The sequence below is a fragment of the Macaca nemestrina genome, chromosome 9 (genome assembly GCF_043159975.1).
Source record: "Macaca nemestrina isolate mMacNem1 chromosome 9, mMacNem.hap1, whole genome shotgun sequence".
NCBI lineage: Eukaryota > Metazoa > Chordata > Mammalia > Primates > Cercopithecidae > Macaca > Macaca nemestrina.
In genome coordinates this window covers 116,543,244-116,615,332 of record NC_092133.1, presented here as the reverse complement: position 1 = coordinate 116,615,332, position 72,089 = coordinate 116,543,244, and the positions used below count along the sequence as shown (strand labels likewise).

At 38.0% G+C, this 72,089-nt stretch overlaps 1 protein-coding gene and 1 long non-coding RNA gene across 6 annotated transcripts; one reads left to right on the top strand and one right to left on the bottom strand.

The window, feature by feature from the left end:
* Positions 1-11,510: 11,510 nt before the first annotated feature.
* On the bottom strand, positions 11,511-28,064 carry LOC139356390 (uncharacterized). The gene is made up of 2 exons (XR_011608185.1): positions 27,676-28,064; positions 11,511-11,947 (listed from the first exon to the last, which is right to left on the bottom strand). It is a non-coding gene; the product is annotated as an uncharacterized lncRNA (long non-coding RNA).
* A 478-nt stretch (positions 28,065-28,542) lies between these two features.
* LOC105479989 (RAB18, member RAS oncogene family) lies at positions 28,543-65,988 on the top strand. Of its 5 annotated transcripts, none has more exons than XM_011738365.2 (8): positions 28,543-28,749; positions 34,246-34,301; positions 50,562-50,623; positions 55,230-55,316; positions 56,216-56,288; positions 57,461-57,579; positions 57,654-57,732; positions 61,619-65,988. In XM_011738365.2, the coding sequence occupies exons 1-8, from the start codon at positions 28,682-28,684 to the stop codon at positions 61,792-61,794; spliced, it is 720 nt and encodes a 239-aa protein (XP_011736667.1). In that variant the 5' UTR covers positions 28,543-28,681; the 3' UTR covers positions 61,795-65,988. The 5 variants fall into 5 exon arrangements, with proteins under 5 accessions (XP_011736667.1, XP_011736668.1, XP_011736671.1 ...); XM_011738366.2 differs by having other exon boundaries at positions 28,550-28,749; positions 57,654-57,720; XM_011738367.2 differs by lacking the exon at positions 55,230-55,316 and having other exon boundaries at positions 28,552-28,749.
* Positions 65,989-72,089: the final 6,101 nt, after the last annotated feature.

Genomic DNA, 72,089 nt, shown 5'->3' with positions numbered 1-72,089 from the left:
GTTGATTTTTAGGTGAATTTTTACATGAAACAATATGGGCCCAAATTGATATTGGGATCACTTTATTTCTCTTTTCAACTCTTACGACCAGTTTTTATCTATGGAATGAGGTGGATAGTTGTAAAAAATATTAAACTAACCATCACAAAATTTTTTTAAGCAGAAGTTATTAAAATGATTGCTTCAACTCTCTACTTATTAATATAATGCAGACATACCATTTGTAGCCCAATGACATATATTCCAGTTCTTATTTCTCTAGTTAATTTTTTATAATTAATATTTTAAAGTCTATCTAAGGCTTATAAGTCCTGAGAATATGCATGATGAGAATCTGCTTGAATTAAACTAAAATTTATTATAAAGCAGGTATACAAGTTAAAATTTATTGTTAATAAGTTAAAATAATACTTTAGGTAGAATTATTTGGTGGGTATATGATGTTCCCTGTAAAATTCTTCCCACTTCCCTGTATACATGAAAAGTTAAATAATAAAAAGTTGTGAAGAAAACCAGGCTAGATGTGCCTGATGGGACTTCTCCAACTTTTGCATTAGCTTACCCAAGAAGATACACAAAAGGGCAAAAACTGGAAACAAAACTGGAAACTAAGGGGGAGAAAATTCTGCAAAATTGAAGAGAGTTCCCACATTTTCCACTATGCTATAATTGGAAGAGGGGAAAGGGACATGTTCTGGGACTGTATGTGCTGTGAACTGTAAACTAGAGCAGCAGGAATAACAGGGATAAAGAAAGAAAAAGGCCTTGACTCACCTCAGCTGGCTGCACAGAACAAGGAGCTCTCTTGACCTACAGCCTCAAAGAGGCATTTGGCCATCTCCTTGCCATATATGGCTCCATTATAAGCTGGCCAGAGTCATGCCCCCTCTCCACTGATCCAACCCTGGCCTTTCCGTAACTGCTCTTCTCTGTGTCTATTCCAATTCTAAAACTCCTGATATGCCCAGGTGCAGTGGCTCACGCCTGTAATCCCAGCACTTTGGGAGGCTGAAGGGGGCAGATCACTTGAGGTCAGGAGTTCAAGAACAGCCTGGCCATATGTGAAACCCCATCTCTACTAAAAGTGCAAGAATTAGCTGGGCGTCGTGGCACATGCTTATAATCTCAGCTATTTGGGAGGCTGAGGCAGGAGAATTGCTTGAAACCAGGAGGCAGAGGTTGCAGTGAGCTGAGACCACACCACTGCACTCCAGCCTGGGTGACAGAGTAGGACTCTGTCTCAAAAAAAAAAAAAAAGAAAAAAAAAAAAAGAAAGAAATTTCTCAACCATTATTTCTTCCAATTTTTCCCATGTTTCACTCTCTCTCTTTTCCTCCTGGAACTCTAATGACATGTACAATGTTAGGCCACTATTGTTTTTGTCCCACAGAACTCAGACTGTTTTTTTAACCTTCTTTCCCCACCTCCACTCCTGTTTAGGTTAATTTGGATAATTTCAATTGACTTGTCTACAAGCTCACCAACTTTTTTTTCTTCTGTTATGTCCATTCTGCTAAGACCACTGAATGATTCTCATGTCTGTTGTTATACTTATTATTTCTACATTTTAATTTTTTTTATCATTTCCAGCTCTCTTTGGATATTACTCACCTGTTTTATGTCTGTTGTCCATTTTTACTAACTAGATCCTTTAACATATTTATTATAGTTATTTTAAAGTCCCTGACTGATAAACTCAGTATCTGAGCCATCTCTAGATTTGCTTTTATAGACTGTTTCTGTTCAACCATAGGCCACATTTCATTACTTTTTACCTTGAAATTAATGATTTCTAAATACATCATAAAATAAGTGAAAATATAGACTAAGTATTGGAGAAGACATCTTCAACTGTATAACCAACAGAGGAGTGGTATTCAGAACATTTAGAGAACATCTATGATGGAAAAAACATAGAGAATGCTAAAAATGGGCAAAAGACCCTGACCAGGCACTTCTCCCAAAAGGGGAAATCTAAATGACCACTAGACATGAAAGGGGCTCATTAGCGATCTCATCAGTGATCAGAGAAATGCAAATTAAAATCACTATGAGATACTCTTACAACATCATCATATAGTTGACTTTTGAATTTCACTGCTTATTAGTTTGGCATCTTTTAAATATCTAGATATTTGGTATGTGGAGCTCCACTTGTTGAAAATGGTAGCAGAGATTGATCATCAAAGAGATTTTGATAAATAATTTTGTTTTGACAGAAAAGTTGTAAGAATGCTACCTTTCTTTAAACTATTTGATTATAAAAAATTTGAGATCTCACCATATCAAAAGTTGGCCAGAATGTGGAACTGCAAGAACTCACATGTACAATGGATAAGAGTTTAAATTGGTACAACTACTTTGGGAGATGGTTTAACAATATATGGTAATGTTCAAGATATGCCTACCCTATGACTCAGAAGCTTCACTCCAAGGTATACCCTAGATACATGTACAAGCATGTTCACAGTAGTGTTGATAAAATTGCCCCAAACTGGAAACAACCCACATGGTATATCAGCAGAAAGGACAACTTGTGGTATTTTTATAAAGTAGACTCTAATACAGCAATGAACTTGGATGAATTAAATTTGCACACAATATGGATGCATCTTATTAAAAATTTTAGAAAACAGCTGGGCATGGTGGCTGACGCCTGTAATTCCAGCACTTTGGGAGGCCAAGGTGGGCAGATCACGAGGTCAGGAGATTGAGACCAGCTTGACCAATGTGGTGAAACCCTGTCTCTACTAAAAATACAAAAATTAGCTGGGTGTGGTGGTGCACACCTGTAGTTCCAGCTACTCAGGAGGTTAAGGCAGGAGAATCGCTTGAACTCAGGAGGCGGAGGTTGCAGTGAGCCAAGATCGTGCCACTGCACTGCAGTGTGGTGACAGAGTGAGACTCCATCTTAAAAAAAATAAATTTTAGAAAACAAAGTACATATGGTAAAACTATACTTTTAAAAATAAAAGCAGGAAATGATTAGTATAAGTTGGGATAGAGTGATCTTGAATGGGTAGATGGGTTGGGAGTAGGAAGGACTGCACTGATCAGTTGCTGCAGTGCTAGAAAATTTCCAGTTTGTGACCTACATGGTGGTTGTACCAGTGTATGTTTCTTCAACTAATTGTTGAACTATACACGTACATTTTATATGTGAATAATATTTGACAATAAAAAATGTATGTGTGTGATCGAGAGAGACTGATTTTTGGTTTGGCATATGTGGTCTCAGTAAACTTGTTCACTGAAGCAGGAATTGCTAACAACAATAAAGTTTTTACTGCTTAAAGAAAAGGAAGTAGGACTACAGGCCCACGCCACCATGACCAGCTAATTTTTGTATTTTTAGTAGAGAGGGAGTTTCACCATGTTGGCCAGGATGGTCTCGATTTATTGACCTCATGATCCACCCGCCTTGGCCTCCCAAAGTGCTGGGGTTACAGCTTGGGAGGCTGAGGCAGGAGAATCACTTGAACCCAGAAGGCAAAGATTGCAGTGAGCCAAGATCACACCACTGTACCCCAGCCTGGGTGACAGAGTGAGACTCCGCCTCAAAAAAAAAGAAAAGAAATTGAAGATGAGAAACTCAACATTCAGTTACAAGAAGAGAAGTCAAGATGGTATAGTTCAAAGGTAGACAAGGATTGACATAGCAAAGGGCTGGTGAGCTCAAGCACTGTCTGTCTCCTCCAGTGACATCCTCACCCTTCTTTATCTGTGCTGAATTTTCCTACATTCATAGTGACTTCAAAATATAATTAAAAAGTTTTCTCCTAGAGGTAGAAGATACCAGAACAGAATATTTCTGTTTTCGCAGCTGAAACCTCCCTCGTTATGGAGAAGTGAATGAATCACATCTGCTCACTCATAGTTTTACTCTGCCTTTTAAGTTATGAATTTTCAAAGTATAGTAGCAAAAAGGAATAACAGTATAATTCTGGGTTATGTTTACAGAAGTTAGAAGGTATGTATTTTGAATTCAGGGCCCACACACTGCCGTAGGAATACTACATTCTTGGTTTTGTTCTTCACAGTTCTAGAGACAAGCTACAACTTTGTAGCTATATATACAAATTTTCTAAGTTTTAATAATATTAAGAGCTGGTTGTGAAATTTTTAACTCCTCCAAGAATAAAAAGTAATAATAAAATTATCTCCCTACATACACACACCTAAAACCCTCATTAAAACTTCCTATAACTGGAACAGGGTGGCTGTACCTTCTCAGAAAGGAAAAAAAAACATCTTTATGTTCTGTGTGAACACAATTACAGTGAGTATTCAAATAAGAGGAAGTTAAGGGAACTGAAAGATCCTTTCAAGGAAGAATGAATAGCTAAGAGAGTTAATGAAGGGAATAAGTACATTCATTCAGGTCATGACATTGCTAATTTGGAACAAGCCGTCTTCAAATGTTTAAAGTAATAATCCTGAAGAAAAGCACATTAAATCACAGTAATATGGTTTAAATTACAGTAATAGGTGAAATTAGGCAAGAACAAATAATGGCTAATTTTGAAAAATCTGTCCAGGATGATTAATGACGTTATGAAAATGAGTTTTTAGGAAATGAATGATTTCCCACAGGCATGTTTGCAGGGCAGATACTTTCTGATTTGGAGAATACCACCGGGCTAAGTCAAGGATTTCTGCACCTTTTCTGGAGTCTGCAGGCCAGGTTACAACGGGTCAGTGTCTCCGGTTTTCTTTTGCACTCCTGCAACAGAGAAAAGGGAAGTAAATGCAGACAACTGGAAGGAAAGGAGCCCAGACTTTATTTTTGTGGACGCTCAGTGTAAAGAACTCTTAGGAGTTGGAAGGTGTATTAGTCAGGGTTCTCTAGGGGGACAGAACTAATAGGATATATGTATGTGTGAAAGGGAGTTTATTCAGGAGAGTTGACTCACGTGATCACAAGGTGAAGTCCCACGATAGGCCGTCTGTAAGTTGAAGAGCAAGGAAGCCAGTGGTGGATCAGTCCACGTCCCAAAACCTCAAAAGTAGAGAAGCCGACAGTGCAACCTTCGGTCTGTGGCCAAAACCCCGAGAGCCCCTGGCAAACCACTGGTGTAAGTCCAAGAGTCCGAAAGCTGAAGAACTTGGAGTCTGGTGTTTGAGGGCAGGAAGCATCCAGCATAGGAGAAAGATGAAGGCCAGAAGGCTCAGCAAGAAGTCTGCTCTTCCATCTTCTGCTTGCCTACTTTATTCTAGCCATGCTGGCAGCTGATTAGATGGTGCCCACCCAGATTGAGGGTAGGTTTGCCTCTCCTAGTCCTCTGACTCAAATGTTACTCTCCTTTGGCAACACCCTCACAGATACACTGAGGAACAATACTTGGTATCGTTCGTTCCAAACAAGTTGACACTCAATATTAACCATCACAGAAGGCTTGGATCCTAGACGCTTTTTTTTTTTTTTTTTTAGACAGAATCTTGTTCTATTGCCCAAGCTGGAAAGGAGTGGTGCAATCATATAGCTCATGGCAGCCTCGAACTCCAGGCTCAAGCCACATTTCCATCTCAGCCTCTGAGTAGCTGGAACCAGCTAATTAATTTTTGTTTTTTATAAAGACAGGGTCTTGCTATGTTGCTCAGGCTGGTCTTGAACTCCTGGGCTCAAGTGATCCTCCCACCTCGGCCTCCCAAAGAGCTGGGATTACAGGTATGAGCCACTGTACGTGGCTCTCTAGATACTTAATAGTTGCAGGATTTAAGATAAAACATTTAACCTTTATAGGGTTTTTTTTTTTTCTTTTAATCTGTAAAGTAGGGTTAAAGATATTTATTTTATTTACATAATTGGGTTGTTGGAAAGATCGTATAAGTTATATTTTGGGCTGGATGTGTTGTCTCATGTCTGTAATCCCAGCACTTTGGGAGGCCGAGGCAGGGGGATCACCTGAGGTCAGGCGTTCAAGACCGATCAGCCTGGGCAACGTGGTGAAACCCCGCCTCTACTAAAAATAGAAAAATTAGCCGTTGTGGTGGTGCATGCCTGTAGTCCCAGCTACTAGGGAGGCTGAGGCAGGAGAATTGCTGGAACACGGGAGGCAGAGGTTGCACTGAGCCTAGAACATGTCACTACACTCCAGTCTGGGCCACGGAGTGAGACTCTGTCTCAAAAACAAAAACAAACAAAAAAAGTAATGTGTTGTGAAAATACAAAGTAAATTATAGAATAATTATTACTGCATTCTAGAACAACTCCACTGCATGTTGCACACAGCTTTCCCAGCATCCTTTGCCCCTGACCCAGCTCTGACTTTGTTGTAGGACCTCTGGCTGCTCTCATGGAGCCAGGGATAAGTCGTGAGCAGGAGTAGCAGGGACCGTGGGAGATGAAGAAACTGAACAGCACACTATCAATAGCTCCATTGCCCCAGGTTACTAGCTCCACCCTCTGTTAGATTCATAGCCGGGAAGAACATTTACTTAGCAATAACAGAAGTGTTTCTGAACAATCTTTTCACTAGCTGTGAATTATCTCATTCTGATTCCTAAAATGAAGATTCAGGATTGCTATGAAGTCAGGTTCTTACTCTGAAGAAATCATCTTCGCTACTGGAAAGAGCTCCATCCACATTGTTGAATCATGAAATGAGCTGAGTACCATGGAATTTGATTTACTAAGTATTGCTTGAGACAGGCAGGACTGTACAGGTTTTTTAAAGTTGTGACACTGTACAAAATATAATGCACCTTTTAATGGGATGTGGAGGAGAGTGTCTAGTGAGAGAGTTCTCTAGACTTTTCTGGGGCAGAACGCAAGCTTTGCATTGATATTACAGGCTCATGGTTTATATGCCTGAACGTCTAAGAACAGGGTCACCTTAGAAGTGAATTTTCTCATTCCTTTTGAGGGTTCACAGGCTAAGAAGGGGATACTTTAAGGTTAAAAGGTGTTGATGTGTGTGTGGGCACTCAATACAATTGATATGAAGACAAACCGGACTAACTTGCTTTGCCACCAACACGGTTTTTCAACAGTGGAGACATTCACATTTTGAGCTGGATAATTCTTTGTTGTGGGAGCCTGTCCTATGCATTGTAAGATATTTAACAGCGTCTCTGGCCTGTCCTCCTTAGATGCCAGTAGCATTCCCCAAGCTGTGATGATTGAAAATGTCCCCAGACATTGCCAAATGACCCTTGGGAGGCCAAATTGCTCCCAGTTGAAAATCACTGTATTAAAATCATTCATTGAATTTATGGTATGAAAATACTCTTTCTACTTCTTGAAATTAATTGTTAGGAAGGAATATCTTTGCAAATAATCAGTCAACAAATTTTAGTTATCACTAATTTTTTAAACAATTATTTGTATGCCACTTTGTAATTTATAAAATATTTCTATATACCATATTATGGATGAGCAAAAAGGAAAGGAGTTAATACTTATTGAGTATTTACTATATGCTATCTGGTAAGGGACTTGCTTCAAATACATCCTTTCATTTAGGTCTCACAGAATCTCTGTGTGAGTTATTTTCTCCCATTTTATACAAGAGAAAACAAGCTTAGAAATGTTAAGCAGCTGGCTGAGCATGGTGGCTCACGCCTGTCATCCCAACACATTGGGAGGCTGAGGTGGACTGATCACTTGAGGTCAGGAGTTCAAGACTAGCTTGGTTAACGTGGCGAAACCCTGTCTCTACTAAAAATATTTAAAAAATTAGCCAGATATGGTGGTGGGCACCTGTAATCCCAGCTACTCAGGAGGTTGAGGCAGGAGAATCGCTCTGACCTGGGAGGTAGAGGTTTCAATGAGCCAAGATCGAGCCACTGCACTCCAGTCTGGGCAACAGAGCGAGACTCCATCTCAAATAATAATAATAATAAAATAAAGAAATGTTAAGTAGCTTTCCCGAAGAATACAACTTATCATCTGACTTCGAGTTTTACCACCCTTTAACCCACATCGCAGCTGGGGCAAGTAGCAATTATGATCTGTGTATCAGAATTAGCTATATCAGAAGGGCCGAGGTCCTTTTTTTATGGGGGTGTCACATATTTTCATTTTACAGTTTAAAGGTCTGGCCCCAAATCAGTAAGTTTCAGGCATATATCATTGTTAAAAGAAAATTGAGCTAAAATAACCAAATTAACTCAGTCTCTTTGGCTCACTAAGCTACAGTATCCTTCCATCTGTCTGGTTTGTACCTAGGAATATTATAAAGCATGTGGGAGCTGGGCACAGTGGCTCATGCTTGTAATCCCAGCACTTTGGGAGGCTGAGGTGAGTGGATCACCTGAGGTCAGGAGTTTGAGACCTGCCTGGGCAACACAGTGAAACCCTGTCTGTACTAAAAATGCAAAAATTAGCCTGGCGTGGTGATGCCCTCCTATAATCCCAGCTACTCAGGGGGCTGAGGCAGGAGTATTGCTTGAACCCGGGAGGCAGAGGCTGCAGTGAGCCAAGATCACACCAGTGCACTCCAGCCTAGGAGACAGAGTGAGATCCTGTCTCTAAATAAACAAATAAATAAAACAAAACAGGTGGGTAGCAGGGTAGCTAAGGTAGCAGATGTTACCAAGGGTCTGAATCAATGGATGGGGTTTTCATTGCAGCCACATAAACAAATTTGAAATTAAATAATAGATTTCTCTTTTCTTAAGAGTCCTTTAACCATCGCATCTTCGGAATGCATTCCCAGTCTGTATGGGCATCTTTTCCCAAGCTGCAATCTGCCATCACACAGCCTAAGCAGTCCTCTCTCTCAGGTGTCCCCTCTTATTCCGTGATTCCCCAGGTCCCTTCACCTTTAGCGCTCCCCTAAATTAGAATCTATTTAATTACAGGACAGAGCAATGGGCTCTCTGCTTCTTCCTCATGTTGAGGTCTGTTCACCTTCTGCATGTCTGAAAACACATTCATCACTTTGCTAAACAAAAGACCACCTGTTCGCCCCTGGGTAGCACTGAAGAACCGGCAAACACTTTGCAATTTCCGTCTTTCTTCTGTAACCCTTTCCCTGTGTAACTCCTCCCAAGCTCTGTAAGTGGAAGAATTCAATATGGACATTTTTTTCCCCCATTGATAAGAATTATCTAGCATACTCCATACACATGCTGAAAGGAAGCAGTGATTAGTCAGTTTTTAATATTTGCTATATACTGTACTGAAGTGTAAAATACACATTGAAAAATACACAGTTCATAAGTGTACATACCTATTTTTATAAACCGAACATACCCGTCACCAGCATCCAGAACAAGAAACAGAACAGTACAAGCATTCCAGAACCCTCTGTTCCCTCTACCCATCAGTATAATATTTTCTAATGAAAAAGAGTTTGTATATGCCAGCCTTTGCTCTCTAAACAAGAGCTTCACAATGAGTAACTGGTTTTATTACTGTGTTGTATCCAATCAGAAGTGCCTACATGAGGCACAATTGCTTATATTAGTTTGTATACAAGTCATTGAAAATGCAGCGATTGTGCTAACCTTGTGGTTTAAGTTTCACAAGGGAAAGAGAGAAACTTCATAGGTCCTTGTCCTGGGGTTCCTCAGAGTCCATCAGTCATTCTTAGGTAGGGTTCTCTCCTTATCACCTGAGAACTCCTGATTTTCCTTGGGTTCCATGGATATGATTTATTCTAGTAAGTGATGACAGCTCTGCCGGCAGAGTTCACACTAACTGCATGTGATACTTATTGCTCCTAGAATCACCAACACCACCATTTTATACTGTAGTTGTTCCTGTACATATGGGACCCAAAGTCGTGGAAATCTCTACGCAATGGATCTCATCTCTGGCAGCATGTTGGAATTATCTGAATAATTTTTTTAAAGCTCATGCCCCACCCTAACCTAAGGCATGGGACTTTCTTGAGGGATGGCATCCAACATCAGTAGCTTTAACTTCCAGATGTTTCTAAAGTGTGACTCAGGTTGAAAGGCAGTGCAACTTCTCACCCTCTCCGTGAAGCTGCCTTCTATCTCAATGTTAGACATATCAGCAACTCTGAGAGAACTACATTCTCAAGATGATCAAATTTAGCTCAAGCTTGATTCTCTACCTCTTAAACATTGGATAGGGCACCATTTTATTTTTTTCACATTAAGAGACTATCCTTAAGTTGTTAGAAACTGGCAGAACCCTTCTATTATATTCCAATTTACTTCTGTTGAGCACTGGGCAGGAATGATCAGGTCACCTTGGATGGAGATCTGATCATTAGAATCCACTCCCAGGATAAGCCCAGTCTTCTCCAGCACTAAATTGTGCCTTCTTTGGGTCACCTTTGGTAGAAGAAAAAATATATTTTTCTGATAAACCTCTTACTTTTAAGCCCTGGCTTTGAACCCAGGTTCTCAAGTCAGCCCTTCATAGTACAACCCCTGGGAGAAATCACTGTCATTGATGTAACTATTATCGATGGGACTGGCTAAATTAATGATAATGATAATAACCATTATCTACTGAAGATGTGCTAGTTTCCAGACATTATGTATTCACTGTGTTAAATAATGCAATCGACCCTTAAAGGTAGGTATAATTCATTCCATTTTACATGTGAAGAAATCGAGGCTCAAAAACTGGAATGACTTGCCTCAAGATCATACAGACAGCAAATGACTGAATGAAGCTTTGAAATTAAGGCTGTCCAATTAGATGCTGCTACCTTTAATAAACAAAGCTGACATTTCATGTCTCGCCTCTAAGGCAAAACCATTAACTCTTCTTAAGCGTTCTTATCTCAACCCTGGATTCCCCAAGTCTTCCCCAGTTACAACAAAGCTCAGGGCTGTCCTCCTCCTTCAAAGTCTCGTATGAAAGTAGCGGTGGCTCACGACTGTAATCCCAGCACTTTGGGAGGCTGAGGCAGGCGGATCACGAGGTCAGGAGTTTGAGACCAGCCTGACCAACATGGTGAAACACCGTCTCTACTAAAAATACAAAAATTAGCTGGATGATTACAGGCACATGCCTGTAATCCCAACTACTCAGGAGGCTGAGGCAGGAGAATCGCTTGAACCTGGGAGGTGGAGGTTGCAGTGAGCCGAGATCGTGCCACTGCACTCCAGCCTGGGTGACAGAGTGAGACTCTGTCTCAAAAAAAAAAAAAAGTAGTTATCTATTGTTCTTCACCCAGGGCCCTGTCTTCTTTTAGGAGATAGCTGCCTAGCTCCTAAATAGCAACAGTTCTATGGTCTGTGCAAAATCTGATGAGTTCATCTTTGGTTCTTCCTGGATCATACCTTCACTCTATGAGAGTTTTCCAAATACAGTGCCTCAGCCAGGATTGACTCTAATGTCAGGGATTTTAGGCTCCTTGAAGGGAGAGTAATATTGGGAGTTTTTAGAGATTTTCTGAATGGGCCGGTCAGCACTCTTTGGTTGGCAAGTAAGGGGAACCCAAATGTAATCTGGCTTAAAGGATAAGAGAGTATACTGTCAACACATTGGAAATGTAGGGGAGGAAGAAAACCTTAATTTTCTTTATCTTCCTACATTCTCTAACAGGGGACCTGTGAATTAGACTGATGAAAGACAGATGACCAAGAGGAAAACATAGTTTATTACCATATGCAGCATGCAAACACGCAAGAGAAACCCAGTGATAAGTAATTCAAAGGGGTGGTTAGAATCTGGGGTTATATAACATCTTAACAAAGGGCAATAAATTTATGGAGAAAACAAAGGAAGAGGCTTTAGGCTTTCAAGGTCTGAAAATTATGGGAAGGTAAATATATGGGGGAAGCAAATGGAACAGGATTTGTTTGTGAAGGTCCGACTTGACACCCACTTTCGATCTTCTTCATGGCGATAAAACTTCTCCAGGAAAGGGGACTTATGGCAATCTTCATTTCTGAAAAGCTTCTGCTTTTAGCTCTGGGAAGGATTCTTTCTGCATCTATTGGATCTCAAATACTTTCAGCTCAAAATAATCCATATGCCAAAGTGATATATTTTGGGGTTGCATATTTTGATAACCTACAGAAACACCAGAGAGTGAAAGAACTGATGAATACATAGCTTTCTGGAATATAGAATACAACACTTTATTTTTATTATTTTTATTTTTGTATTTTTAAATTTCCCATATGTTATTGGGGAACAAGTGGTGTTTGGTTACATGAGTAAGTTCTTTAGCGGTGATTTGTGAGATTTTGGTGTGCCCATCACCTGAGCAGTATACATTGCACCCTACTTGTAGTCTTTTATTCCTCAACCCCTTCCCACTCTTTCCCCCTGAGTCCCCAAAGTCATTCTTAAGGCTTTACACCCTCATAGCTTAGCTCCCACTTATGAGTGAGAACATACGATGTTTGATTTTCCATTCCTGAGTTACTCCACTTGGAATAATAGTTTCCAATCTTATCCAGGTCACTGCAAATGCCATTAATTCATTCATTTTTATGGCTGAGTAGTATTCCATCATATATATATATGCCACAGTTTCCTTATCCACTAGTTGATTGATGGGCACTTGGGTTGGTTCCACATTTTTGCAATTGCAAATTGTCCTGCTATAAACATGTGTGTGCAAGTATCTTTTTCGTATAATTTCTTTTCCTCTGTGTGGATACCCAGTAGTGAGATTGCTGGATCAAATGGTAGTTCTACTTTTAGTTCTTTAAGGAATCTCCACACTGATTTCCATAGTGGTTGTACTAGTTTACATTCCCACCAGCAGTGTAGAAGTGTTCCCTGTTCACCGCATCCATGCCAACATCTACTATTTTTTTTTACTTTTTTATTACAGCCATAGAATACAGCACTTTAAATGAACTACAGCTACATCTCTCAACATAGTTAAACCCCCAAAACATAGTTAAACCCCCTGGATGAAAAAGGCAAATTGCAGAAGTATTTGTATAATTTGATAAAATAATAAAATATTAAATTCTGTTAAGTTTGAGGATGCATAAATAAGTAGGTAAAAATATAACATCATGTATAGGCATGACAAACACTGAATTTATGACAGTAATTATTGTATTAGTCCATTTTCACGCTGAAGACATACCCAAGACTGAGAAGAAAAAGAGGTTTAATTGGACTTCCAGCTCTACATGGCTGGGGAGACCTCAGAATCATGGCGAGAGGCTGCCATCGTGACAGCAAGAGAAAATGAGGGAGAAGAAAAAGTGGAAACCCCTGATAAACCCGTCAGATCTTGTGAGACTTATTCACTGTTATGAGAATAACATGGGAAAGACTTGACCCCATGATTCAATTACCTCCCCCTGGGTCCCCTCCATGACACTTTGGAATTCTGGGAGATACAATTCAAGTTGAGATTTGAATGAGGACACAGCCAAACCATATCAATTTTCATATCATATCATATTTTCCTCTGGGTGAGAGGAAAATAATAGATTGTATCAGGGAGGAGCACACAGGGGGTTCTTGAAATTGTCTTTAATGTTTAGTGCTTCATGTTAATAACATAATGTTTGATGCTTAATACATTTGATAAAACTGGTTATTCTTATTATTCCCTATAGATGTATATGTTTAAAATATTTCATAATTTTCTTTAAAAAAGGAAACTAGCTCCTGTCACAGAAAGATCTATGAGTATCTGGCTGTGAGTCTGACTCAATCCAGAGGATCCTGTGGTGGTACCAGGAGCTGTCTCCAGCTTTTGGAGTTACTTTCTTTGCTCTGGGTGCTATTCTCTTTTAGGTTTTTCATTCTCAGTAGCTAGAGGGCTCCTAATACCTCTAGGGCCCTATCTTAACCTGTTGGCATCTCTTGCAAAATGGACTTCTCTTTTTTCAAAGTTTCTGCAAGAGTCCTAGAATTTCACCCCATTGAGTAATGTACCCATCCTTGAATTACATCATTTTCATGCGTGGACTGAGCTGATAGGCTGGACCTTTTTAATGGGCACCCTCTGGAATTGGTGAGATAGGAGATCAGCTTCTTTCAAAGGACATTAAGCGAGAGGTTTCTCAAGGAAAATACGAGTGTGTTAACTGAACCAGGAGAAACAGATTTGGGGTAATAAGAAACAGTAGATATCTAGTCTTCCCCAAAGAATTGCGTGTACACTATATCAATGATTATCTTAGAACAGTGCCTGCTATGCTCTCCCATATCTAAGTGACAGTAAGTTAAAGGGAAACATGAATTTGTGTCACTTGGGAATATGCCTACATATGCAAATTCATAAATGAAATGTCAGAAAATGTAATTGAACAGTATATAAAGGAATAACTTACCAAGATGAATCAAGATAAATCTTAGGATAAAATAATACAACAAAATCCATTACAAGATCCAACATAATACATTACATTAATAAGTTATGAGAAATGACAAACCATAGGTGAAGCTCTACAGATATTCCCACTAGAATTAGAAATAAGAAAAAAAGTGATGCATGTTATTGTCACTATTATTTTATTTTTTCTAAAATGGTAGTCAATGCATTAAAATAAAAAGCAGATACAAAAATTATAGTAAATAGAAAGTGAGAGAATTGTCCTATCAACAAAAGATCAAAACTAACAGACATGGACAGATTCAGTTCACTTTATCAGCAAGAAGAACCTAATCTAAAAGACAAAGACACAAGCATGCTTTGGAACAGTAGCAGTGGGAGTATTAGACACAGAGCCAGGTTGTTCTAAGAATTATCCCAAAACTAGAGAAAAAGAACAGGACACAGCCCCCAGGCAATGGGGCTGGCAGGAATGAGGCTGGAAGCAGATTCTAGCCAGCTGGCCTGATTCATAGATCAGATTCCAGCCAGTTGACACTGTGAGTAGAGAAGCTCTGACTCTCCAAGTGCTGTAGGTAGGAGAGTTAGGTAGGGGCCTAGACTTTCCATAGTGTGTATTTGCCAACACCTACTGGTGCACTGGAGCTATAGGCATACTTGCCATGAGTACTCTCACATGAGAACAGTAGGGCAAGAGATTTTGATATGGTGCTGGGCTGGCTCATTGTTCGTTTGGTGGAGGGAGAGGCAGTCTATTTCTAAATGGATACTCCTTTGACAATATAATTGGGTTGATGGCAGAGGGCAGAAGGCCACAGTATTACAGCCTTCTTTGTACCTGTATTTGTTGGGTACTGAGTTCTTGTCCCATGTCCAAGAAGAATGAGGCTACTCTGACAATCGAAGGGTGAGAAGGGTGGAGAAGAATTTTACTGAGCAATGGAACAGCTCTCAGAAGATGGGGGATGTGAGGGTGATCCTTCACCTGAAGTTTGGCGGTCTCTCAGTGTGACTGGATCTGGGGCTTTTATGGGCTCAGAATGGGGAATGCGTGCTGATTGGTTTGTGAGTATGCAAAAAATAAGGCTAAAACAAAGGCACCACTCAAAGGTGGGCACAACAGTTCAGAAAACCAATTAGGAAAGGGTTGGTATATGTAAAATAGGTGAAGGGTGGGAATCAATCCGAGGAAAGCACACCAAATGGGAAGAGAGGTTCTCAATCCAGTGCAAGGATTTACACGGGACTGTCTTTGACTTGAAGGTAGGGTTTCACTGGGACCTGCCTCTGCCTGCCATGGATTTGTCTGCCTCCTGCCTCTATCATGACCATGGACATGGGCTCAGTTATGAACATTCATGGCATGGTAGGGGTAACTATCCTGGACAAATTACCAAGATCACAAAATTGGGTCTGATCCTATTCAGCATACCAAAGATGACTGCTCTTATGCCAAAATGGCCATTGGGTAGTGCATACATTGGATAGATCCAATAGCCATGCAATATTGTTGAAAATTGAAGAAGGTAGGTTGAAATTTGTTTCCTGAACCCAATCAGGTAAGCTCCTTGCTTAAACAAAATGTAAACATTCTACATAGGATTTAAATAAGATTCAAAGTCTCATAATATAACATGTAAACTGTTCAGAATATAATCCAAAATTATTCAGTTTACAAAGAATCAGGGACAACTCAAAAAGACAATAAGCAGATTCCAGTACTGAGATGATGCAGATTTTGAAATATCAAAGAACAAAAGTAGGACAAGTTTAAATATTTCAATTAGCTTCATTGCAATTGTAGAATAGGGCAAAACTTCATTCCATAAAATAGAATAAATGCTCTGATGAGCTGAGCAGAAGAGGTTGACTTTATAGACAGAGAAGAGATGCAGAAAGCAGAAGCAAAGAACAAAAAGCATATTAGTTATTTCAAAGCTATTCTTTTTCTTGTAAGGCTGGGACAGGGAGAAAGAACAATAGAAAAATAACTGATTAGTTAATATCAGTTTACTTCAGGCTACTTTGTGTGTTTTAATTTTTTTATTGATATATAATATTCACATGTATTTATTGGGTATATGTAATATTTTGTTACATGCATAGAATGTGTGATAATCGAATCAGGATATTTCAGGTGTCCATAATTTTGAATAATTATCATTTCTATATTTTGAGAACATTTCAAATTGTCTCTTCTAGCTATTTTGAAATATATGATACGTTGTTAACTATACTCACCCTACTCCACTATCAATCATTAGACCTTATTCCTTCTATTTAAATGTATGTTTGTTCCATTAACCAATCTGTGTTCATTCCCTTACTCCCAGCACATAGCCTTCCCTGCCTCTGGTATCTATCGTTCTACTCTGCCTCCTTGGGATCAACTTTTTTAGCTCTCACATATGGGTGAGAACATTCGATATTTGTCTTTCTGTGCCTGGTGTATTTCACTTAACGTGATGACCTCCGGTTCCATCCATGCTGCTGAAAATGACAGGATTTCATTCTTTTTTATGGCTGGTAGTATTCTATCGTGTACATGTACCATGTTTCTTTATTCATTTATCTGTCAATGGACACTTAAGTTGATTCTGTATCTTTGCTATTGTGAATAGTGCTGCAGTAAATACAAGAGTGAAGGCATCCCTTTGATATACTGATTTCTTTTCCTCTGAATAAATACCCAGTAGTGGGATTGCAGGAGCATAAAGAAGTTCAAGTTTTAATTTTTCCACTCAAAAACTCTGATATCTGATTAAAAAAAAATTCACTAAAGGTACAGGTTAAAAAATCAACATATACAAATCAGTAGCATTTCTACACACCAATTATGAACTAAGAAAGCAATCAAGAAAACAATCTCATTTCCAATAGCTACAGAATAAAACAAAACAAAGCAAAATAAAATATTTAGGAATAAATTTAACCAAGGCAGTGAAAGAGATCTAAAGACAAACTGCAAAACACTGATGACGGAAATTTGAGAGGACACAGACAAGACATCCCATGCTCATGGGATCCATCTTGAGTTGATTTTTGTATATGGTGAGAGATGGGTCCAGTTTCATTCCTCTGCATATGGATGTACAATTTTCCTAGCACCACTTATTGAAGAGGATGTCTTTTCCATAATGTATGTTTATTTTATTTTATTTTATTCTGTAGCAATTTACAGATTCAATGCATTCCCTATCAAAATACCAATATCATTTTTCACAGAAATAAAAAAAAATCTTAAAGTTCATGTGAAGCCAAAAAGGAGCGTGAATAATCAAAACTTTCTTGAGCAAAAAGAACAAAGCTAAAAGCACACTACCTGACTTCAAAATATATTATAAGGTTATAGTAACCAAAACAGCATGGTATTGGTATAAAAACAGACAGTTAGACCAATGGAACAAAATGGAGAACCAAGAAATAAATCCATGTATTTACAGCCAAACTGATTTTTAATATAAGTGCCAAGAACATACATTATGGAAAAGACACCCTTTTCAATAAATGGTGTTTGGAAAATTGTATATCCATAGGCAGAGGAATGAAACTGGACCCATCTCTCACTATATACATAAATCAACTCAAGATGAATTAAAGACTAATGCAAGACCCAAAACTATAAAGCTGCTAGAAGAAAACACGGGAGAAATAATGCAGGACACTGGTGTAGGGAAAGATATTATGGCTAGGACCTCAAAAGCACAGGCAAAAAACCAAAAATAAACAAATAGGACAATATTAAACTAAAAAGTTTCTGCACAGCAAAGGAAACAATCAACGGAGTGAAGAGACAACCTGTTGAATGGAAGAAAATATTCACAAACTACTCATCCCACGAGGGACTAATATCAATAATGTACAAGGAACTCAACTCAATAGTAAAAAATAAAATAAGCAAGTGGGAAAAAGACATGAATGATATTTCTCAAAAGCAGGCATACAAATGACCAACAGGTACATGAAAAAATGCTCAACATCACAAATCATTAGGGAAATGTAAATCAAAACTACAATGAGATATTATCTTACCCCAGTTAAATGGCTCTTAAGACACACACACACACACACACACACACACACACACACCCCAAAACAAAACAAACAAACAAACAAAAAACCAGCGACAACAAAACCCAGATACTGGCAAAGATGTGGAGAAAAGGGAAACTAGCAAGGATGTGGTGAAGAAAAGGGAACTCTTACTGTTAGTGGGAACATAAATTAGCACAGCCACTTTATGGACACAGATATTGTCCACGAAAACACTGTCGAGATTTCTTAGGCTACTTCTTTTGTGTAAGGATTTAAGTAGAGGAAGCTTCATTATCATAGGGATTGAAGGTTAGACTGAAGATTGCTGTTATGTCTCTTGCGATTTCTCTGAAGGTCAGGTAACAACTTAGTTTGGGTTTGGTGACATGAAACTGTAGCATGGATGACTCCATTTTGATTTTTAGTCTGGTCTTTTGGGGCCTAGAGCAAGAGCTTAGTTCAAAAAAGTGACCTCCTACAGTTTTTATTTAACAGAAATTATTGCTAGGTATGGTGGCAGATGCCTGTAGTCTCAGCTACCCTGGAGGCTGAGGCAGGAGGATTGCTTGGACCCAGGAGTTTGAGGCTGTAGTGTGCGATACTCATGCCTGTGAATAGCTACTGTATTCCAGCCATAAAAACTGAATAGAAATTTAGAACTGAAAAACACAGTAATTTAAACTAAAAAAAACAAAAACAAAAACAACTCACTGTATGGGCTTAATGGCAAAATAGAGATGTCAGAGGAAAGACCCAGTATATGTGAACAAATTTCAATAGAAATGATCATTAGATCATTTCTCTGAGTAACAGAGAAAAAGATATGAAAACACCCACATGGACTCAGGGACCTGTGCGACAATAACGAAAGATTTAACCTTTATGTCACCAGAAAGAGAGAAGAAAAAGTGGTGCCAACAAAACTATTTAAAAAATTGGCTAAAAATCCTGAAATTTGGCAGACAACATAAACCTACGGATTTAAGAAAATCAGCAAATCTTGAATAGGATAAAACCAAGGAAACCCACTCCAAGACACATGTAACCATGAACTAAAGACAAATAAAAAGTCTTGAAAGCCATCAGACACAAATAGCTCATTACTTATACAGAGAGAATGATGCAAATGACTGTGGAGTTCTCCTCAGAAACCATAGGGGCCAGAAAAAAGTGAGACAGTTTTCAAGTGATGAAAGAAAATAACTGTTAATTCGTAATTGTATGTCTGGTAAAAAATAATATGTTTCAGGAATAAAAGTGGAAGACATTCTTAGATTAAGTATACTTGGAAAACTATTAATTAAGAACAACCAACAGAAATGATAGGTATATGGGCATATATAATGGGCTATTATTTTTTCTTTAGTCCTTTAAATATGTTTGAAAGCAAAAATTTTAACAATGTTGAAACTTCCCTTGCAAAATTATGACTGAGACAGTGAAACAGAGCTAATCTAACCTAATCTCTTGGTTCTAACCTTTAAACTATCCTTGTTCCTTTCTGGGCATAGGCTGAACTAACTTTGGGGGAACTTAGTTTAAAGTTTATAGTTTAAAACAAAGTGGATAACAGCCCTTTCCCAAAACAAACCTTCTTCTTGCCTAGGGACTATACTGCCTTTGCAGGACTAACCAATTAACCACAAGATTAGAAATTATGGTTTAGGAGTCATGCAGCTGGAGGCTGCAAGACTCTGACCCTCCCTAAACTGCTCCTAAGATCAGTGCTTGAGATATTTTGCAGACCCTGCACTTGTTGGATCAGCTGGCACCACCCAGATTGATACACCAATCAGCACTCCTGGCTCACTGGCTTCCCCCTACCAACTAAGTTGTCCTTAAAATCTCTGATCGCTGAGTGCTGCTTGGGGAGACTGATTTGATTAATAATAAAACTCTAGTCTCCTGCACAGCTGGCTCTGTGTGAATTACTCTTTCTCTCTTGCAATTCCCCTGTCTTGATAAATTGGCTCTGTCTAGGCAGTGGGCAAGGTGAACCCACTGGGTGGTTACAATGTCTGGTGAGGATTTCAATGAATGTAGATGTAATGTACAAGACAGCCATAACGGAAGAGGGGGAAGTTACAGGAATCTATGAAATAAATGAAAATATATCATATTTAAATTTGTAGGATGCAGCTAAATCAGTGTTTAGTGGAAATTTTCTGCCATTAAATACTTTATTAGAAGAAAGATCTCAAATCAATAACCAAACTTCCTTATGTAAAACTGGAGGAACAAGAACAAAAATCAAGCAGTAAGAAGGAAATAAGAAAGGTAAGAATATCAATGAAATTGAAAACAGAAAAATGAGAAAAGTCAATAAAACTAAAAGTTGGTTCTTTGAAAAGATCAATAAATTGGATAAATCTCTAGCAGGAGTGACACACACAAAAAATGTGAAGTCCAAATTACCAATATCAGGAAAGAAATAGGGGAAATCACTATATAACCCTGCATACTTTAAAAAGATAATAAACAACTTCCCTCACATAAATTTGACAGCTTAGTTGAACCGGAGTAATTTCTAAAAAACACAAACTCCCCAAACTGACCAAAATAAAATAGATAATTTAATAGTCCTGTGACTATTGTAAATCATTAATTCTCCGTTGAAAATTTCCTGAAAAAGAAATCTCCAGGCTCAAATAGTTTTGCCGGTAAATTCTACCAAACATATAAAGAAGGAATAAAACCAATTCCATGCAACTTCTAAAGAAATTAAATCAGTAACAAATAACCTTCCAAAACATAAAGCACCAGGCCCAGATGCTTTCACTGGTAAATTTTACAAACACTTAAGGAAGAGTTAAGTTTGAATTTAGGTCAATTTTCCAAAATCTCTTTTAGAAAATAGTGAAGAAAAGCCTTCCCAACCAATTTTATGAGGTCAGCATAAAATACCAAAATTAGACAAAGACAATAGACAGTAGGCCAGGAGCAGTGACTCACCCCTGTAATCCTAGCATTTTGGGAGGCTGAGGTGAGTGGACCACAAGGTCAGGAGATTGAGACCATCCTGGCTAACATGATGAAACCCCGTCTCTACTAATAATACAAAAAAAAAAAAAAAAAAAAAAATTAGCCAGGCGTGGTGGTGGGTGCCTGCAGTCCCAGCTACTCAGGAGGCTGAGGTGGGAGAATGGCGTGAACCGGGGAGGCAGAGTTTGCAGTGAGCCGAGATTGTGCCACTGTACTCCAGCCTGGGCAATAGAGCGAGACTCTGTCTCAAAAAAAAAAAAAAAAAAAAAAAAAGAAATCCTTCCCCATCAGAGTGTTATATTTGTTATAATTTATGGAGTTACATTGACACATCATTATCACCCAAAGACCACAGTATATATTAGGGCTTACTCTTGCTGTTGTACATTTTATGGGTTTGAATAAATGTATATGGTATGTATCCACTATTATAGTATCATGGAAAGTAGTTTCGCCGACCTAAAAAAATCCTTTATTCTATGCCTATTCATCCCTTCCTCCCTACTAACTTCTACCAACCACTGATCTTTTTACTGTGTCTATAGTTGTATCTTTTCCAGAATGTAATATAGTTGGGATTATATAATATGCAGACTTTTCAGATTGGCTTCTTTCACTGAGTAACATGCATTTAAGTTTCCTCCATGTCTTTTCATGACTTGTTAGTTCATTTCTTTTCCATGCTGAATGATATTCCATTCTCTGGCTCGAACACAGTTAATATATCCATTTTCCTACTGAAGGATATCTTGGCAGGCTGATATCCTTGCAGGCTGACACAAGCAGCGCTGTCTGAGGGTCCATGGGACAGGATAGCTGGGGCTGAGAAGAAGGTCATTGCACTGTTTTTTCCATTTTGACTTGCTTCCAAGTTTTGGCAATTGTGAATAAAACTGCTACAAACATAGGAGGGCAGGTTTTTGTGTGGACATACATTTTAACTTCTTTGGGTAAATACCAAGGAGCACATTTGCTGAATTGCCTGGTAAGAGTCTGTAAATGTAGTAGTATAAGGAACCATCAAACTGACTTCCAAAGTTGCTCTGCCATTTTGCATTTCCACCAGCAATGAATCAGAGTTCCTGTTGCTCCATATCCTACTCAGCATTTGGTGTTGTCAGTGTTCTGGATGTTGGCCATCCTAATAGGTGTGTAGTGGTATCTCATTGTTTTCTTAATTTTTATTTCCCCAATGACATATGATTTAGAGCATCTTTTCATAAACGTATTTGCCATCTGTGCATCTTTTTTGGTGAGGTATCTCTTAAGGTCTTTGGTCCAGTTTTTGGTTAGATTGTTAGTTTTCATATTATTGAGTTTTAAGGTTTCTTTGTACATTTTGGATAGCAGTCTTTTGGCAGAGGCATCTTTTACAAATATTTTCTCCTAGTCTGTAACTTGTCTTCTGATTCTTTTAACATTGTCTTTCTCAGAGAAAATTTTTAAAGTTTTAATTATGTCCAGCTTGTCAGTTTCTTTCACGGATCATGAAACGTCTTCAGTGTTGTATCTAAAAAGTCATTGCCATACTCAAGGTTATCTAGATTTTCTCCTATGACATCTTCTAGGAGCTTTATAGTTCTGTGTCACACATTAGGTCCGTAATCCATTTTGAGTTAGTTTTTGTGAAAAGTGTAAGGTCTGTTTCTAGATGCATTTTTTCACATGTGACTCTCCAGTTTTTCCAGCACCATTTGTTGAGAAGATTATTTCCTATCCATTGTATCGCCTTTGCCCCCTTGTCAAAGATCAGTTGACTATTTATGTGGATCCCAGGCTTTTATCATATTGACTCTGCCATCTTTTCCTCCTGCTCATGCTATCATGGATTGATGTCTCTTGCCCACAAAGCCTCTTAAAGTTGCATAATCATAGCTGGGCATGGTGGCATGCACCTATAGTCCCAGCTCCTGGGGAGGCTAAGGCGGGAGGATCCTTTGAGCCCAGGAATTAGAGGCTGCAGTGCTTTATGATCATTCCTGTGAAGAGCCACTGCACCCCAGCCTGGGAACATAGCGAGAAAACTGCCTCTTCAAAACGTTTCATCGGCCAGGCGTGGTGGCTTACGCCTGTAATCCCAGCACTTTGGGAGGCTGAGGTGGGCAGATCATGAGGTCAGGAGATCAAGACCATCCTGGCTAACATGGTGAAACCCCGTCTCTACTAAAAATACAAAAAATTAGCCGGGCATAGTGGTGGATGCCTGTAGTCCCAGCTACTCGGGAGGCTGAGGCAGGGAAATGGCGTGAACCCGGAGGCAGAGCTTGCAGTAAGCCGAGATCGCGCCACTGCACTCCAGCCTGGGCAATAGAGTGAGACTGTCTCAAAAAAAAAAAAAAAAAAACAGTTTCATCATCATTGTTGATGGTAACTTTCCTGAAAACACTGTTTGTGCCGAAGATGCTGTCTCTTAATTCTTCCAAGGAAGTGAGCTTTGGGTGCTCAGGTCAATGAGTAAATGAACAGAATGGTTAGTCAGGGTCCCAGCATGAAACAAAATCTAACTCAGATGTCTCAAGAGAGTATGGAGTATAACCAAAAGACTGTTTACAGCAGCATGGTCAGGTTAGGGCACCAGGAAAAGAGGAACCTAGAGATTAACTTCGGTAGGCAGCCTTTTCCACCCTAGATCTGAGGAAGCAAAGGCAGAAGATAGTGTTACCATAGCCCACTGAGTGCTGGGGTCAGCTTGGGGAGTCACATAAGAGGAACATGTAATATAGACCCAGGAGGTCAGATACTCCTCATCGACTCTGAATTTTACTAGGAAAACAGCATCATTTGTAGGTTGCAAGTTTAAAGTTTTTACTACATCCTGTAGAGCAGCAGTGCAACCTGACAGAATATTATCTCCCTGCTGGCACTTTAACTGAGTGGGCATTGGACCATCCCATTGTCTATCATAGTAGCTGCTTCCTGAGGTGGGGTCTGGTGATAACACCAGTGAAGTCCAAGGGCATGCCTGAACCCACAGCCACACTTCTGCTGTAAAATAAGTTCCTTGGTAGAAGGTGATATTATACAGATTGTAACAGAGAAAGTTGGAAAAGGGTCTGGGGTCAAATGGAAAAAACAGTGCAATGACCTTCTTCTCAGCCCCAGCTATCCTGTCCCATGGACCCTCAGACAGCGCTGCTTGTGTCAGCCTGCAAGCCTAAAGCAGCTACTCCAGCTTTTGACCCTGACCCTTCTAATCACAGGGCTAAAACCCCACCCAAGTGGTCAAAATGACATTTCAGCTACCTCTTCCACAGACTTTACTTCTAACCCCTCTCTCTAATCCCCAAGTCTTCACCCAAATAATTAAACAATGAAATGAACTCCTCTTTAAACCAGGTATGGTGGAATGTGCCTGAAGTCCCAACCACTTGGGTGGCTAAGAAAAGAGGATCTTTTGAGCCCAGGAGTTTAGAGTCCAGCCTGGGAAACATAGTGAGACCCTATCTCTAACAACAACAACAACAACAACAACAACAAAAGGTAAACTCTTCCGTGACTGCATACCAAAGCTCCTGTGCATACCAACCGAGGCAAGGAGAAGCAGTGCCTGGAGAGGGTGAGGGTAGTTTTGGAACCTTAGCTCAGCCAGGGACAATGGAGCTGGGGGCGGAGGTGGCAATGCTGTATGACTTCGCTCACTAAACTCCTAAATTGCAGCCACAGACGCCTGTTACACTTGGACCCAAGCAGTCCTACATAAGCCATGAGTCACAGTGCTCATGCTGGTACCTGTTCACAGAATGTGAGTTCTCCAAGCAGCATTTCTCTTCTCTTCATTACTGATGCGATTACTAAGGGTGGAGAAAAGTCAATGGCCTGAATCTGTTTTTATCTGTCATCTGTTGTCTATCTCTGGGGCTGCCCGCTGTAGGAATGTTACTGACAGCAACATGTGATGGGCCTTCTCCATCACATCTCCAAGTGGTATCGCCATTTCAATTTCTTCCTATGTACTGGGCTTGCTCATTGCTCATCCCAAACTTCAGGTCTTAAGAATATTGCCATAGACATTTCTTTATGAGGTGATCATATATTTGGAGTATGGTAAAAATAATTAATACTAGAAGATGGATCCACAGGGGAAAGGGCAGTCAGGTATGTCTGAAACCTAAGAAAGGATTTGGCTGTTTTCCAGGGAGGTAAGGATAATACCATATAGAACAGAATACCTAGGCCAAATTGTTGGTTAGGAATGCCATCTCCTTGGTTCATTTTTTTAGTGTCTTGCTATCTGCCCTGAATCTTGGAACCACTGCTCTAAAAGAGTTCTGAAAAATTTTGCCTTCAAGGTTCACCTTTACATAAAATTCACTATGGCTGAAACGAAGCTCATATTCCTTCTTGTTTCTATCTTGGGTTTTCTCTTGGATTGGTAGTGCTGAGGCTTGAAACATTTGGAGAAATGTTTGATGTTTTTCTTTCCCTTTTTTTCCCTCTCCTTCACTAAGCATGGGACAATTATTCCTTATGTCTTTTACATACATCTGTTTATTGCCAGCCCCCATGTAGGGATGTCTTGGCAGTTGTGTATGTTGGCCTGAACCTCAGGAGAAAAATCTCAGCCAGAGATATACATTTGGGGATGAAGAAGCCAAGAAGGCAACCGGGGACAGTGTAAGTAGAGCAAGAAGATAAAACCAGGCTAAAATCCTAAAGACAAAATTGTTTAAAAAATGAGCAAGAAGATTACAGAAAAAAAACACAAACTGAGAAATAGCCAAGAGGTGGTGCATGCCTGTAATTCCAGTAATTCAGGAGGCTGAGGCAGGGGGATTGCTTGAGGCCAGCAGTTTGAGACCAGCAACATAGCAAGACCCCATCTCTAAAAAACTTTTTAAAAAATTAGTTAGGCGTGGTGATGCCTGCCTGCCGTTCCAGCTACTCAAAGGCTGAGATAGGAGGGTTACTTCTTGACCCCAGAAGTTAGAGACCACCCTGGGCAGCATAGCACTATCCCATCTGTTAAAAAAAAAAAAAAGAAAAAGAAAAGAAAAAGAAAAAAGAAAAAAGAAAAAAAGAAAAAAAGAAAAGTAAAAGAAAGAGAGAAAATGGCCAAAAGATGGAGGAAATCCAAGAGAAAATGATATTGCCAAAGTCTGTCAACAGTATTACAGGTTGCAAGAGATCGCCCTGGATTTATTGATTAAGTTTTTGTTTTTGTATTTATCTTGGTGTGAATAGTACCGTGCAATGGTTCTCAAACTTTTTGGTTGTACAAATTATTGTATATCTTACAAACTATTGAAGACCTGAAAGAGCTTTTGATTATAAGAACCCCAAAGAGATTACATCTCTTATTTATCCTACTAGAAATTAAAACTGAGAAAATTTTAAACATGTTAATTTATGTAAAAACAATAATAAACCTATTACCAGTTAATAGAAATATTTATGAAAATAACCAAAACAAAAAAATTGAGAACAGTGGCAATGTTTTACATTTTAGGAAATCCCTTTAATATCTGGCTTAATATAATAGAAAACCATTAAGTTCACATATCTTGTTCTGCCTTCAATCTGTTTTGCTATTACATGTTATTAGTATATAGCCTCTGGAAAACTCCATTATATTATCATTAGAGAATGTGCATAAAAAATATTAACTATGAAAATAGTTTGATCTTGCAACCCCCCTGAAAGGTTTTCAGGAATTTCTAGGGATCTGGGGACCCCACGGCAGGAGAGCTTGACAATACTGTGAACCTCATAAATAAGGTCTTTTTGTCGTGATGAAAAGTAAGCTAGATAGACTTGACTGAAATTTCAAGGGCTATTTGATGAGAAGGGGAGGTTGTTTCATTGACATTATTCTCTAAGGTTAGGAATGGACGCTACAACATTGATTCGATTAATTCATTCAGGATACATTTATTTAGCACACATTATGTGCCAGGAAGTACTCTAGACACTGAAGACATACCAGTAGACAAAACAAAAAATCCTTGCCTTCATGAGACTTCTAATAAAGTAGTAAAATATATAGTGTATCAGAGAGTGGTTAAGTCCTATGCAGAAAAAACAATGTAAAGAGGTCTAGAGAATGCTGGAGGGATTTGCATATTTCAGTAGAATGGACAGGGAAGGCCTCTTTAAGAATGCAACAGTTGAGCAAAGACCTGAAGGAGGTGAAGCCATTTGGATATCTTTTGAAAGGGCTTTTCCAGCTATTTAACAAATTAATTTAACATTTGAAATTTTATTTATATGTAGTCTTTAATCAAATATCTATTGTATATGACATTAGCTGCAGGTACAAGGAAATCAGACAAGAGAACTGAGGTTTATTGAGTGCCTGCCATGTAACAGGCACTGTGCTAAGTATTATGAATGAGGTTTGGTGTCTTCACTAAGATTTACAACTTAATGCAGGAGGCAAGGTGTAGACATACATTTCCTGCAGTGTGGGTGTAGCAGTTCTTATGAGAAGAGTTGGCTTGAAGTTGCACCGCCAGAAGTAATGCACTTGACCTACCTGAAGTCTAGGCCTCCATTTCAAGATGAATTAGGGTGTGGAGGGTGCTCTCCACTCTAACAGAGGGGAAGCCAGCAAGTTAATACCTGATCACACCTTTTATAGAGCGCTTTGGTTAACAATATGTCTTCACGCCGGGCACGGTGGCTCAAGCCTGTAATCCCAGCACTTTGGGAGGCTGAGATGGGTGGATCACGAGGTCAGGAGATCGAGACCATCCTGGCTAACACGGTGAAACTCCGTCTCTACTAAAAAATACAAAAAAAAACCTAGCCGGGCGAGGTGGCAGGCGCCTGTAGTCCCAGCTACTCGGGAGGCTGAGGCAGGAGAATGGCGTGAACCCGGGAGGCCGAGCTTGCAGTGAGCTGAGATCCGGCCACTGCACTCCAGCCTGGGCGACAGACCGAGACTCCGTCTCAAAAAAAAAAAAAAAAAAAAAATGTCTTCACAAGTTAACTCATTTAACCTTCATAACAATAAGAAGCAGATGTTCTAAGAAGTGTTACTGTGTCTCTCAGAGATGAAGAAAAGCTCAGAAAGCCGGGTAGTATGACAGGCAGTTATAAGGTAGAGGTAGACCTAAATTTAAGATAATCTGCTTCAAGCACAGTGCTTTAACCACCGCAGTTATGAGCAGCTGCTGAAATAAAACAGCTTGATACTCTCCTGACAGTCCTCCCACTGACTCGACAGGAGGGTTAAGTTGAGGTTGGGGCGGAGCTAGACCTCATGAAGAAGCCAACGAAGTCACACACAGCTCTCCCCACCTGCGCTTGCGCAGGGGAGGAACACGCAGTCCGGAAAAACGCCGGGGATTCTGGGTTGCGCAGCCGTGGAGCTACCTCAAGGCGGAACTGGGGCGTCCAGGGCTTCGGCAGCCTGAACACCCGGTGTGAAAGGAAGGTGGCAGCCGTGGAGCGATGCGCATGCGCAGCAGCTCACTCTGCTGAAGGGCTGAGAGGCGCACCGGGGCCGCCAGCTGGGGTCGGAGCGGAGCGGGGTCAGGATGGACGAGGACGTGCTGACGACCCTGAAGATCCTCATCATCGGCGAGAGTGGGGTGGGCAAGTCCAGGTGAGGCGGGCGTGCGGGTCGTGACGAGGGTGACTGGGCTCTTTCTGTCCCGGTGGCTGCTGTCTCCTGGGCCGCGACTGGAACTGTAAACTGCGGCGGCGGGCGCGGGCCGGGCTCGGGCCGGCTCCACTTGCGCCCTCCTCGGCCTCTGGGCTGCGCTCTCCCGCGGCTTCTCCTCCCCTCGCCCCACCCGCGCGGTTGGTTCCCGGCCTCTGCCAGGCCCAAGTTCTCTGAGTCGCTCTCCCTCCTGTGGCGCGGAGAAAACACCATTCCAAGGGCCGCCGCTCCGCCGGCCGGTTTGCTGCGCGGAGCTCAGGGCGTGGCGGGCTGGTTTGGGCCCGAATCTGGCCGGGGGGCGCCTTGCCTCCAACTCTTCGGGGTTCAGGTTGCCTGTCACCCCGAGACCCGGGAGACATAACTTTCCCACTTGAGGGTTTCTGTGGGGCCTTCTCTAAATACATAATGTCCTCGGGAAGTTTCGTGACGCCTTAGGTCCCATTCCTGGCCTGTTTGGGCGCAGCTTAATGTCGCTTCTTTTACTTTTTTATTAGTCGGCTGTGGAAGAACTCCTGGATCTTGTGACTGCTGGAAAATTTCGCTTTAGTCTAAGGTCCGAGTGCTTCAGCCGTGGGTCACCTTTGAAAATAAAATGTAGTTGTTATTTCTCATTTTCCCACATCCTATGGAGACAGAAGATTAGTGTTGTCTTTTCATTTTTGACTTTTTTCCTTGGGGAAAATAATATTGACAGTGGAGTTGAGTATAAGGTAAGACTTGGATCTAGGTGGATGTTGCTAGAGGGTTGTGATTTCATCCAGGTCTTGGAACAGAGTTCTCCAGGTGATGTCATTCTTGCCATCTGATTATGAGTAGGTTATGTTCAAGGCCGTCCTGATCCTTAAACCGCATTTACACTCCGGGGGCTGTAATCAGTTTCATATTTTAGCTATACCTTCTGATACACATATCTTTCAAATGATTTTTTATATTTCATAAATTGAAGTAGCCTTCATTCTACAAGCTAGAATGAAAGCTCTCCTCAAATAACTTGTAAAAGTCACTTCGTAAAGTCTTACTTTTTAAAAGCTTCTTCAGAATGTGAGAACTTATGTAATATATTCTGATATTATTTATTTATTTATTTATTGAGACGGAGTCTCGCTCTATTGCCAGGCTGGAGTGCAGTGGCGCCATCTCGGGTCACTGCAGCCTCCGCCTCCTGGGTTCAAGCGATTCTGGACTATAGGCCTCCCCAGTAGCTTGGACTACAGGCGGGCACCATTATGCCTAGTTAACTTTTGTACTTTTCGTAGAGATGGATTTTCACCATGTTGGCCAGGCTATGGTCTCGATCTTGACCTTGTGATCCGCCCACCTCGGCCTCCCAAAGTGCTAGGATTACTGGCATGAGCCACCAGTTTGACAACACGTTTTCATAGTGTTCCTCATGTAATGTACTCTGTGTCTACTGGAATGAAGGATTTGCACATACCAAGGAATAGAATAATGAAATACTATGAATTAGCAAACCAGCATGATTTGTGTGTGTGTGTAAAAGGGATGAGTAAAATTATTTACATGATCATCTATTATTGCACATGCATATTTGAGGGTTAAAAAGTTAATGTAAACATTGTCTTAATAGGAATTTCATAGCCTTGTGATCTTTCTTTTTCTTTTCTCCTTTTTTCCTTGAGACATGGTTCTCATTTAAGTTCAGTCATATGAAATTAGTGTTTTTGAAGTCAAGAATGGTTGTCATTTCATGTAGTTCAACCCAATACATGGTCTGTTAGCACTTTTTCTAAATGTATTGCATGGATGACAAGTTAGGGCGTGTTAAAATTTTCTGGAAGGTTAACTGGAGTATATAAACAAAACGCCTCTGCTCTACCAACTGTTTTTTTGAGACAGGGTCTTGTTCTGTCACCCAGACTGGAGTGCAGTGGCATGATCATAGCTCACTGCAGTCTCAATCTCCTGGGCTCAAGTGATCCTCCCACCTCAGCCTTCTGAGTAGCTGGACTATAGGCACAAGTCACCATGCCTGACTAGTGTTTTTTATTTTTTATAGAGAGGAGGACTCACTGTGTTGCCCAGGCTGGTCTCGAACTCCTGAGCTCAACAGATTCTCCAGCCTTGACCTCCCAAAGTGCTAGGAACATAGGCATGAGCCACCACAACCGGCCCTACTTCTAAAATTTTTTTCATAGATGGGATTTTCCTATGTTGCCCAGGCTGGTCTCAAGCACACGGGCTCAAGCCAACTTCCTGCCTCATACTCCTAAATTGCTGGGATTACAGACACGAGCCATGACACCCAACCAAGGTTCTCCTTGTAGAGTAAGGCCTGTTAAGTGGATTTATCAGTCTCCCTAGTTCATGTCACGGAAACACATTTACCATGGGCCTAATCTGTTTTAAACTTTTTCCTCAATACGTGGCAATGGATTATCAACTGCTCCCAGCAAGATTTTGACACTTTGTTTCTTTCGTGAAAGGATTACATATAGTGAGAAAGTTGTCTTATTTGTCTAGCTGGATATACATTATTTGCCTATGTGATATGCTATGGAAAGCAATCTTGAACACTTATGTTTCTGGATAAGATGAGAATAAATGACTCTACCAAAATAGAAGTCTCTGCCTTTTAAAGTGAATTAGTACAAAAACGTTTGTCATGGATATGATCTTAAAGGATTGTTTTAACCAAGTTGGTTTCTGTTTCATTACAGAGCTGGAGCTAGTGGAAGTGAGATAGCACTTGTGTTGTTGGGGGAAAACAAAGGATATGTTTAATCCGAATTAGTGGATTACTTTCTAGTGTATTTCATAGTGTGAGAGTCTAAAGGGTATGTGATAGTAGTTAGGAGATCACGATTATGAAACTGGGGCTGCCACTTGTGTGACCTTGTGTGTAATACTTGAATGCTGTAGGCCTTCATTTCAAAAGTGAGGGGGTTGGAATAGAAACCTCTCAGACCCTAAATGTATAAGACTAGGATTCTGTGGCTAGGCCTGGTGAGGGAAAGAGTAGCAGAACATATTGAGAACTGAAAGGGATTAGAGAGACCTATTATCTAAATTGCTGTCCCTCCTATGCCCCTTGCCTTCCCATTTTGTTTTTTTTTTGGTGAATTTCATTTGTAAATTTAAAAAATGCAGATTAGTCATAATCACACTGTTTATTATAAATTTGGTCGCATCTAGGTGCCATGGCGATAGTTACTCCTTCCATCTCTACTTCTGCATGGGAAACATTTTGCTCTTTTAACTTTGAAAATATGAGTGTGTAAATATACAATACTATAAGAATGGTGCTTTTGCCAGGTGCAGTGGCTCTTTCTGTAATCCTAGCTACTCAGGAGGCTGAGACAGGAGGATCTCTTGAGGCCAGGAGTTCGAGACCAGCTTGGGCAACATAACGAGACCATGCCTCTAAAAAAATAAAAATAAAAAAATAAGCCAGCTGTGGTGATGCACACCTGTCGTGCCAGTTACTTGGGGGTCTAAGGTGGGAGGATTAGTGAGCTGCAGTTGTGCTACTGCATTCCAGCCTGGGTGACAGAGTGAGACCCTGTCTCTTAAAAAAAAAAAAAAAAAAAAAAGGGCTTCTTAATTATTTTGAGATTGTCAGTTCCTCTCAATATCTAATAGAGAAATGAACTCTCTTCCCCCTTTCAAAGTCTAATAGAGAAATGGACTCTCTGCCTAGAAAAAGACATACATAGAATTTAGAATACTTTTTGGGCTACCGGGATACCCCTGTCTAAGATCTGATGTATACCCTGAACCTGTATTAAAATTTGTTGCTTCACACCATGCCACCAATTCTCTGCCTCTCCTGATGAAGTACTGTTAATAACAAAGGCCTTTTAAGGATTAGCAATTATGAGAGAAAAACCTCTGACTTTGTGTCTGCACATTGCCATGTGTTCAGTAAATAATACCCAATATCATCATTATTGTATTATTATGATATTATTACAACTAGTCTACAAGGTAATGTTAACTTAAGTTTTTGTAGTAATATTTTCTGTGGTGACCACATGTAGATATTATGTATCTTTTCTTAAATTATGGTTAACTGAGTATGTTGGGAGAAAAGAAAAATTTTATAGGTAGTCTTTAAGAGTCTTACTAGTATTGTTACCTACGTTCCAAGTAAGTAAATATAGTCAAGATGTTAGGTGGATAAATCTAGAATTTGACTCTTCTGTTTTACTTTGATTTTGTGATGCTGGTTTTATGGTAAACACAAGAAAACAAAACCAGTAAGGGAGAGTTAATCCTTCAAATATAATTAATGACAGTGGGTTTGGAAACTACCAGGCGGCCATTATATTTTGCAAAAACTCTATGGACAAAACATACCTCTACCAGCAATAATCACAACCTATAGAAAGTCATAAGATTTTTCTATAATTTAGATACCTGATGGCTATTTCTTTGATTTTATTCATGCAAACAGGTCAATTAGGATAGTCTTATACTTCAGAAGTTAACACGAGGGAAGGTTGGATGACTTTAAAATCAAGGGCTTTAACAAAAGCTTAGATTTCATTTTTGAAGAGCTTCTAATAACTGACACTTCTGCTTCGTAGTAAGTAAAATAATTCTGGAAGATGTAAAATCTTAGAGTACCCTTCTAATCTGGCATCTTTAGCTTTTTATCCCTTTTTATCCCTAGGCGTCTTTATCTTTTATCCCTCCTTTCTGGTTTCTTATCATTTCCTAGGTTTAGTCCTTCGTTCTCTCTTGCCATAACCTTGGCAGTTGTCTTCCGTTGATTTTCTTCTATTTTTTGTTAGTATTAACATTTTAAAACAAAGAGGAGTACTTGTCATAACTTCTTTAAAAGCCTCCAGTAGCCTCCAGTTGCCTACTTGGTTTTATACACTCTACCTGGTGTTTGCCCGAGTCTACCTACTCTGTCGTGTGATCTTTCTTTTTACCTCTCTTTTTACTATATCTTCTCTTAGGTAGTAGCCATACTGCGTGTTACAGAATGCTCGGCTTTGATATGTTTCTGGTTTTGCTTGAATTCAGAGTGGATTACACAATCAGATTTTTAAAAGCTAGTTTGTTGCATTCTAAGGGACTTTATTTTTTCCCTTTTCATCTATGTCAGTTAAAGCATGACATGCTGTTAGTATCATTTTTCTCAGAAGGACATACCAGAACAGTTAAACAACAACAACAACAACAAAAACCCCCACCTTTTGTACTTGGGGGATTGTGTAGGAGACCATGGGGAATATATTTAATAGTAAACTACTTTGCTCTTGGGATTTTTAAATTGCCTTTCTAGTAATTTAATTTTTCTGTGTATACCTGCTCTAGTAATTTAATTTTTCTGTGTATACCTGCTCTAAGAGAAGGCCTACATCATTTATTATCTGCATCTAATAATGTGTGACCAAATAGTTATGAACACATTTATCATATGATGAGAAAATTCAAGTTCCCAACCTGTCTTTTTAATATCTCTTTCAGCCTGCTCTTGAGGTTCACAGATGATACATTTGATCCAGAACTTGCAGCAACAATAGGTAAGCCTGTGTTTAAAAATTCTATAGAAATGGCCAGTATTTTCTTGCCTTTGGCCTTTTTAATCTAAATCCTTCTACCTTCTTCTCACCACCCCACTGCCTCCATGTCTGTTGAAATCTTATTTGTCCTTCAAGACTTATTTTGGTATCATTAAATCTCTGAAGCTTTTCTAGATCTTACCAAGAGAAAATAACTTCCTTATCTGTTGTCTCATGGCACTTTATTAAAACTGCTAATGTAATTTTCTGTACGCACATTTCTTTCCTATACTTTGGATTGTCTTTTATTTTGTAATATACAACAGTTATATTTGAATACTTATTGTATGCCAGGGAAACTTGGTCTCCGTCATTATGGACCTAACAGAGTGTGTTAATTTTGTATGTTCAGCATTTGCTACAGTGTTTGACATGTATTCTTATCTTTACATATGTATTGATACTAGTTATTAAGGATTGTTAGGAGCAATGATACTTAAATGCCTTTTAAGGATAAAATTTAGATTGCCTGAAAGTGGTTAGTCACACTAACTTATGAGAAGATAGAGGTAAGTATTTTGGTATCATGTGTTTAGACTGTAGATAACGTAAAAGGATGAAGAGACCACTTGGAATAGTTGAAAGGTAGCTGAGCTGAGTCAGAGCTAGATAATAGTCTTGGTTGGCTTTGCCTTGAATTATGTGTAATCTTGATGAAGTCACTTGACTTACTAACTTCATCTGTAAATTGGAAGGATTTGGGGAGAGAGAATACTTTTTTTTCCAGCTTTAAAATTTCATGATCTGATGAGGAGAATATAGTAAAGATGATCCTAGCATTATTGTCAGGGAAAATAAAGAGTTTTTCTTAACTGCCTTTGTTTTCATTTATTGTATGTCTATTTTTAAAATTTTATTGTGAAACAATTTCAGACCACAGATTTGTAAAAATAGCACAAATAATTCATGTGTATCCTATTAAATTACTCTAAATGTTAATGTTTGTCACATTTGCTTTATCGTTCTCTCTCTACATACACACAGTATTCTTTTTTAAAAAAATGAATTGAGAGTAGTTTGTAGACATGATGTCTTCAATGTCTGCATACTTTAATGTGTATTTCTTAAATGAACATAGATACATTTTATTGTCTATTAACAGATTTTATCAGTTGTTCCATTAATGTCTCATATAGCAAAAGACAAATAATTGTTTTGGGTCCAGGATCATATGTTGAATTTAGTTATTTCTCTTTAGTCTCTTTTATTTTATTTAATTAATGAATTAATTTATTTTTGAGACAGAGTCTTGCTCTGTCGCTCAGGCTGGAGTGCAGTGGCACCATCTCAGCTCAGTGCAACCTCCACTTTCCAGGTTCCAGTGATCCTCCTGCCTCAGCCACCTGAGTAGCTGGGACTACAGGCGCATGCCACCACGCCTGGCTAATTTTTCTTTGTATTTTTGGTAGAGACAGGGTTTGCCATGTTGGCCAACCTGGTCTTGAGCTCCTGACCTCAAGTGATCTACCCATCTCAGCCTCCCAAAGTACTGGGATTACAGCTTTGAGCCACCGTGTCGAGCCTCTTCAGCCTCTTTAATCAATAATTCATCAGTCTTCATTTGCCTTTTCAGGGCCTTGACATTTTTGAAGAGTAAATAATTATTTTGTAGAATGTCTCTCAATTTGTGTATGTCCGGTGTGTCCTTACAGTTAGATTCAGATTATGCAGTTTTGGCAGGAATCCCACAGAAGTGTTTTCCAGAGCATAGTGTTAGGAGGCACATTGTGTCTATTTATCCCATTTACTAGTGGTGGGACTTTGGTTACTTAAGGTGATATATGCCAGCTTACTCCTCTGTGAAGTTATTATTTTTCCCTTCATAACTAATATATATATTTATTGTAGAGAGATACATTGAGACTATATAGGTATACTCCTTCTTACACCTTTTGCCCTCTTGTTGTAGCATCCATTGATAATTCTTGCCTGTGACAAGTGATAAGGACAGTATATGATCTTGTCATTCCAACTGTGATTGTTATCAAATGGGGATTTTTAAAAAAATGCCATCACTCTGTCTACATATCTTGTTTGGAAGTCTGTAAGTAAGAGCTCTTTCTTTTTTTTCTTTTTTTATGAGGCAGTGTTTCGCTGTGTTGCCCAGGCTGGCCTCAGACTCCTGGGCTCAAGCGATCCTCCTGCCTCAGCCTCCCAAGTAGGTGGAACCACAGCCATGCACCACCATGCCCAGCTCAGGAGGAGCTCATGTTTGTTTGTTTCTTTTTCTGCATATGAACTCATGGTGCCTGTAAATTTTCAATAAATTAGGCATTACTTAGCTTTTGCATGATATTAACATTTACAGATTTACTGTTATTTGTGTCATAGGAAAGGGAATCATTTAAAACACTAATTCAAAATCCATTGTAATTTGGCTTTATTATTATTATTTAATTAATTAATTTTTTTTTTTTTTTTGAGACAGAGTCTTGCTCTGTTGCTCAGGCTGGAATGAAGTGGCACAACCTTGACTCACTGCAGCCTCTACCTCTGTTCAAGTGATTCTGGTGCCTCAGCTTCCTGAGTAGCCAAGACTACAGGCATGCACCACCACACCTGGCTAATTGTATTTTTAGTAGAGACAGGTTTTGCTATGTTGGCCAGGCTGGTATTGAACTCCTGGCCTCAAGTGATCCACCCACCTTGGGCCTCCCAAAGTGTTGAGATTATGGGTGTGAGCCACTGTGCCCAGACTGGTGTATTATTTACTCCTATAAAAATTACTTAGTAGTAAAACCTTATTTTGGTCAAAACCTGTCTGAGTACATATTGGTAATGGCTAGCCAGGAGGAGAGCAGTAGCAACTGGCAGAAAAATAAACTTGCCTAAAGTTAAAATTTTACTGAAGGAATGAACATACATATAATATTAACTGTCTACATTACAAACTCAAATGGAATTTGGGGACTAGTAGCATGCCAAATCGTGGGTTGTCTTTATTACTAAAAAGGCTTTGTCTTCTGCAAAGACAAATATTAAGATTATAGTATGCTGGTGAAAATATATATAATTTGTTCCCCAAACAGGCCCTGGATCTTGAATATGTTGAACAAAGTATCTTTTACATTGAAGCATCAGATTACTTTCTGCCTTAGGTATAACATGTATATATATGTGTATATATATATATTTTTTGTTTTTATTTTTTTGTTTTGTTTTTTTTGAGATGAGAGTCTCTCTGTGTTGCCCAGGCCGGAGTGCAGTAGTGCATGATCTCAGCTCACTGCAGTCTCCAACTCCCAGGTTCAAGTGATGCTCCTGCCTCAGCCTCCCAAGAAGCTGGGATTGCAGGCGCGTGCCACCATGCCTTGCTAATTTTTATATTTTTAGTAGAGATGGGGTTTCAGTATATTGGCCAGGCTGGTCTTGAACTCCTGACCTCAAACGATGCACCTGCCTCAGCCTCCCAAAGTGCTAGGATTACAGGTGTGAGCCACCACGCCCAGCCCACACGTGAGTTTTTAAAATAAAAACAATTACTTAATGACCTTGTGAAAATTAGTGTTTTATGCAAAATTGGTGTTTTACCCCACAGTAAAATAGTAGTAAGGAAAGTGTATTGTTACCTTTTAGTAACTTAGTGAGACACTTAAGTTTCCGTCTTGTATAAAATACTCTTTTAAGATAATTGTTGGATTTGCAATTGCAGATGGTACTATAAAGTTAGCATTTTTCTTTGTTGGCAATTAGCTAAAAACAACAAAGAGAGGGAAAAACTGACACACAAACCCAGCATTCCACTAAACTAGAAGACAGTTAAAAACCCCAAGCCACAAAATAGGTGGAATTGTTGCCAGGAGCAGTGGCGATCAGGCTGGCTGCATGTGGGAAGAAGTAGATAGAATGCCATGGCTGTGGAGCTCAGAGACAGCAAGAAACATGAAACTGCAAGGCCCCCCTGAGGTATAAAACCTAAACCCCTTGTTTACAAAAGTGAAATGGGTTTCTTCAGCTCAAGGCAGGAGCTTTCCTACACCTAGTTTGATTCTAAGAAGTCAGGGAAATGAAGCCAAACGGGGAGTCACATAAACAAACCATTTTTGCAGGAAGTAATATGTGTCTATCTCTACAGCAGTTGGGGAGGAGATGACTGCATTGTGAAAAACCTCCAGACTGCCTGTCTGCACTGGCTGTTGAGAAGTAAAACGCTAAACTGTCTCTTAGGTAAATCTCTGAATCACGAAAAGGTTGTCAGTCCAGAACTGGAGGCACTCTGGCCTTCTGCATGAACCTCTTACAAATATCAGGTTCCGTACAACCAGCACTTCTTCAAAGATGAATAACCAAAAGGAATTCATTAAGCTTGACTGCCACAAATGTTTGGAAATCAGAAAGGAAGAAAGAAACAGAAAAACAAAGGACAAATGAAGAACAGTAACCTAAAATATTGCCATAAAGAAGATGAACATTGTGACCAAACATTTTGCCATGAGTTTAGAAAGCTTAATGAAGTATTTACTTCATTAGCAGCTCAAAGCAGTTGATATAAGAGGCCAGGGAAGAAATAGAGTGAGTGCATGAGAAAATGCAAGGTAAGCTGATTGAGTGGAAAGAAAAATAAATGAAATTAGAAAATAAAACCTTTATTGAAATGAAGATGAAATTGAAAGGATCACGTAGATAATAGAGAACAGTGGAAGATACAATAAGAGACAGGTCTAGAAATGGAAAAAGCAGGTAGAATTTACCAAAATTAATGAAAATGTTAAAATGAATTAGAAAATGATAGATGTGGAAATCAGAGAAGGAAATCCAACATATGCATATTGAGACTCAGAAGGAAACATTCCGAAACATAAATTTTTAAAAATGTAGTACAAGATAACATTTCTGATGTAAAAATATACAGTTATATACACAAAATTGCAGGGTTTTTTTTTTTTTTTTTTTTTTTTTTGAGGCAGGGTCTTGTTCTGTCACCAGGCTGGAATGCAGTGGCACAAACACAGCTCACTCCAGCCTCGACCACCTGGGCTCAAGTGATCCACCTGAGCCTCCTGAACTGGAACTACAGGCACGTGCCACCATGCCCGGATGATTTTTGTATTTTTTTGGAGATGGGGTCTCACCATGTTGCTTAGGCTGATCTTGAACTCCTGGGTTCAAGCAGTCCTCCTACCTTGGCCTCCCGAAGTGCTGGGATTGCAGGTGTGAGCCACTGCTCTCAGCCTGCAAAAGTATCTTGACCAGTTTTTTTGTTTGCTTATTACATAGGAGTGTTTGATAAAAGATAGTATTAGGTTTATTTTTCTGCTATGACAGGGTCACATGGTGGTCCTTAATCAGGTACTTATCTAAGTAATTGGTAGCATAGATGGCATTGGTAAGCATGGAAATTAGATCCTGTAGAAATTAGTTATACTAATTTTATATAATCTGATTAGGCACAATTTGCTTTACGTTGTTTTTTATTTACTCCGTTTTATGTAACTTTTGAATATAAAAAGGGTGCCTTAAAAAACTATTTTCAAATAAAAACCTAGAAAATGAATGTAAAACCATTTTTCTACTTCAGACTGGCTCACACATATTTCTTAATCTATTTTAAGACTTATAATTGTTAAAATATGTGAAAATGTCTTTTGAGGGTTGGCATATTTCAACTACACTTAGAAAAATTGTAGTTGTTATGGGTTGATGTTATTTCCTTAGTGAGCTTTCAAAAATACCTATGACTTCTGCTGGGCGCAGTGGCTTATGCCGATAATCCCAGCACTTTGTGAGGCCAAGGCAGGAGGATCACTTGAGCCTGGGAGGTCAAGGCTGCAGTGAGCTGTCATCGTACCACTGTATTCTAGCCTGGGTGATAGAGCAAGACCTGTCTCAAAAAATAAAAAAATTAAAAAAAAGAAAAAATTTCATGACAAGCTTAAATAATATTGGAATTATCTGTTCTTTAAGGGTTACATTTTACCTGTTGAATCAATCTGATCCTCCTTCCTTCTTTACCATTCCAACCTCTTCAAGTTTTCTATTCTTAGAATAGTCTTGGGAGTGTAACTGGGAAAATATTCATTTTCTCTTAAGTTAGTTGCACATAGTATTATTTTAAACTTTTCATTATCTGTGATTGTGGCTCTTCATTTCGTCTATTTTTGTTCTTCTCCTAAGGAATGTATCTATTTTACTGTTTTGAGGATTGCTTTAATTTTTTTCCCTTGTTCTTCCTGCTTTTCTTTTGGCATATTTTTTGGCTTGTTAACATAAATATTAAGTCCCCTTATTTTTAATCCTTATTCTTTGTTAAAGATGTTCTCTAAGAACCAATTCTGTGTTCCATAGGTTTTGGTATGGAGTGTTTCTTTGTCATTGCTCTGGATACTTTGAATTTTCAGTTTTGTTTTCCCCTTTGAACATTTGAAATCTTTGGGCCAGGCGCAGTGGCTCACGCCTGTACTCTCAGCACTTTGGGAGGCCGAGGCAGGTGGATCACTGAAGGTCAGGAGTTTGAGACCAGCCTGGTCAACATGGTGAAACCTCAGTCTCCCCTAAAAATATAAAAATTAGCCAGGCATGTTGGCAGGTGTGTGTAATCCTAGGTACCTGGGAGGCTGAGGCAGGAGAATCACTTAAACCCAGGAGGTGGAGGTTGCAGTGAGCCAAGATCGCACCACTGCACTCCAGCCTGGGTGACAGAAACTCTATCTCAAAAAGAAAAAAAAAAGAAAGAAATCTTTGATTTCTATACCTTAGTCTATATTCCTTAGGCTATACCTTAGTCAGAAGGCTGGGGCTAACTCCAGCCTCCCAACTTCTAATTTGAAATTCTTTTAATTATTTCACAGTATATCAACCACATATTTGACCTGAATGTCAAAGAATGCTAAATATAATTAAGAGGGAAGCAGTAAAATTAAATATGTTAATTAATTAAATGTGCCTGGGTCCACTTCTCATACTAATTCAGATTATCAGCTAGAGTTGAAAAAGAAGTAAGAGAAGGTTGAAAATAGATGACCCAGGCAAATGCAAAAATGCAAAAGTGATGTGGTAAAATAAAGCCTAAGTTAGGTAGAATTTAAGGTTAATGCACTGGACAGAATAAAGTGGATAGTATATAATGTTGGCCCAGTAAATTAACTAAGCAGCTGTAACAGTCATAAATAAGTAGGCACCAAACGTAGAAGCTCTCTATAAAAACTTCAAAACTCAAGAAAAGAATTCAGTGAGGGCCAGGTGCGGTGACTCACACCTGTAATCCCAGCACTTTGGGATGCTGAGGAGGGCATATCATCTGATTTCAGGAGTTCGAGACCAGCCTGTCCAACACAGTGAAACCCTGTCTCTACTAAAAATACAAAAATTAACCAGGCATGGTGGCTCACACCTGTAGTCCTAGCCACTCGGGAGGCTGAGACAGGAGTATCACTTGAATCTGGGAGGCAGAGATTGCAGTGAGCCGAGATTACGCCACTGCACTGCAGCCTGGATGACAGAGCGAGACTCCGTCTCAAAGAAAAAAAAAGAATTTGATGAAAACACAGTTGTATTGGATTTGCTGCATTTCTTTTGTAGATAGATAGACCCAAAAGATACAGATAAAGGCATAGGGAATTGGACTAACACAATCAGCAAATCTTTTGAATAAAGATCTCACTACTTTAAAAGCCCATGGAACAGTTATACAGAATCAGTCTCAGACTTGACAACAACAAAGTAAATCCTAAATTGAAAAGAAGTAGAGGTTTTACAATACACATTCTTGATAATTTATTCTTTCAGAAAATATTTTTGATCTATCGTGTTTCTTACATATGAGTTCATAGCAGTATTTTTTTAAAATTATACATTAAAGTTGATTTTTTTGATGTACAGTTTGATTTTTAACATACGTATTAAAACAAGTGTTTATGGTCATATAATTGCTACCACAGTTGGCATACCAACTAGTTCCATCATCCCCAAAACTACATGGTGCTATCGCTTTCTGTTCTATTCTAGTCTGGTCCTCCTGCCTCTAACCTTAGCAGCCACTTATCTGGTCTACAGTTTTATCTTTTTTGAGAATGTCATATAAGGGGAGTCATATGGTATGTTACCTTTGAGACTGCTTTCACCTAGCTTGATGCCTTTGAGCTTCATCCAAGTTCCTGTGAATTGTTTGTTCCTTTTTATTGCTGAGCTATATTCCATTGTGTGGATGTACCACAGTTTTAGTTGGTTTATCTATTCATCTATTTTAAGACATTTGTGTTGTTTCTAGTTTTTAGTGATTATGAATAGTCCTGTTGTAAACATTCAGGTACAGGATTTTGTATGAATACTAATTTTTATTTCTTTAGAATACATACCCAATAATGGAATTCCTGAGTCATATGGTAAATGCATATTTAACTTTGGAAAACAGTTTGGCCATATTTTTATAAAGTGGTTGTATCATTTTTACATTCCCACTAGCTTCATATGAGAATTCTTATTCTTCTGTACCCCTCACCTTTTATATTTCTATGAGCAGCCTTTTAAATTTTCACCTTATTTTCAAATGGGTAAGTAGGTATGTGTTTGGATCTCATTGTGGTTTAATTTGAATTTTGCTAATGACTAATGAGGTTGAGTGTCTTTTTAATGTCTATACACACATTTATATAGACTGTATATATGTATTTTTTTTGCAGTGTCTGTTCAAGTTTTTCATTAATTTTTAAGTGGGTTTTTTGCTTTTTGTTGGGCTTTGAGAGTTTTTAAAATATATTCTGCATTTAAGTCCCTTATTAGATGATATATGCTTGCAAATGTTTTCCTCCCAGTCTCTGGCTTGTCTTTTCATTCGTGTAAAAGTATGTTTCTAACAGCATATGTTTTTTATTTTGATGAAATCTAATTTCTTAATTTTTCCATTTGTGGATGATGATTTCAGTGTTGTATCTTTTGTCTGGTAGAAGGTTGCAGTGATTTTCCCCTATATTTTCTTCCAGGAGTTTTATAGTTTAAAGTGTTACATTAAGTATAATTTTTTGAATTAAGTTTTGAATACAATGTAAGGTATGAAGTTCTTTTTTTTTTTCCTGGCATATGGATATCCAGTTGTTCTAACACTATTAGTTGAAAAGACTGTCCTTTCTACACTGAATAGCTTTTGTGCTTTTGAAAAATTATCAATTGATATGAAACATACGAAGAACAACACAAAATGAAGTGGGATTTATCCCACAAAGGAAAAGTTGGTTTAACATTGAATAAAAAAATCAGTGCATACCTCACTACTTTAAACTAAAAAAGAAATATCACATAATCATCTCAATAGATGCAGAAAATGCATTTGAGAAAAATCCAACATGTATCCTTGATAACATCACTCAGTAAACTGTGAATAGAAACCTGATAAAAGGGTATATATAAAAGACATACAGCTAACATCATACTTAATGATGAAAGAATGTTGTCCCCTTAATATAAGGAATAGAATAAGGATATAAGCTCTCACCACTTCTATTGTACTAGAAATTTTTAGGCAGGGCAGTAAGACAAGAAATGCATCCAGATTGGAAAAGAAGAATGTAAAAATCCACAGGAATACAAAATCTATATTTAAAGTGTCAATTGTATTTCTATATATTAGTAATGAATAAAAGGAAGACGAAAAATTTAAGTACAATTTTAAATAAAAATCTATGGAATACCTAGGGCTCAATTTGCCAAAATTGTCAAAGATGTGTAATACTGAAAATTACAAAATACTTTCAGATTAATTTTTAAAGGCCTAAATGAATGGAAAGATATTACTTTTTCAGTAGCCATAAGATTTAATATTGCTAAGAGGTCAGTTCTCCCCAAAGTGATCTATAGATTCAACATAATCCCTATCAAAATCCCAGCAGGCTTTTATTTTTAAGTCAACAAGCTGATTCTAAAATTCACTAGGAAATGCGAAGGAAGTAGACTAGCCGAAACAACTTGGAAAAAACCCAAAGCTTTATCACCATTGAGTATGACTTAGCCATGGGTTTTTCATATGTGGTGTATATCATGTTGAGGAAATTCCCTTCTATTCCTAATTTGTTGAGTGTTTTTATCATGAAAGGGAATTGAATTTTGTCAAATGCGTTTTCTGCATCAAGATGATCATCATGTGTTTAAAACCCTTCATTCTTTTAATGTGATATATTACTTTGATTCATTTTTCTTGAAGTTCAACTGTTCTTGCATTCTGGGAATAAACTTGATTGATTACTGATTCAGTCTTCTTACTGGTTATGGGTCTATTCAAGTTTTCTATTCATGAGTAAATTTTGGCAGATTGTGTATTTGTTAAAATTTGCCAATTTAATTTAGGTTATCCAATTTGTTGACATACAGTTGTTTGTAGTATTCTCTTATGATCCTTTTTTTTTCTGTAAAATTGGTAGTAATGGCCCTATTTTCATATCTGAGTTTTGTAATTTGAATGTTTTCTCTCACTCTCTCTCTCTCTTTTTTTTTTTAAGTTAATCTAGTTTAAAAGTTTGTCTATTTTGTTGATCTTTAAGAAAAAACAACTTTGGTTATCAGTTTTCCTTACTGTGTTTTATTCTCTAATTATCTTTGCTCATATTATTTGTTACTTTTGCCCTGCTAGCTTTGCACAGAGTTTACTCTTCTCTTTTAGTTCCTTAAGGTATGAAGTTAGGTTATTGATTTGAAGTTTTATTTCCTTTATAATATATTCATTTACAGCTATAAATTTCTGTGCCGGGCGTGGTGGCTCATGCCTGTAATCCTAGCGCTTTAGGAGTCCAAGGCAGGCAGATTACCTTAGGTCAGGAGGTCGAGATCTGCCTGGCCAACATGGTGAAACCCCGTCTCTACTAAAAATACAAAAATTAGCCAGGCATAGTTGCGGGCACCTGTAGTCCCAGCTACTAGGGAGGCTGGGATGGGTAAACCACTTGAACCCAAGAGGCAGAGGTTGCAGTGAGCCAGTATCGCACTACTGCATTCCAGCCTGGGTGACAGAGCAAGACTCCATCTCAAAAAAAAATGTCTGTTAACATTGCTTTCACTGCATTCCCTAAGTTTTAATATATTGTATTTTTATTAGTCTCAAGGCATTCTCTAATTTTTCTCTATGATTTTTATTGGTTGTTTAAAAGGGTATTGTTTCATTTTCATGTATTCGTGAATTTGCCAGTATTCCTTCTGATATTAATTTCTAGGTTTATTCCATTGTAATCAGAAAAGTGGTTTGCATGATTTCATTGTTTTTATATGTATTAAGACTTGTTTTGTAGCCAACATATGGCCTATCCTGGAGAATGTTTCATGTACACTTGAAAAAAATTTGTTGTTGTACGGAGTATTCTGTTGGCTCCAACTGGCTTGAAATCCTTTATTTTCTGTTGATAATATATCTCAGTACCCTATTCATAATTGGAAGTGGTGTATTAAAATCTCTGACTGTTTATCATATGAAAAAGACCCTTGCACATGCATGTTTATAGCAACACAATTCACAATTGCAAAAATATGGAACCAGCCCAAATGCCCAGCAATCAACGAGTAGATAAAATGTGGCATATGTATACCATGGAATACCACTTAGCCATGAAAAGGAATAAAATAATGACATTTGCAGCAAACTGGCTGGAATTAGAGACCATTATTCTAAGTGAAGTAACTCAGGAATGGAAAACCAAACATTGTATGTTCTCATTTATAAGTGGGAGCTAAGCTATGAAGACACAGAGGCATAAGAATGATATAGTGGACCTTGGGGACTCAGGGAGAGGGATAAAATAACTGCACACTGGGTACAGTGCGCACTGCCCGAGTGATGGGTGCACCAAAATCTCGGAAATTACCCTAAAGAACTTATCCATGTAACCACATACCACCTGTTCCTAAAAACCTATTGAAATAAAAAAAAGTAAAATAAAGTATGTGGGAGGATTAAAAAAAAAAAAAAAAAAAGAGGGTGATGTGCTCTGGTTCTGCGGGGAGAGGAGGGGGGAGGCATGAAAGCTCCACGTTAGGGACCCTCCCAGACCTCATCCTTATGTGTTTTTCTTTTTGGTTGGTCCTGATATTGTATCCTTTGTAATAAAACTGTAATTGTAAAAATCTAAATAAAATGTAATTTGTAAAAAAAAAAAAAAAGGAAAAAAGACGTTTTGGAATTCTGTCAGGCAATAAAAATAATCAGTATTTTCAGTGGAGGGCTTGTGTTTAGGAAAATAAATACATAGAATCTCCTACTGTTGTAACACTGTTTTTCCATTTAATTCTATCAGTGTTTGCTTCATATATATTGGACTTCTGTTCTATGGTGTATATGTTTATAATTGTTGTATCTTCTTGAGAATTGGCCTTTTTATCAAAATATTTTGTCTTTGGTCTCCTAAGAGTTTTTGACTTAAAAGTCTATTTTGTCTGATTTTAGTATAATTACCTTTGTTTTCTTTTGGTTACTATTTGTTTGGAATATCTTTTCCTGTCCTTTCACTCTCAACGTATTTTTAGACCAAAAGTGAATCTCTGATAGAAAGCATGTAGTTGAATTTTTAAAAAGTATTCTGCCAATCTTTTGATAAGAGAGTTTATTCTATTTGCATTTAATATACCAATAAGGAAGGACCTCTGCCATTTTGCTATTTATTTCCTTAAAGAGTTTTTGTTTCTGAATTCTTCCATTACTGCCTTCTTTTATGTTTAGGATTTTTCATAATAATATGCTTTGACTCTCTTCACATTTCCTTTTTTATCTATATTCTATAAATATTTCCTTTGTGATCTATTTCAGTAAATTCTGGTAGCTTTTAATCTTTCAAGGAAATTGTCCCCTTTATCTGGAAATATTTAGGCTGCTTGAAATATTAGGCTGCTTGAAGTTGTCCCACAGATGATTGATGGTCTCTCATTTTCTTTGAATCTTTTCTTTCTGCTTCCTTTTGGGTAGTTTCTATTGCTGTGTCATCACATTCACTGATGTTTTCCTCTGTAGCGTCTAATTTGCTGTTAATCCCATCCAGTGTATTTTTCATCTCAGACATTGCCAATTTTACCTTTTTTTTTTTTTTTTTTTTTGAGACAGGGTGTTGCTGTGTTATCCAGGCTAGAGTGCAGTAGCACAACCATTGCTCATTTCAGCCTCGACCTTTCAGGTTCAAGCCATCCTCGTACCTCAGCCTCCTGAGAAGCTGGGACTACAGGCACAAGCCACCATGCCTGGCTAATTTTAAAATTTTATTTTTGGCCAGGTGTGGTGGCTCACGCCTGTAATCCACTTTGGGAGGCCTAGGCGGGCGGATCACGAGGTCAGGAGATTGAGACCATCCTGGCTAACATGGTGAAGCCTTGTCTCTACTAAAAATACAAAAAATTAGTCAGGCGTGGTGGCGGGCGCTTGTAGTCCCAGCAGCTGGGGAGGCTGAGGCAGGAGAATGGCGTGACCCTGGGAGGCAGAGCTTGCTGTGAACCGAGATCGCTGCCACTACACTCCAGCCTGGGCGACACAGCAAGACTCTGTCTCAAAAAAGAAAAAAAAAAATTTATTATTTATTTTGTCAAGACAAAGTCTCGCTATTTTGCCAGGGTTGGTCTTGAACTCCTGGCCTCAAGCGATCCTCCCACCTCAGCCTCTCAAAGGGTTGGAATTATAGGCATGAGCCACTGTGCCCAGCCCATTTTCATCTTTAGAAAGTTCTATTTGATCTTTTTTTATGTCACTCATGTCTACTTAACTTTTTGAACATGTGGTGTATAGTTGTAACATCTGTGTCAGTACTGAGGTAGTTTTTAATTGATTGATTTTTCTCCTCTTGGACAAGACATACACTTCTGCTTCCATTAATATCTTCTGGTCTCCCATTCACATATATCTACTGTTGAGTTCATATTTTCTTTGGCCTTTTTAATGAAGGTTGTTTTAGTTAAAACTAGATAATATAATTAATGGAACCTTTGAAATAAGCAGTAAGTGCCACATGAAAATTTACCAGTGTGCCCAAAAAAAGATTCTTGCGAAGAAACTGAATTAAAGATCATATTAAAAATGCAAACACAAATGGACAAGAAAAAGCTGAGATGACAGTTCTTCTGTTCCTGTTGTGAGCTCCATGTTATCCACATAAAGAGATTGAAAAGACAGTTTAATCAAATTTGGTAAGAAACTGGCAAAATCAAATCTCTCAAAAAGACTCCCACTGCTGGTACCAATTAAGGCAAATTATCAGCCACTTACAAAAGAGAAGCATGGTGAAGAAGCAGTTTTAGCATGTGAGAGCTGAACAGCTCAATTGCTGCATGTGAGATTCACTTGCTGCATGTGAGATTCACCAGAGGAACCTAGGGAAGAAGACTGGGGACTTTAGGGGTCTGGATTTAGATTAGGTGCCCCTTCAGGCTACCTGTGTCTGTTAGCTTTGATGGCAGGACGACAGTGGGCAGTGTCTCCTGTGGATGGTATTGGTAAGTTTCAGATATAATATGTCAAAAGCATAACTTAGAGACATTGTTAGTTATTCACATGCAAATTATTCTTATGTCAGAGACAGTCATTAGACTGTTGACAACAAACATGCAAAACCAGGAAATAAGAAAAGAAAGAGGAGATGGGGTATGGGTAGAAAACACATACATTCTGGAAGTGGTGGGTTTCTTTTCTTGGGTAAACAAATTAGCTGATAGTTAGGAAAGATGTTTGTCTGCTCTTGAACATGTACCTGGGATTATTAAGAAAAAAAAATTAGTTATTTATATACTTCCTGAAAAACCTTGAGAATTTAACTGTAGAGTGTGCATGGCAGAGGCTATCTCTGTGTAATGTCTGCCAGTGGCTATCATTTAGTACCTGCGCCAAGTCAGAACCATTTTCCTTTTCTGAATTTTCTCAGGTTTTGGGCTTTTTTTTTTCTTTTTTCTTTTTAAAAGCAATAGGAAGAAAATGTAGATAATTTCATGTTTATGTAGATAGTTCCACTTTTAAAATGGTGTGGTAGCTTCTTTATTTAGACCTGGTAAATAAAAGATTATTTAGCATGTGGGATTTTTTGTTTGTTTGGCTGTGAAGAAATTTTATATTTAGGTTTTTCTTGGGCTGTGTAATCAGCACTGTGCTTTTACTAATGGTTGCCCGTCATTCTAGGCTTTATCAACTCCTTTATCACCCCAGCTCAAAACACCAAACTTAAAAAATATATATATTTGGTATACAGAAAGACCTGGCATAATGCACATTTTGAATGTGCATTTTTATTACCGAATTTGTATTTGTAATGGATCAACACAAGTCTTCCAAGAATTACGAATATATTTCCATATTGGTGACAGGTGTTCTATTAAGCATTTAGTATGTGAGGGTGCTGTTCATCTTAGTTGGGGCTGTTCTGAATTAATTGTGACAAGCTAATAAGATCTTTTGAAAGTTTCTTTCCAAGCTTCTTGAGCTAATGTTTTCCCTCTGGCCAGTGGGGTAGACTGAACTCTTTAAAGACCTGTGGGCAGTTGCTGTTCATTTAAGCCAGATGGCATGTGTCAACTCCTTTTCCTGGAAAGGGAGAGGTTTCTTTTTTGGCTGCTGTAATAAAGCCTTGTGTGACTTCTTATGAAACTCTTTTCTTTACATAAATTAGTACTTACAGAAGCTTTTCATAGAACTTTAGGCACTCCTCTTTCACTTATGAAGATTCTTAGATGGTTGTATATAAATGTTTTCATGTATAAATTCTTTTATTGAAGTTGTGCTGTAGCAGGTTATCATTGATTAGGTTATCACATAAAAATAGTATTTTTTTTTAGGATAAAAACAAAATAAAGAAATTATATGACAAAGAGTGAGGGACCCTTTTATATTTTTACTGGTTCCCCAAGCTGCTTACAGTCAAGATCTGAGTTAGTGGTTGGCTGACAGTGGACAGCACTCTTAACGGTAGCATGTGGATGCTTAGGGAGCCCCTGGAAGCTGCCATGATCCACGGTCAGCCATGCATAATCTTCATGTGAGCACTGTAATTGCAGCTCTTGACTTTTAGCTCGCATAGTGAGTTATTACCTTAAACTGACTGTTTTTCCTTTTTGGAAGAATGGAAGGTAGGTGAGTGAGTGAATTCTACAAGCATTTGATTTTTATTTATCCTGATTAAATCCTAAGATCCTGGATTTTATCTCCACATCCAGAATTCTAAGAATTTGGGGTGTGAACTGGGCATGTGATAAAGGTGACTTTTCTGTTTTCTGGTTTTCTTGGTAATGGATGTTAAAAGTCTGTTTTACTGGGAGACTTATCAAAATTTTCATTTCTTTAAGGTGTTGACTTTAAGGTGAAAACAATTTCAGTGGATGGAAATAAGGCTAAACTTGCAATATGGGTAAGAGCTTTTAAAATGTATTTTGAAAATATTAAACTTTACTTTTTAAGGATGCAGAAATTGATTTGTGTAGTGTTCTAGAGGTGGTGAATGAACAATTTGTATTAAATAACTTTTGGGAGATTTGATACTGATTAAAGGATAAACAGTAATATAATTGGGTAATTAGGCAGCTATGTTTTGTTTAAATTTTTACAATGCAGAATTCTTTATGAATATTTCAAAACAGAACAGAATGTTAAAAAATCATCTCATCTGCCAAAGAGAATCATAATTGGATATGTTTCTTTAAGTTTTAAAAAGACCGTCTAGACTGAACTAACACTAAAGGTAATTGTTAAGGGGAGGAGGAATGACGTGATGTTTAGGAAAAATTTTATTTTTCTTGTTTGTTAGTATAGATATTTATAAAATTTGAGGTTTCAAACTTTGGGCTTATTTTTAATGCCTCGTTTTTCCTTACTGACTTCTTTTCATTTTCCTGTGAATCCAACCATTCTGATCCCCATTGCTGTACTAGCTAGACCTCCTCATGCTAGTGTCAGATAAGGTAGCATTAACTGTCAAAAATATCCAAGATGCTTAGTGTCTATGTTTGTCTCTCTGTGTGTCTCCCTTTTATCAGTCTATTTACCCATCTACATACTGATCTATCTATATCTGTCTATCTAAATATGATCGGTACTATATATACATATGTTAATTCTAAATATATACTGTTTTATATATCTAATTTCCACATATGCTCTGATAATTATACGTATATGTTTGTAACATAAGAAATCATATTAGAACTGATCAGCAGTCATCAAATCGAGACATATTTCCACAAGATGGTTAAATGGTAAATGCTGTTTGTACATCAGTCACAGATTGAAAACAGCAAGTGTTCATGCATTGTATGATGTCATATTTCTTGGCATTCTCTGAATGGCACACTGTTTCTAATACACATTTATCCCCAAATAACAAATAACTGTGTAAGTGTGTTTAATGTTTTTATGTCAGTTTTTCCTAACATACACTACTTTAAATTTGTTAACTTGTTTGCCCCTTTCCCGCAAATATATTTAATATCAATCAGAACAGTAATGTCTAACAGAGAACAATTTGGAAAATGTTGGACTAGACTATGGTAAAATGTGTTGAACGATGTAAGAATGCTGGCTTTTTCCATACTAAAGTAGGGGCCTGATTTCCATATGCTTTTCGTGGTTGATTTATTATCCCTTTCCGTCCTTGCTGCTGCTTTGTGAAATATATAGATTAGAGTAGTATCGGAGGCTTGCTGGTTGCAGTGAGATTTTTCTCTCATAGTTTCGTTTTGTTTTAAATTTACTTTCTAGTTCCTGCCTAATAAAAAGGCTGGCAGGTATTATTTAAGAGAATTTTTACCATAGGCCTATAAACATTCTTTAAAGAAGAGAAATTTTCCCCCTGGCTGTAGGAATAATACAGGGTCATTCTAAAAAGGATAATTGAGACAGTAAGACAGTAGTAGAGAAAAATGTCCATAAAAGTATACCACCGAGTACATTTTAGTGAGCATTCTTTAAAATATCTAGGGATATGTATACATACCACTATACCTATGAGTATGTGAGTTTTCCAAAACAAAGAGATTATATTTTACATTTTTAAACCTGTTTGTCCTCCTTTCCTACCACCTCACCCCCACACACAGTATGTGCTGTAGCCATTTAGATGGCCACCTAGTATTCCATTTCATAGCTGTACTTTAGTCAACCTTCAGTGAGAGATACTTACATTTTTGCCAGCTTTTCACAAAGATTAGAGCTCTTTGAGCATTCTGATTTATACGTCTGTGTGTACATGTCCAGTTACTTTAAAATGTGTAGCTGGAAGTAGAAATAAATATGAAGTCTTAACATTAATGTACACCAAAAAGCCTTTTTTTCAGTTTATACTCCCACCAATTATATTTATATTCATTCTGCCACATCCTTATCTATACTGTTATCATTCTTTGTTTTTGCCTCTGAGTGTTGCTGTTTTACTTATATTTGCATTTCTTTTGATAAGAGATTTTTGCCTATTTATTGATCATTTTAAAAAACAAGTTTTCTTTTACATATTTTACCCATTTTATATGTTAGCATTCATCTTTTTTGTCATTAAAGTCTTTATATAATAAAAGTATTAGCTCTTTGTCATGTGGTACAATTTTCTAATCTATCATTTGCCTTTAAAATCATGTTTCAGTTGAATATATGTTTGTGTTCTTGTGTGTGTGTAATACTAACTGCCATATGCTACAGATTTTTTTTTCCAGTTTGTCATTTACCTTCCAATATTGTTAAGGATGAATATGGGGATGGGGAGGTGAAGAGGAGGTAAAGGATGTTCTTGTCATACCAAGGTTTTAATATTTATATGGTTAGATCAGCTATTTTCATCATGGCATTTGGGTGTAATGTATTTAGGAAGGCCTTTCCTCTCTATTAGAAATATATAAATCCATATTGCCTAATTCTTCTATAGTTTTATTTATAAAATAAAATGAGTTTCTCTCCTACTTGGAAGCTTTTTCTAGGATGAAATGGAATAGTTAAGCATAGCCCTGCCCCTCCTGCCTCCTGAAAGTGCATACGCACCATGACCTTGTTTTCTTCTACTGCCTTTTTCTATGTCCTTACTTCACTTTCACTCCCTCCATCTATTATTAAGCCTTTCTAGATCTTTCCTAGCCCTGAATTTCCTAGCCCTGATCTATATATCTTTCAGTAATTTCTTCTCTTCTTCCTCCATCAGAAAATAAAACCACAGGATAGAGACAAAAAGCTATACTTCATTTATCTTACAAAGATGTTATTAAACCTACCAGATATTCCTGTTTTGAAAACAAACACAAGCAACAATCTAACTTCTATTTAAGCATATACACTTTATAGTTACTATAAATCCTGATCCAATGCTATTGCACATGGTTCCCTCCACCCTCTAAATTATAACACCTATTTAAACATTTTTATAAGTGAATCCAAAAATGGCAAGGCTCTAAACATCTGGCCTAATTATTAATAAATATTCACAAGCAAAGTTTCAAAGTCAAGTGTAGTATTTCAACATTAAAACTTTCTTGCTATGGTTTTTACTTTTAAAACATCGGGATTTATGGATATTTTAACTGGAATTGCAGTTCTGATTTTTATGTTGTGTTTCATTAAGGCAGTTTTTGAAGTTGATCTCAATGAAGACCAGAGAGAACAAATTTCATGTTCACTTGTTTTTCTGCCAGCTCTGGAACTTATGGACACAGTTTCCATATGCAAATAGAATAAACTTTTTTCCTGTTATCACAAAGTCTTGGGGCTAAAATATTTCATACTTGGTCTTTGCCCCAAACTATTTGTTATGAATATAGAACAGTGTTCCATGTATGGAAAAATAGCTGCTGCTTAAATTTCCAAATTCACTAATTCGCTGTTCCAAACCCAAGGCTTGTCTTTTCAATAATGGCCTTTCCTTCCTTTTTTCTTTCTTTCTCTCTAAAGAACATAGTCTGTACTACTAAAAGTTAAATGCTTAACATGGTGCAATTCTCGAAGTTATAATGTATCTGGATACTGAATAATTTGAATATTACTAATTTGTCATTTTTTGCATATAAGCAAATCGCCAGGATGCGTTCTCATAATGATTTGTCATTTTAAAATATACATTTTTTATTGAGTTTTTATGAATCAGATTGTGTGAAATAGGTACTAGTACAAGGCTATGAAGAGCATTTCTAGTTTCTTATTGTATATATTACCAATTGCTTCCTAAAAGCGGTGACACTTTTACTGATATACATAGTAATCATTTTACTATGATATGCATAGTAGTTATATCTTTTGGCTTCTAGTTGATTACTTTTTCTTTCCCTGCAAATTTGGGTTTTGATTACTTGAGCATAGTGATCAAAAAAGATCACTGGGCATCCATGTGCCATTTCATTAATGATTATTAGACTACAATATTGACTTGTCTCATGTTACCAAAGTTATAATCTGCTTTAGATAGCGGCAAGTTCACTTTGCTTTAAGCAGCTTTTAATTCATATTATTGTTCTTGAAAAGTTGAGTAAATACGCAAATTGAATGATTTTAAAATCCAAAGCAGGTTTTGTAAGAAACTTAAGAGGCAGCAAGAAGTTTTGTAAAGAGAAAAATCATTTATTTTATAAATTTATCTGTTTAGAACATTTACTTTAAATCTGTTACTTCTTCACTTAAGCATGGCAGGGTGGGGATTAGTTTCTGTGGTGGTGAGAATCTGGAAGGAAAGGCATTCAAATTTATGTAAGTATATCTGTGGAAGAGTGCTGAATGTTCAAAGTGGTTTACATTGGAAAGTTACTTTCCTCTTAAGTTTCTCTTCTGGGGTTATAAATGACCGCAGATCCTCCCTACTGTGTTGCTGAAGCCCCTCAAGCCCCTGGTTTGAATTCCTCTCCAATCTTATAAACCTCTTACAGGTTATTCTAGCACTTTTTATATCTAGAGGAGCTTCTGCTTGTCCCATAGAAAACCCTCATTTACAGCAGTGGGACTGGTAGCTAAGTTGAGGTTTGATACATGTGTTTACTTTTACTTTTCTTTAGGTTACTTTGCATCAGCAGACTGCAAACTTTTTCTTAAAGAGCCAGATAGGAAATAGTCCAATCCTGAAGTGGGCCATGTGGCAATACGTAAGCAAATAGGCCTGCTGTGTTTCAATAAAACTTTATTTAATAAAACAGGTGGTGGGCTGAGCTGCTTTGTATAATCTTAGGTACTTTGAATCCATAGTCCAAGGATAGTGGAAAGACAACAGAGAGAAGGAATTGGGCCCGGAGGTAAAGGCTTGTTAAATAGGTTCATTCTTTTTCTTTTTCTGTTTTTACTCAACAAATTCTGAGCAACTGTCTTTTTTCAAGAATTGCTCTCAGCACAACGGTTAAACTGGTGATTAAACAGATGAGTCCCTGCTTTATGAAATTTACATTTTCTACCTAGTGTACGTTGTTCATTAACCCTAACATGAGTCAGAAACAACATGTAATAAAGAATGGCTTGGTTATATGCATTCTCTCAAAAGGAGATACATAGAAAACACTTAAAAGAGCCCAACCTAAAAATCTGTTACCTAAAGTAATACGTCCCCATAATTTTCTTCAAATCAGTGGTTCTCAGCCTTGATTCTACATTAAAAGCACCTGGTAAGATTTTTTTTTGAAAAATTCGTGTCATTACCTTAGACCGATTAAGCAGAAGTTTTTTGGAGGTTAGACTCAAGATTCCCAGAAAATTTCATTGTGCAACTGGAGTTTAGAACCATGGGTTTCATTTCATGTATGATAAAAATCTTAAATTCAAAACAGCAGAAAACCTTTACATAGTTTCATTTTTCTAGAGATCAGTAATTATAAGTAATTTTATTTTGTGACACTTGTCAGTAAGTGAACACATCTTATTTAAGTTCCAGTTTTTTAATGAGCTCATGCATTAATACTATTTTTAATAATGCTGTTTGACTTTCTACTCTTAAACTAGTATATTGAAGGTCTATTTATACTTTGTTTAATTTAATAATAATGATCATTTTTAGGATACTGCTGGTCAAGAGAGGTTTAGAACATTAACTCCCAGCTATTATAGAGGTGCACAGGGTGTTATATTAGGTAAGTGTTTACTTTAATTAATTTAAAAATATTTATTGGAGTTTCTGATTTTCCTAGTGTGTGAAAGTTAGTGTGTTTTTGTTTTACTTCTCATTAGAGCTACTTTTATGTAACTTGTAGTTGTATTAACTTCATGTAATATTAATGAATATTAAAACTTCTGATTTTAGTCTTTTGTCTAGCACTTAAAAAATAAAGACAAGACTATTTGGTTTGAAAACACATGTCAATGAGAACGTAATTGAGGATTAATCAGCGTATGTTCGACTGTCTTGGAGTATTACGGAAACTGGGCTTCAGTCATCAGCATATTAATATTTGCTGCAGTTTATAAAGGATGAAAAGTATTTGTTGATTAGTAGAACCTGCTTTATTAGTCCTAAAAATATCACAAAGCACTTAACACTATTGATTTATAATCAAACAAAATTTACAAACCAAATGTGGCTTCTCAGTGTAATTTGTTGAAAAGTGCTTGTTCTTGATATTCCTGGGAAACAGTTTAAAATGAATATTGATCAATTGTATTAATAGGTAGAATTCTCTTTTTTTTAATATTATGACTTGATAGTGACAGCCTTTTGGTTCAGCATCTCTTGAGTTTGTAAAACACTTTAATAAGCTTTTTGTTGTAATGCAGAATGACATAAGATGAAAGTGATAACAGGAAGACCATTAGGAACGCATCCACTAACTGTACTACAATTTTTTCAAAGCTGTAAATTTTGGTTCTTGTAAGAAACAAATTAATGGGGTCATAGATGTTTACGTTCATGTATTTTCTTTTCTTTTTTTTTTTTTTTTTGGATATTTTGCCACAGATTCAAATCTAAATACTCTGGTTTTTGGCTAGACCTCATTCATCATTATGAATGGGAAGAGCTGTTATTTTGCTTTAATGGGTATTAAATGGGTTTTCACTTATTACACAGGATATAATTTCATTTCTGTGACAGTATATGTTAATAGGATTGAAATGTGTGTGTATGCTTTAAAACAAAACACTTGTTTCTTCCATTTGGATCAGTAGACACTCATTATTAATTGTTGGAGACAATAAAAAACAGACTTGCCTATATTGCTTAGTAATGCTAACTCCTAGCTACGTATCAGAAATATACCATTGCTTCTTTCTTTAATGCTTATTTAACAAATGACTCCTTTTATTTCAGTTTATGATGTCACAAGAAGAGACACATTTGTTAAACTGGATAATTGGTTAAATGAATTGGAAACATACTGTACAAGAAATGACATAGTAAACATGCTAGTTGGAAATAAAATCGATAAGGTAAGAAGGTAGACACTTGGCATTTTGGTTCTGTATTTTGGTAGCCTTTCTTAATCATTGCATTTATGTTTTAGGAAAATCGTGAAGTCGATAGAAATGAAGGCCTGAAATTTGCACGAAAGCATTCCATGTTATTTATAGGTAGGTGTGTGAGTGAGTATCTATCCTTTCATTATTAATGAGGAATTTTTAAATGGAATTTTTGCTAAGTTTATTCCTTTATGAACCATAAAATGTATTTATTGTTCCTAGTTGCCCTGTGTTACAAAATCTAACTATATAACAAGGTTCTTTATTCTTCTTTCTGTAAAATGTATGATCATATTATGTGAAATCATATTTTAAAAAAGTCAAATCATTCCTCACAGGATATAATGGCATTCAGTAAAGTTTGGCACCCAGTGCTAAAGTTGTGCCTTGCTGATCCATATGCTGATACCATCAGCACCACCTGGGAGCTTGTTAGCAGTGCTTCAGCTCAGGCCCTACCCCAGACTTTCTGAATTGGAATCTGCATTTTAACAAGCTCTTCCTATGGTTTATATGCACATTAATTTTTGAGAAACATGGTCCAGCAAGGGTTGCCAAACTACAGCCTGGTCCAAATCTGGCCTCACCATTTGTATTGGTACACAGCCATGTCCATGTGTTTACATGTTGTCTGTGGCTGCTTTTGTGCCATATGGCAGATTTTAGTAGTTACAACAGAGGCCATATGGCCCACGAAGCCTAAATATTTACTATCTGGCCCTTTACAGAAAGAGTTTGCCAACCCCTCATCTAGAAAATTGGATGAGCCATATCAGAATCACCTGGGCCCTGTGCCTTATTACAGGTTTGAAAGGCAGTTTATTAAAAAGCACTCTAGTTGATTCTGATGTGAAGCCAGCTTTAGGAATTACTGATTTAACCATTCCATGGCATTAGAAACTACTAGGAATCTGCAAATGACGTTGAGAGGACTTCATATATAGATAGAAGCAGAGTGGAATTAGTGGAAAGTATTGAGATTTTCAGAAAGGAATTGAGTACTTTTACTTGCTGTATATCCCTGATTTCCATACATTAGTTTACCCAATATTTATTGAACACTCGAGATGTAACAGTGGACAAAACAGACAAACTTTCTGCCCACATGGAGCTTACATTCTAGTAAGGGAGACAGACTTAAATAAGTAAGTAGTGCTATGAAGGAAATAAAACATTATAAGGGGAGAGAGAACGACTGGAGTGGGGACTGATTAGGGAAAGTTCTTAGAGACTGTCCCATTTGAGCAGAAATCCCTCAGGTGAGGATCTAGAGCAAGCTTGTCCAGCCCACGGGCTGCATGTGGCCCAGGAGATGGCTTTGAATGTGACCCAACACAAATTTGTAAACTTTCTTAAAACATGAGATTTTGTGAGTTATTTTTTTAAGTTCCAGCTATCATTAGTGTTAGTGTATGTTATGTGTGGCCCAAGACTATTCTTCTAATGTGGCCCAGGGAAACCGAAAGACTGGACACTCCTAGTCTAGAGGGAGATCATCTCAGGCTGAGAGAAGAGCGAATATTTCCTGAGGTAGGAACCAGGCTAGTGTGTTAAAGGAACAGGAAGAAAGCGTGTGTACTGGAGCATAGTGTGTGTTAAGGAGAAGGCAGATGGTGAGAGATGCCATTCAAATGGTAAAGAGATGAATTGTGTTCCAGTTGTGGTGGAAAGCAGGGAAGCAGCGTGTGACCTGATACTCTAAAAAGATCCTGTTGTGTAGAAAATGGACTAGGGGAAACAGAAGCAAGAGACTAGTTCTTCTCTTGCGGTGGCTTAGATGAAGGAAGCAGTGGTTTGACTATGTAGCAGTAAAGGGTGGTGGAAAACTGGCAGTTCTGGGAGGTACAGTGAAGGTACAGCTGACAGAATTTGTGGGTGGATTGGGTATGGAGGATAAGAAAAGAGAGCAATGAGGCGGGCACGGTGGCTCATGCCTGTAATCCCAGCACTTTGGGAGGCCGAGGCAGGTGGATTACGAGGTCAGGAGATCGAGACCATCCTGGCTAACATGGTGAAACCTGGTCGCTACTAAAAATACAAAAAATTCACTGGGAGTGGTGGCGGGCGCCTGTAGTCCCAGCTACTGGGGAGGCTGAGGCAGGAGAATCGCTTGAACCTGGGAGGCATAGCTTGCAGTGAGCAAGATTGGGCCACTGCAGTCCAGCCTGGGTGACAGAGCGAGACTTCGTCTCAAAAAAGAAAAGAAAAAAAAAAAAAGGAAAAAGAAAAGAGAGCAATCAGAGATAACTCCGGGTTTTAGGCATGAGCAGTGAGGTAGATTGTGCTGCCAATAATTGGGATGTGAAAGATTGAGATAAGAGCAAGTTTACAGTAGGGAAGTGAGAAATCAAGAATTTCACTTTGACATAAGAATGAGACATTTTTCTGATAACCGGTGGACGTGGTGGTCATTGGCATTTAGGTGGCATTTAAGATCACGTGATTAGATTGGTGACTTCAGGAAAGAATGTGGATAGAAAAGGGCTGAAGAAGCCTGGGCAACCTAGTGAGACCTCATCTCCAAATAAAATCAGCTGTGTGTGGTGGCATGTGCCTGTGATTCCAGTTGCTCTGGAGGCTGAGGTGGGAGGATCACTTGAGCCTGGGAGTCCAGGGCTATAGTGGAGCTCCCACTGCACTCCAGCCTAGGTGACAGAGTGAGACCCTGTCTCGGAAACGAAACAAAACGAAACAAAGAAAATGGCAGAAGATTGAACCCTGGGGGACTCCAGCAATTAGAGGTCCACAGAAAGAGGAAGTGCCAGCGAATAAGTCTGCACATGACATGCCAATGAGATAGAGGATTTTCAGGATGTTCAGTGTCCTGGAAGTCAAGGGAACAACTTGTTTAAAAGAAGAAGAATTGATTAGCAGTATCAAATACCAAAGATGTCAAATCAAATTAGGATGTTGGATTTGACAAGATAAAGGGTGTTGTGGTCTTGGAAAAGAATGATTTCAGTGGAGTGGTGGGAATGAAAGCCTAATTAGAGTAGTTTGAAGAAAGAATGTGAGATAAGAAGGTAGAAACAGCTTATGTGGATAACTCTTTAGAAGAGGTTTCAAAGAGAGTAGAGAAATGGGTGGCTATAAGAAGGGCATGTGGCGTAGAGAGCAAGTTTGTTTTTTAATAGGATGGAAAATAATTTGGCAGACTTTTAGGCTGATTGGTATGATCCAATAGAGAGAGTGTTTGATCCTTCAGTGAATGAGAAGGGGTGGGACTCCAGGAACAAGAGAAGGCGATGGCTTGGATAGCAGCAGGGACAGTTCATCCGTTCTCACAGAAGGGAAGGCAGAGCATGAGGATACATATGCAGGTAACTTGGTAAATTTATTAGTGGGATGATCAGGTAGTTCTTGCCAGATTGCTTCTGATTTTCTCAGCATAATGCAGCTAGATTATTAGCTGTGATAGAGTTTTGAGAGGCAGGAATAAAGTCATCATCTCAGACAGTGAGAAAGATCACCACTAAGGAAATGTAGGGTTGGAAGCAGTGCTGAGTGTCCACTTGAGTTTCATGAGCAAACATTTGCTGTAGGACCAGTTTTCATGGTGGTTTGTCATTTTGTCCAGCTACCTGGAGCTGCCTGATTATTAACAGAATAATCAGGTTAATTCTATAACTTGTATGAATTTCCTTATTTTAAAATAGGAATAATATCTGCCTTGGGAGCAAGTTGTAAGAATTAACTGAAAGCTTAAGGAAAAAACTTTCACATGCTAGTTAAGTAGGGCTTTACAAGTTATACTTCTATCACAGTTTTAAGATTATAAACCAGTATTTTTTTGGTATAAATTTATACACTAGTATTCTTATGGATAGAATTTAAGTAACTCAGTTTTGAGATTTGGAAATTCAGTAGTTATTGACTGTGGGGAAAAATTGCTGATTTGGATCTTAATGTATTATAGGCTGATATTTATGCCCTGATCGTTTCCCAGAAAAACATGAGAATATGGCCAGAAAGGAATATACTATGAATGACCTTTTTCCTTGAATTTCAGAGGCAAGTGCAAAAACCTGTGATGGTGTACAATGTGCCTTTGAAGAACTTGTTGAAAAGATCATTCAGACCCCTGGACTGTGGGAAAGTGAGAACCAGAATAAAGGAGTCAAACTGTCACACAGGGAAGAAGGCCAAGGAGGAGGAGCCTGTGGTGGTTATTGTTCTGTGTTATAAACTCTGGGAAATTCCATCTCTTGTGTATTTGATCAGATAGTGACATCTTTCTGTATATAAACTCTTTAACTGCTATTTTAGGGACCTTGCAGTTTGCACATAATTGTTTTATATCATAGCAGTAAATATTTGCAAGAAATCCCACTCATTGACCCCGGGTAAAATGTTATGGTACGCATGCACAGTTTGCAGTCTACAGTTTTTTTATGTAGCACAAAATAGGTGTACCTTTATAAGTACATTCAATTTTATGATTTACATTTATCATGTAATTTTTAAAAAAATCCACCTATCTAGTATATGTTGATACAAAGTCTGCTTTTGCTATTCTTTTTGCTTAAATACTCCTATCATTTTCTGAATTACTTGGTATGTAGAACTCCTAGACCCACGGAGAAGAATAGAGGTATCATCAAACGTGGCAAATTTTCTTTCAGGAATAATAAAGAGCATGATTCCACAGCTTTTCTAGGATGTTTGAGATTCTTTTTTAGTACGAAGCAAAATTCTCATTACAGAATGTAGCCCAGGCCAATTTATAACTAAATCTCTATTTGTTCTGATGATGCTTCTAAAACAGCATTGATAGGTTAAAGAAGCTTGGTACTTTTAATTTACTTCAATGATTAGCTCAGTTGCTTAACTGGAGTTTTAATCCTGTGATATGTACATTGGATTCATGACTCTGTGCAGCATTTTTAGTTATGTGGTGTTTGGCAGAATGACAATAAGGTTTTCCCCCATTTTGGTTTCAGGAGGACATGAATAGTGTGTTTATTGTGACTCCTCGTACTAACCACTTTTAAAACCAACATCTTTTTTCATAAATGTTGGTAGTATTTGTCCAGGTACCTCAATTGTAGCTTGTGTAATGTTGATGAATATCTGTATCTTATGGCTTCCATAATGACTAGTTGACGTTGAAAAACCTATTTCTGTGTTTTGAGGAGTGGGGAAGAAAAACACTGAGTGAAAATTTGAGAAAGGCATATTACTTTCAGATTCTGATGTGTGAGGGAAAATACTGTCACAATGAAAATCTTGACAATTTACTTAACAAGTAACCAATAGTTCATCAAAACCAACTTGTACAGACTAATACATCTTTTTCATAGTATTCAGTTTTCTCACCTCTTGCTATTGTATATTGTAGATTTTTTTCACTCATGTGTTATTTAATTTACACTGATCTCTGCTATTTTAACCCCCCAAATAAGTTATTTGTCCTTTAAGGTTGGTTACTATAATACCCCTTAGTAAGATTCCAGTATTAATTTCTGGGCAGTTTGTTCTCTGTATACGATTGCAAATGATAAGCATTTTTGTGAGTGACCACCTTTGCAATATGTTTGTTAATTTACTTCATGTTGGGTTCTTTCTGAAATGTACATCTTTACATATAAAAACCTCACATTTATTTGATTTACACTTCCTAGTCTACATTACATGTGGTTGAAGGTTTTATACATTCTATATGCTTTTACTAAATATACAAGATTTACTACTAGAAATTTGGAGAAAGAACACTAACACAGGTACTTGTGATTTGTTCATGTTATATTAAAACTTGAGATTTGTGTATTTATGTAGAGTCTGTATTGACAAGACTGTTGTTTTTTGCTCCTTGAGCTATATAATCATCTGTGTATTGGATTGTTGTCTTGATTTGGTCTAAATTTGAATATATACAAGTTACTTGAATATAACAAAAATGAATTTTGTTTGATAGATTTATATTGTAACCTTTTTCTAGTTCTTGAATAAATATAGCCTACCTTCCCTAGATGCATTTGTGCAGGAAGTATATACATTTCCCTATTACTCTCATCAGCTGAGGAATATGTACTATGGTGTTACTGATATTATGTGGCTTTCATTTTATTATTTTGTTGCACGCTTAGTGTTTTGTAGTGGAGGTTTTGTAAGTGACAACAGTTGTAATATCTAAAGTCAGGCACCTAGTAGCAGGGTTTTGTTAATTCTTTTCAGAATCATTGAAGCAGTCTTAAAGGGTCTTTTGCAGATGGTACAAATTAGAACAATTAGAATGTAGTATTTTGAGTTCTGGGAGTACTGAGATTGACCCAAACAAATAAAGAACTATTCAATTTCTGAGTAACAGTTAACATTTATTGAAAGCTTCCTTGGTGCCAGGTGCCATTCTAAGTGCTGAATTATCTCATTAAACCTCACAGCAACCTTAATAGATTATCCTATTATGCCCATTTTAAAGGTGAGGACAACACTATGTAGGTATGTTGGGTAACCCCCAAAGATCACATAGCTACTCGGTCATTGAGCTGGATTCCAGTCATGGCATTTTTACGCCTGAGCCCATACTCTTCACCATCACTCGTTTTACAACGGGTGGTTACCAGCTTTTTGTAACACAACTGAGTTAAGGCAGGTCCACTATTTCTTTATCACTCTTTTGTTATATGTAATAGAAGTATTTCAGACTTTTTGGTTATAGAGTAAATCCCATGATGTAAACCTACCTCATAAGTCATGTGACATAAAAGTTAAGGTAGTGGAGTAGGTGATCTTATTTCTTTCATCTGCTCAGAGTGGAATGAAAATCCTGACTTAGAAAAGGTGCAAAGTTAGGGACTTATGGTACATTCACTTTCTATGTGAGAACAGAAAGTATGGAAACAGTAATTTGCTCAAAACTGAAATCTGGGGGTGATGTTTTCATTTCATGTATTTGATGGCCATCCACAAACTCATACTTGGTGTTGACATTCTAGTTGAGTGTTGTGGAAATAGACTTGATTTTGATTCATCGTAGTTTGCATAGTCAAGAAATAGACATGATTCTCTACTAAGGGTGGGACTAGCACCATAGCTCATGAAAGAATCCTTCTTACACCAGTACTTGTTCTGCCTGTGAGTTGGCACAGACTTACGCAATATTCATAGTCTATCTTTAAGTACAACTTAATGCATATTTTTTCTGTGTATTTTTTTCAAATGAACTCAACAATTCTTCATGTATTACAGATCAGAGATCCTCTCCATATTCAAGCATTATGCTTCTATTTCTTGGAGGTACATTTCACCAGTAATACTTAGGAAGTTATTTTGTCTTTCCTGTATTTCCCTAGTTAGGTATAGGAGTAAAAACATTATTCAGTTTTCAGAAGACATTGTTCTGACTCCGACCCTGCCTTGTATACTCGACTATATAGACTTCACCCTGGGTTTTGCCTAAACTATTGAAAGACGAGAATAAATAGACATAGATAGGCTAGCTAAGTCAAGACTAGGGACTAAGGAATATAGACTCACCCAGGGTTTTTTTTTTTTTTTTTTTTTTTTTGATTTTTCTCTCCCCAAATGGGAACATCTATCATGCTGGAGGACTGCTGTGATGGGGCTTTACATTTTACTGTTTTGTTGCTAGCTTATTGTTTCATATTTAGGAATCAGTCATGTTTCTGATTGTGGTATAAAGTTTGCTTAAGTGCCCCATAGTTAAAGCTATTAACTTTGTACGCAAACACACACACATATTTTGAATAGTCATGTGAGTGCCTGTTCTCAGTCTTGCCCCCTTTACCATTTCTCATACATATACAAGTTATTTATTGTTTATTTTTTTCCTCTTTTTTGACCGGAGAAGCAACAAATTACATAGTTTTATTTGTGTTTCTTTGATTACTAGTGAGCTTGAGTACTTTTAATATTTTATTGGATTTGTTTGTGACCGACTTTAATTTCTTGTTCGTGTGTGCTGTGGCTGCCCAATCCAGCACCTACTTCTTCTCTCACCATACCCCACCCCCAGCCCCTGCAAAGAATCATGCATGTGGTTTGGGTGGCATTGTCACACCCTCGGCTTTCTAGATTAACCCAGTTACCTTTAAGCAGTGCCCCACTTCCCAGTAGCAATGGTTCAGGGGTAGGCACCTGACCCAGACCAGACTACTGAGATAAAGATGTTTGCCTAGGCTTTTTCAGGAGCTATTGAAGACATCTCCTTGGAGATAGTGTGCTGGGAGGAGTCACATTCTGAACTTGCTGCAGCTCATTTTTCTAATATAAAGGAACCAGCCTGAGGCAGTACCAAGAGAATGAGAGGGAGTCTGTTGGAGCCCTTGGGGACTTCTGGATCAAATTGGACCTGAATTGAGATCTATTTCTCAACTTTCACTTATGTGAGCCAATAAATTCCTTTTTTGTTGAAGGCAATTTGACTTGGATTTTCTTTTTTCTTGCAACCAAATATATGTTGTGTGAGAATGTGTGTGTTTTTCTTATTTACAGAGGTACTTGTACATCAGGTTAGTTACATCAATAATAGATTGATTATTTGCATAAGAAAGAAAAAAGTAAACCACTTGAAAAGCCACTACTCTTAAATAACTATTAACATTTTAGTGAGATTCCTTTTACATATTTCTTTATGGATAGATACATAGAAAACTGTAAATGAGTTAACTTCATACATGCTATTTTAAGGACCTCTTGATTTATATGATGTGGTTTCTTTTCATTTCCTCTGTCACCCGAGCACGCCCTCTCATTCCTCTCCTCCCTGAGGTATCTGTTGCATCCTAGCACATGTGCTCTTTCTGCATTTCTCGATGTTTATATTCATATGCAAATACATATAGATACATATATATTTATATATAGTTACAATTTTCTTTACATTTAAATATATATTATAAATTGGAACCATCTGTATATTCATCTCTGCATGTTGTTTTTCTTTGTTTTTTTCTTTATTTTTTAGAGACAGGCATTTGCTGTCTCCCAGGCAGGAGTGCAGTGGCATGATCACAGCTCACTGCAGCCTCGACCTTCCAGACCCAAATGATGTTCTCACCTCAGCTTCCCGAGTAGCTGGACTACAGTGTGCACCACCATGCCTGGATAATTTTTTTAAACATCTTTTTGTACAGACAAGGTCTCCCTGTGTTGCCCAGGCTGGTCTCGAGCTCCTGGGCTTAAGCTATCCTGCCTTGGCCTCCTAAAGTGCTGGGATTACAGGCATGAGTCACTGCGCCTGGCTGCCTTTCTTTCCTAACAGTAGATTGTGAAAATCCCTCCAAGCCAATTTCTGTACATCTAAGATCCATTTCAGTGATGGTACAGTATTAAAATTCGAATGTGTCGGATACCACAATTTGTTCAACTATTCCTCTAGTAATGGGCAATTATCTTGTTTCTATTTTTTTGCTACTGTAGATAGTACCATGATAAATATCCTTGTACATATTTCCTTTTGTTAGATATCTATGAGTTGGATCCATAGATCAGACAATGCATTTTTTAAGTGTTGACATATTTTGTCAATAGCTTCCCAAAGTCTATAATCTTTTACATTTCCACTAGTGTAATACCTATGAACATACCACTTTCCCTCTTTCCTACATTCCCCATCAGCCCTGAGGTGTTACCACGTTTTAGTTACTTTGATACTTATAAGGTGTAATTTTTTTTCAACTTTTATTTTAGAGTCAGGAGTACCTATACATGTTTGTTATAAAGGTATATTGTGTGATGCTGAGGTTTGGAATACAAATGAATCTTTCCCAGATAGTGAGTGTATATATATATTTTTGAGATAGAGTCTGACTCTGTCACCCAGGCTGGAGTGCAGTGGCGTGATCTCGGCTTACTGCAACCTCTGCATCCCGGGTTCAAACGATTCTTCTGCCTCAGCCTCCCGAGTAGCTGGGATTACAGGCATGTGCCACTATGCCTGACTAATTTTTATATTTTTAGTAGAGATGGGGTTTCACCATGTTGGCCAGGCTAATCTTGAACTCCTGACCTCAGGTGATCCGCCCCCCCTCGGCCTCCCAAAGTGCTGGGATTATAAGCAGGTGTAACTTCTGAGGTATAACTTAGTTTGCATTTTCTGCAGTCGTTTTCATGTTTGTGGGCTTTTTTTTGAAGTGATTATTTATATCCTTTGCCAGTTTTTCTGTTCAGTTTTTTTGTGGTTTTATTATATGAGTTCTTTGTATACTACAGATATTAATCCAAATGTGTATGTTATAAGGATTTTTTTTCTAACAGCCTTTTAAAATTTTGTTTATGCTATATTTTCCTTACAATTTTTTAAAAAATGTTTTATCACTTCTGGGCTCCTCAACTCTTAGATTTGACATAGTTTCCTTAACCTCCTCTGAGATTTTTATTTTATTTTTTCTTTTAAAATCTTGAATAATTTGAAATTCACTTGTTTATGGCACAAGATAAGGAGCCATCTCATTCTTCTTCATACATGTAGCCTGTTGTTCTGCACAAAACATGAAATAAACCTGCCTTTTCCTACTGAGCCGAAGTACCGCTATTGCCCTAGATGAAATTCCCATAAGTACTGTAATCTACTTTGACCTTCTATTTTAGGGGCTCTTAACCTTGAAAAGTAATGTATTTTAGTATAATTGGTTTTTCTTTAATTCTGTGTATTTTATGTTTTAAAAAACCTTCTTAAAATAGCTCTGCAGGTTTCATCAGACTGCCACAGGGGTTTGGTAAAGCAAAAGTCTTGATGGTGGCTTTAGATAACAGAAAACATAGTATATGGCTTGTAAGGCACATTCTTCTATGTGCTTATATTTTTTTCTTCACATGTGAATCTTCAAATGATCCCTTACCCATTTTTCCTTTTGGTAGGTCCTTTAAAAAATATTCATATGAAGGAGGTTTATTTCTTTTAGTGGAATATGGTTACTAATCTTTTGTCATTAATATTTATTGCTGACATCTTCACCCAGTGACTTGTCTTTTGAATTTGCTTGAAGTTTTACATCCTTTAAAGTTTTAAAAACCAAAAATTTAATTCTTAATTAGTTTTTAGAATTCTAATCGGGATCACATGATATTCCTGCATTCATTGTGAGAAGACTGACAATTTAGTTACAAGACTTGCCATGAGGATACATGGGGTATCTTTCTGTATTCAGATTCTATAGTTTTTAGTAGTTTATGGTTTTCTTCACATAGGACCTATACCTTCTTTATTAAAGTTATTCCTATGAATTTCATTTTGTCAGTGTGAATGGAACATAGGTTTTCTTCGTTTCAGAAATCTGTGTAGTTGTCACTAAGAAAAGCTATAGACTTAAGTTTATTGAGACACCTAATTAATTTCTTTCATTTGGTACTTAGGTTTAACTAGGATTTCTTTCATTTTCTAGGCAAAAATAGGAAAAATGTAATTTGTAATTTTTCAGTGTTTATTGCCTTAGATGAAATTCCCATAAGTATTGTAATCTGCTTTGATTATATAAGGCTATGTCTTGATGGGTTTTAATAAATATATGCACTTGTATAAATACTATCACAATCAAGGCCGGGTGTGGCTCATGGCTGTAATCCCAGCACTTTGGGAGACTGAGGCAGGAAGATTGCTTGAACCCAAGAGTTCAAGACAAGCTTGGGCAACATAATGGGATCTCTTCTCTACAAAAAACTTAAAAAAAAAAAAAAATAGCCAGGCATATTGTGGTGCAGCTATGGTTTCCACTACTCCAGAGGCTGAGGTGGGAGGATCATTTGAGCAATCCAGGTCAAGGCTGCAGTGAGCCGTGATTGTGCCACTGCACTCCAGCCTGGCAAGAGTGAGACCCTTCCTCCCCACTCCCAAAAGAACCACTATCAGTTAAGATACAGAATATTCACATTACCAGAAAATTTCCTTGTGATTATGTTTGGACTCCTTCCTCCCACCTCTACTATACCTGACACTGATCAGGGCTTTCGTGGCCACCCCAAGGCAGGTTGGCTCTCATCACTCTGCAGTCTCTACCTACGTGTTCTAGACTTCCTTTTTCTCTTCCTTTATTTATTAGAGGCCTCTATCTTGCATAAATCTGTAGAAATATATCATAGGATAATATTCTTCGCTGCCTTCACTATTTTATTTTTACTTAGGATCTCACCCTGTTGCCCAGGCTGGAGTGCAGTGCTGCCATCATAGCTCACTACAGCTTCCTGGGCTCATGCAATCATCCCATCTCAACCTCCCAAGTAGTGGGGACTACAGGTAGGCACTACCATGCCCTGCAAATTTTCTACTTTTTGGAGAGAGAGAGTCTCTATGTTGCCCGGGCTGGTCTTGACCTCCTGGGCGCAGGTGATCCTTCTGCCTCAGCCCTTTACTATTAAGATTTGTTCTTGGCCGGGCATAATGGTTCACGCCTGTAATTCCAGCACTTTGAGAGGCCAAGGTGGGCAGTTCACTTGAGGTCAGGAGTCCGAGAGCATTCTGACCAACACGGTGAAACCCCGTCTCTACTAAAAATGCAAAAATTAGCCAAGCATGCTGGTGGTCGCCTGTAGTCCCAGCTACTCAGGAGGCAGGAGAATCACTTGAACCAGGAGGCAGAGGTTGTAGTGAGCCGAGATTGTGCCACTGCACTCCAGCCTGGGCGACAGAGCAAGACTCCATCACAAAAACAACAACAACAAAGATTTGTTCTTTTCCTTAATTTTTTTCTTTTCTTTTCTTTTCTTTCTTTCTTTTTTTTTTTTTTTTTTTTTTTTTTGAGATAGAGTCTTGTTCTGTTGCCCAGGCTGGAGCGCAGTGGCGCAATCTCGGCTCACTGCAAGCTCCGCCTCCCGGGTTCACGCCATTCTTCTGCCTCAGCCTCCCAAGTAGCTGGGACTACAGGTGCCCCCCACCAGTCCTGGCTAATTTTTTGTATTTTTAGTAGAGACGGGGTTTCACCATGTTAGCCAGGATTGTCTCGATCTCCTGACCTCGTGATCCGCCCGCCTCGGCCTCCCAAAGTTCTTTACTGTTTAAAATATATTTTTAACATATTCTCAGGGAGGGCATAAGAACCAACTCCTGTCCTTGTCCGAGACAGAGCTTTTGTTCTTGGCCGGATGCAATGGTTCAGAGCAGTCATTTGGCTGTTTTTTTTTTGTTTTGTGGAGATGAGGATTTCACTGTGTTGCTCAGGTTGGTCTTGAACTCCCGAGCTCAAGTGATCCACTGCCTTGGCCTCCCAAAGTGCTAGGATTACAGATGTGAGCCACTGCACCTGGCCAATCATTTGTTTTTTAACTCTTAATTATTTCACTTTTGTGCAGATGACATTGTTAATCCTTTATGTCTTCTGTATTTCCCTTTTAGTCAAGAAGGCATCCCCATCCCAAGGTTATACAGCCATTCTCAAACATTTTTTTCCTACTATTTTCATAGTTTTGTTGTTTGCTTATTTGTCTTTATATTTTATTATGTAATCCATCTGGAATTTATTTGTGTTTATGGTGTTTTTATGATGTTTATTTTATTCCAGGCAGATAGTAAACTTTGCCAACACAATTTAATAAATCTTTTCTCCCCTGAATAGAAATTCCATAACTTGTTGATTTATTCAGTAAAGATTTATTTCAGACTTCCTATTTGCCAGGCACGGTTCTAAGTCCTAGGGATAGAGTGGTGAATAAATCAGAGTCAATGTCCTCATGTTAGTTTATGTAGTAGGATGGAAAAGAGAGTAAACAGATGAATTACATGATTTTGAAATAAGAGTGGGAAGAAAATAGACCACACTGACTGGATAAAAAGTGTATCGGTCTCAAGCAAGTCCTCTCTGGGCAAGTGACATTTGAGCAGAGACTCTAGTCAACAAGAAAAAAGATGTTGCTACACATACGCATATGTGTGGGAGAAGAGAGTTTACTGGAGAGGAACTGGCAAGTGTGAAAGGGCCTGAGCAGATCCTGCTTGGTGAGTTCAGGGAATAACAAGACCAGTGTTTATGTAGCATAGAAAGTGAGCAGGGAGGTGTTAGAAGGAAGCAGGAGTCAAACCATGTAAGACTTTGTAGATCCTGGTGGAGTTTGGATGTTATGCTGAGTGTGATGGGAAACCACTGAAGAGCTTTAAATACAGAAGTTACAAACAACAGCACAACAAATGATCCCATTAAAAAGTGGGCAAAGGATCTGAGTAAACTTTTCTCAAAAGAAGACATACAAATGGCCAATAGGTATAAGAAAAGGTAATGCTCAACATCACTAATCATCAGGGAAATGCAAATCAAAGCCATAATGAGATACTATTTCACACCTTTTAGAATGGCAATTATCAAAAAGACAAAAATAAATGCTGGTGAGGATGCAGAGAAAAGGGAACTCTATACACTGTTGGTGGCAATGTAAATTAGCACAGCCACCATGGAATGGAGGTTTCTCAAAAAAACTAAAAATAGAACTACCATTTGATCCAGCAATTCCACCACTGGGTATTTCTTCAAAGGAAAAGAAATCAGTCTATGAAAGGAATATCTGCATTCCAATGTTTATTGCAGCACTATTCA

Excerpts from the sequence above, each read along its gene's own strand:
- LOC105479989 (XM_011738365.2), top strand. The coding sequence starts at position 28,682 with ATGGACGAGGACGTGCTGACGACCCTGAAGATCCTCATCATCGGCGAG. Across the intron at positions 28,750-34,245 it reads AGTGGGGTGGGCAAGTCCAG|CCTGCTCTTGAGGTTCACAG; the intron begins GTGAGGCGGGCG and ends TATCTCTTTCAG. Across the intron at positions 57,733-61,618 it reads ATTTATAGGTAGGTGTGTGA|AGGCAAGTGCAAAAACCTGT; the intron begins GTGAGTATCTAT and ends CTTGAATTTCAG.